The sequence below is a fragment of the Cyclopterus lumpus genome, chromosome 23, assembly GCF_009769545.1.
Source record: "Cyclopterus lumpus isolate fCycLum1 chromosome 23, fCycLum1.pri, whole genome shotgun sequence".
NCBI lineage: Eukaryota > Metazoa > Chordata > Actinopteri > Perciformes > Cyclopteridae > Cyclopterus > Cyclopterus lumpus.
In genome coordinates, this window is record NC_046988.1 from 3951335 (window position 1) to 4023423 (window position 72089).

Sequence of the window (72089 nt, forward strand, 5' to 3'; positions counted from 1 at the left end):
CTTTCTTTGCACGTGGTTGGTTGCTTCTGTGATTGTGGTGGAGCATCTCTCCACACTGCAAAATATAAACTATCTTGTATCTGTCATTTTCAAAATAGGAGCATATATTGTATTTAATTGTTTTACTGTTTTTACATGTGACCTATGTATAGACACACACATTATAAACACAGCTGAATTAGCACAGAGAAATCATTTAAAATTCACACCGGTTTGACTAGAAATGTGGTCTTCCTTTCATTCTTAAAACGTCATGTTTGAGGCTCAGCATCAAGACCAAATGTGCGTGTTTCAGGCGGACACTTTTTACAGCGTGGGATGCTCCGTGCCAAAAGCGCCGGCGGTGCGCAGCCAGCCTCCAGATCACACAGTGGAATAGATGGGTATCACCGGCATGCGAGCAGTCCGGACGCGCAGCCTCTTAAATCTGACACGTCTGTCTTCAACAACAACAATGAATTCGTGCGCCGGCGAGCCGTCGCTCCTCTTGGACCGCGGACTATCTGGGGTGACCCCGGGTGTCACTCGGGGATGATGGGGATGAACTGTGGTGGTGGTGGTGATGATGATGATGAATAGGGCTGTTTTTTTCCGCGAGATCCGCCAACTTTCACTCCCTCTTTTCTTCTACTTCTACTTCTCTGTGGGTCTTTAAAGCGCAACAGCATGCAGATCTCTCCGCGTGAAGACAAGACCCCCGTAAGTACAGCAGTATCCATCCGCCGCCTCACACGAGTGCTTTGTTTAATTAGCTTTTATTTGTCACCATTCGGCGCTCGCGACCCACTTTTCATCATCTTTTTAGTCATTTTACATTTGGCGACATTGTTGCAAACTCCGCGGTGCTGTTTAGGGTAAACTCGCTTTAAAGTGTCTCTGTAATTACCACTGGTGAGACTGTTCGACCCCACGTATACGACGACGACGACATGTGTGTGCGGTGTCATCAAACAGGTGAGGTTCCGTAAAAGATTTACAACCTTCCTCCAGGTAACATGTTGTTAACCGACACGAGCACCTGGGAACCTACCTGGCTACATTCGCTAGGCGTAAAACCAATTTGGGAATATTCTCATTTACGTAGTTTTTTATGAAGAAACGGCAGCATACAGAAACCTTTTGAGGAAAGTTCCAGAAGTTGCTAGTTAGCAGCCATTGTGTGTGTGCTAGTTAGCAGTCCAGCTACATGTGTTTGTATCCGCTGGCGAGAACTTCCAACAACTTCCAGTGGATGTTAATATTGTACTTGACAGTGGACTGCTGCGATGTTTCCACATTTATTACAGGTAGGCCTACTAAGTTATTCAAAATGATACAACTTGGGCGGAGCTATTCGGGGAATTATGAGAGGTCATCAAACTGTCTAAAATCACTCCTCGGTTCCCACGTTTATTATTAAAATGGCAAACATTAAATGTAACTTAGTAAATAGTACTGCAGGAATGAGTCCTACAACCTAGAAATGAGTACTTCTGGTTCTTTAGTCTCCAAAGTCGATGGGTTTTTGGTTAGGCGGGTAAAATAAGGTCTGTGGTCAGCACAAGTCAAAGAGATTTTAATGTTTTTTTCCAAGACACAAAATCCGTAAGTTAATACCCCTCAATTTTGAAGCTTTTACATGTCGTAAAAAGGCGGTTGCTAACAGGTGGCTACACGCGAACACGTCATGTAGTTCGTTTATAGCCCAACATTAGCTTTTTCACTTTTGGGGATTGCGTTAACGCTTCAAAAGTTATTAAAATGGTGTTTATTTGTGAAGATTATCTTGCAGACATTTGTAAGTATCATAAACGTTTGGTTTTTTGGTGGAGGGAACCAGTGTGATGCTAACTCCTGGGGCTGGCCTACAAAAGTACGTCATCTCTGCATCACTCTTTATTAGGGATGCACCGATCCAACTTTTACAGTCCTGGTTCCGACACTTGGGAGTTGGGTTGATACCGAGTACTGATCCCATACCAGAATAAAATGTATAAGCTGTATGCCTCACTGTGGATCATTATTTTATGTGTAAGGCGACATCTGGCTTGACTTCATTATTGCTCGGAGAACTTTGTAATGCAGCATGTAAAACATAGGTATATATAGATTAATGCACTGAGTTGTTATTAAATAATGATATTCAATACCAAGTGGGCCTACAGTATTTTCATCAATACCTTCTCTATATGTCATGGTTTTAGGCACAACCCATGTACAAATATTGCTAAATTGTTTTACCCAAAGGGTACAAGGAAGAAATCAATCGGGCAAAGTATGTGCATGACTTAGAAATGGTCCAATCAGTCTACCGTAAATAAATGCAATTACCTGTGTGGGAAAACCATGGGTGCCAGGGGACTTTTACATATTTTAGCTAATGTGGAATTGGAAGCAACAAAGCATGTTGCCATATTTCTATGACTCGTATGATATAATTCATGATGGTATATAAGACTTGAAGCTGGGACTCTCAATCTTTGTCAGTTACATAGCTACCACTATAGTGAGAGGTTGTATCAACTTGTTTTGGAACAGACATTTTTCACTAACTGGTTCAAATGACAATCTGTCACAATTGTGAAAGGGGTGGCTCGTTGAGATGAAACTACAAAGAATTAATATATTTAGAACAGAAAAGTTATCAGCTTTACAGAATAACATTGTTCTTAAGGTTTTGCTGTCTTGCCCACAACTCATGATTCGTCATTTTTGGCCCCAGAAAGCATCTGCTTTCAAAACTCTAAAAAGCCACCGTACACTACATGCTCAGCAGCTGCTCAGCATACAGACAGTTAGAAACTAGCTGGTGAACGTAGCATAGCATTTAGCCACTAAAGAAACAGATATTTCCTTTGCTTTCCCTTGGAAGTTAGATGACACCACGGTGGAGACCAAAAACAGCTAAAAGAAAGTAAATATAGGTCATGCGTTTGCTAGGTGGCCAGAAACACGGCTCTAAACGAATACTAATGTTCATAACTCTTCGCTTGTATACATACGCAACTGCTTGATTACGCGTTCACCACATGGGGATGACTTGTCAATGCTGTGTTTACAACTTGTCTCTGCAGCCCCCAAGTGGCTGGTCCTTGCATGGTGAAAGCAAGATATTTTTCCCGCATGATGTAAAAAGTGATTTGGAAGCATAACTAAAGCCACCTCCGTTAGCATTTTATTCTGTTCAGCAAGGCGCAATCAATGGCAGAGCTACGGCACAGTGACAGAATAAGTGAAACACTAAGCTAGTGTGAAACTTGAGCTCATGTGCCCAACTATTTATTCATCCAATTATGTAAGTGATGTTGCGTTATTTATTATCTTAGCATGTGATATATATAGCTGTGACTAGAATGAGTAGAATGTACCTTAGCATATAGGCACAACAATAAGTAAGAAACCTGCTCTTAGAAAGTATTAAAAAACCCTCTCATCATACCCAGAGCCTATAGAGCGTTGCCTCCTGTGTCCGTCGTGTTTAGTCTCCCTCTCTACGTTCTCTCTGTCTAAATAAAGAATAAAACTGCCAGAGGTGAGCTGACTGCCCACTCTGCTGCTGAAGGTTCTCACTTCAGTGTTTTTGAGAACCTGCCAAAAGCCACTTCTGTTTGCGTGTGCTGACAGTGCAGTAGATGTTTAAGTTCATTCAAACGGTTCTTACATAACGCCGCTGCTGCGTAGAGGTCCTGTGCACGCTGTCTTTAAACAATATGTATTTTTAGATTGGTCGTGAGGCCATGAATTGATTAATGCGAGCAGAAGAGTTCCTCTACCTAACAGCTCAGCTTACTGTATATTTGACATTCTCTTTTGATTTTTCTCTTGGCTTCCTTCAGGTTGTGGGCCCTCCTTCAAGCCCTCAGGGCAGCGGAGATGGCCTTTACTTCAATGACGGCAGGCGGAAAGTTGACTACGTCCTGGTCTTCCACCAGCGGCGGCACGGCTCCATACGATCTCGTGCCAGCACCTCAGTCTCACACGACAGGCTGTCCATCGTTTCCAACGGTAACTTTCCCCCTTCGGCGGGCTCGGATGCGGCAGGCGGGAGAATGGGCAGCGTACTGGGAGGGGAGGCTGCGCGAGTCGGCGAGGTGTTCATGGAGTTCGGCGATGTGGAAGGGAACGAGCCAACGGAGCCCGCAGATCACGAGATGCATCTCATCAGGCAGGAATTTGAGGCCAACTTGCTGGAGGCCGGCCTGGAGATAGAGAGAGACAGAGAGGTGAGTGTGCCTGTATAGCCACGCCAACGTCCATGTCCTACCCTTCTTCTCTTCTCCAAGGCACTGAACTGACACCGAAGATACTGTTCAATAATAACGAAGGGCTTTAACCTGTTTGTGCATCGCTTATTGCTGGTCTGCTTGTTAGGCATTTGACCCACAGCACCCCTGGTTGACCCGGTTAACGGATAATGGTCGGCTAACGAGGGTCGGTCTATCTTTTGAAAAATAAATCTAAATTAGCATCTTAATTAAAATCTTTGTGGAAAACAACTGATCAGCAACCCTGGTCTGAAACCGGTTGTTATTTGGAAGGCAGGCCCATTTAAATGTATTTATGTAAAAGTCCAATGTACAAGGTTGAAGGTTTTTATTGTTTATTGTTATTGCTGTTTGAGGTTCAGACAGCCTCAACTTGTAACAGTCTAATAAAATATACAATGAGGAGAATAAGATTTGCATAAAGATTATGAATATATATGCAATAGGAATAAGCAGTATGAACAAACACAATAACATTAACTAACATTCAACATTCAAACCTGCTTCAACTGCAATGAGCCGAAAGAAGTAAAACTCTCCACAGAGCTGAGGTGAACTGAAGAGTCGAGTGATAATTCTCTGTGGACAATTTTCACGTTTGTTATTTCTTTTTTGTCATATTGTAAATTCCAAAACATTGATTGGGGCAGTTTTAAGTAAACTATAGAACATTAGTAGATAATGGTCAAAAATGTACAAAACCACTAGCTCCTTCGCTGGTCTGTCAGTGGATAAAGATGGTAAACTGTTTGGAAAAAGCATTGTCTTTTAATCAAGGTTGTTGATCTTTTTGATCACAATACCTGGAGAAGTAATCAGGAGTTTCAGACATTAACCAGCAGCCTGTAGTTTGATACGCATGGGTTTAGAGGAATTTTCAAGATAAACACTGACACAGGATCTGATGTAACTCCGTCTTGAGCTATTTAAGGTGAGCGCCTACATGGGAACCTGGCTCAGATGGTACAGTAGAGGAAAGAGGTGGGTGAGACTCACTCGAGGGGTTGTTAAGGATATAAGGTGGCTATTACGCCAGCAAGAGCCTAGTGTCACGAGGAGGTGTCTATTCAACTTTGAAATGCATGTTTTAGGTTTTATGTACCGTCGTTTTCTGCCTTCCTCAGACGTCTTGCTGCTGTTGAACAAAATAATAGCAACACCTCTACAATGTGTCATAACCTCCACATTACTGTATATCAATATGATCTGATGCACAGGTAGGCCCACTCGGTTAAAGCTTATGAATAAAGTATTTCCTCTCAACCCTAAATGTGAAAACAGATCACATAAATCATTTATATATGATCTGTTATTCCATAGTACCACTAACACCTAATTTCTGGGTCAATTTGTTCACAAATTATACTCAAAATTCACTTTTCAGACTTCTTTTTGCAGAGTCAGTCCAAATGACGTGCTGAGCACAAGGTTAAAACATCCTCCATAAAAGGGCATAAACATACAGAATGAAATGCATTGTTTTGCCCTTTTTCTGAATTAACAAGAGGATTTTATCAGGAATTCTGAGAACGGTTTTGATGAAAAAAAAGGGAAAAAAAGGAATAAATGAGCTGATTATCTTTGTAATTCCAAGAAAAAGAAATGCTTCCAAAAATAATCTGCTATCTTTTTCTGAATTACCGAGATAATCATCTCGGTAATTCCATAAAAGGTTTTCATCAAAACTCAAATCCTGCAAGAACCTCCCAGGTACTAAAGAGCTTTATTTTCATAGAAGCAAATGTCCCACAAAATGTCTGTTGAGTTTAAACACCGCCAGATCCACAGATCAGAATGGACTTTACCTCTGAATAACTGCAAAGTCCCGAGGTGCCTGCGCAATGTCAAAGAAGACACAAGTCTTTAAAAACAGAGCATATATATATATATATATATATATATATATATATATATATATATATATATATATATAATTATAATTTAATGCATTAGGCATCCATAAAAACATCTGCATGATGGCTTCTTGACTGGTTTAGACCCCTTGGATCTATCAATCCATAAATAAATGTAGTTATAGTTTTTCCACATTTAAAATTATACAGACATAACACAAAGGTAAAATTATACATAGCATATTTGGGAATAGTGGCAGCATAAGTTGTCAAACATGGCCAAAGTAAAACTGGACAAACAAAAGTTGCATGACAGGATTTCTTTTCATCAACACCAAATCTTTCTAAAAACCGACCCCAGAATAATAACAATAAAAGAAAGAAAGAATGGCAGAGTCCTGTGTCAGAAACAGCTTGTATCCAGGGCAACACACACATGCATAAATTGGTGCAGGCTGCACCACACCTGCAAACCTGAGCAATGGAGAAAAGGTCTGGTGAGTCATTCAGCCGGGTTCCTTCATCCACAAACACCTTCTGGTTGAGCTGATCTCAAAAACACATTTTGTCTGTATCTTTTTTTACAAGTAAGAATGACTTCCTCTCACAAAAATGTAAATACAGTTTTGGATTGTATTTATTTTGGTGTGAGGGCCTGTAATCCAGACTCAAATTCCGGTGGTTGGTGCCAACACAGCTGCTGCGCTGACCTCTTTGCATCGATTTACTAATTAAGCCTGAAACGTGTAATTTTGTTTTGACATTTGAATTGCTTCACCGTGAGTGTGTGTTACGTTGCAACCACTACTTGTGCGTGCGTGCGTGCGTGCGTGTGTGTGTGTGGTTGGCACAGGCGCTTGGCACCAGCTCTATGCTCTGGTAGGGGTGCTGCAGGCTTACTGCCAGAGTTGTTCAAATGTAGTTATGTTCCACTTGCTACCAAATGAACTACCGCTGCACTTTGGCTCCTACACTGAGGAGTTTCTCATGTCAGCTGTTGGAAGCTGGAATAAATGGTCTTGCAGTTTTGTGAATTTTTATATCTCTAATAGAGATGTTCTGATCTATTACCAATACCAGTGCAATAATAAATAATCCCTATATTATATATATTTATAATATGTATATATATATATATATATATATATATATATATATATATATATTAATATGTATATATATATATATATATATATATATATATATATATTATATATATATATATATATATATATATATGTGTCATAATTCCACCTCTTATATCTATTTTATATTGCTGTAAAAGCATCTCCTTCAAACAACTTTATTTATTCCGGTTTCTCGCCCAGAACTACACGACTACATTTGAACACATCATGATGTAACCGGCTGTCAGCTGGGACCGGCTCCAGCCCCTGAATGGGATAAGCGGTTTGGATAATGGATGGTTATAATTCACCTTTCCCCGGTGCAAATGTTCTACTGCATAGAGCTTAAACGCATCCCAGTGTAACTCAACGCGACCACCGTTCATGTTAGCTGTTAGCTCTGTCGTTCAGCAGAGCAGGTGTCTGCCGACCCACCGGCCGCTCAATGGCTCCCTGGTGCACAGGAGCGTTCAGCCACAGGTGTTATTCTAGTTTGCACATGTGCAGCAGACCGGGCGGGATGGTCTGATCGGATGGTGTTTAGGGATACTGGTAATTCCAATCCCCAATATTAGGTATTAGAAATAGAAACAATGATACAAGCTGGTGAGCAAGGGGCTCACAATGTTCAAGGAAAAGTTTTCTTCACTTCTAATGCAGGATAGGTAGGCTGTGTGCGTGCGTGCGTGTGTGTGTGTGTGCCTGTTTAACTTAATACATGTGACTGTGCGGACATGTGTGTGCACTGGCTGGCAGCCTGTTGGCAGCGTGTGCGGTCTGCGGGCTAGCATTAATCAGATTGTTGACAGTGTGGCGACGGAGCTTAAGCCCGGATGAGATTAGCTGACTGACTGGTGGCTCTTTATCTCGTCTCATGGATTTGAGGAGGAGATCATATCTGCTGCCGAGCGCGGCCGCTATGAAGAGGGGAGACTTGCGATCCAGTATCCCTCAATTGCATGGAGGGGTACTCTTACATGATGACTGACAACCATAATTACACTCCTTGCATCGGCTAGATTGCAGGTTGGAGGCAGTGCCGGCTGAGAGAAGGAACATTGTCTGGTAATAACTGTAGGTTTGCCGCTCACTTAAACGCTCACAAGGATATAATCAGAAAAGGGTGATGCAATGTTTTGTTACCGTAGTCAGCGTGCGGATCAGAAAATGATGTTCGCAAATTAAATTGTGTAACTTTGTTTAGACTTTTGGCACCAGCATCCCCAAAAGAATAGGACCATAATGATGCAGTGCGAACAGATTCCTTCCACTTATTTGAAATAAATTAATTCACATCACAGACAGGAGAGTAGCGACCTTGTGGTACTTGTTGAGGGATTATTGTTAATCTAAGATCCTGGTTGACATTGTTTGTGGGTCTGGAATTGAATGACAAACCCCAAATCTCACTTTACATCACTTCCATCTTACTCCACCCAAATCTATTATTTAGCATTTAAATAGATTCTGCATATTTGAATAGGACTCCTCAGTTTGGTCTCCTTGAAAATATGGCACTGAATGAACCAACCATTCAGCTTTTCATAACGACCAGATCAACAAAGATCATGACGTTCTGATATTGTGTCATTTGTCTATAGTCAGTACTTACTATTTAACCATTGTTTAGCATAGCAGCAGCACTGCAGTAGTATTAATTATTAATTCATAATGTGTTATATTGACATAGAGTTTGAGCTCACCATGTGTTTCACTGCTTGATTAAATAATTTAAGATAATAATTCCATACAAAGCAGCATCATTTTGAATACATAAATATCTTAAACATATTCAAGTTCTTAGAGCATTAATTATTTCCATTAATGTGGGTGTTGTACTGTGTGTGAACTAACTTCTCGTCCTCGTGTCCAACCTGTTTGACTTCAGAGTTAATTGGATGATGGGGGAAAAAAAGAGTGTAAATGTCAAACTTGTTGACTGTGTCTGAGGATTATTGAGTTGACCTTCGATCTCTGAGGGACCTCCCCTGGCAGAAGACTTTTGATTAAATCCAGGCGAGTTGTTAATTCGAGTAGCGGAGCTGGGACCTCTTGTAGAGCTCGGTCTGTCGGGGGCTTGGGAAACAGAACGAGCAGGAGAGAGGGATTCTCTCCCCACTAATTCATTAACTAGAAGGAGGAGGAGCAGGAGCAGGAACAGGAGCAGGAGGAGGAGGAGGAGGAGGAGGAGGAGGAGCAGAAGCAGGAGGAGCAGGAGCAGGAGGAGCAGGAGGAAGAGGAGGAGGAGGAGGAGCAGCAGCACACTCCTCTGTGTGTACCACACCTGATTGTGTTCTTTCTTTATGATGCACAAATATGTTTGAAGAAATAATTGTTCTGAGGAACCTTAATACTTTTTTTTTTTGTTCGGAAGTTCCAAATAATTAATGTTATTATAAACATGATCAAATGTTATGAAGGAAGGTACGTTATTGTAAACTATTTCTTGTCATGATAAGTACCGTTATACAGAATTACATTATATATTATGTGATTTTATCTATTTTTGCCACCCACACGATGAGCCATCCATTGTCTTATTGACGAAGGGCATGGATATCATAGTTTATAGTGTAGTATTTTCCAATGCACTGTTTGTAACATGAGCCTGGACTTTGCGGGGAGATGCGTGCCCCGTTGCTCCAGTTCCAAGATAGAGCTCCTTCACAGCAAGCTATTCATTTACTAAAAGGCAACAGAAAGATGTGTTTTTGAAGTGGAAGCATTATTGTCACTATGGCAACTCCAAACCCCACGTAATAGGGATGTGCCCAAAATCTTATCAAGTTACATTTTGGTTCTTACTTTTCAGTGTGTTCTGTTCTCTAAAGCAGAAACCTGTTGCCGCCCGAGCCGATCACCTTCTCATATTTGATGCCCACCACCACCAAAGACGCCCCCAGCTGCGTCCTAGTTCACCCCCCCCCTACAGAGATATAAAGAGCTAATTGGAAATCCCTCTACTAATTAACCTTTTCCAGGCTGAAAGGTATTTATATCCTCTGCTTTTTGATGGAGCGATAAAGATGAAGGGAGGGGCGGAGGAAGAGCAAGAAAAAAAGGGGGCGAGAGAGCAGAGAAGTGGATGTGAACAAGTAGGTAGAATATAATGGAGGTTGGAGGTGGGTGCAAATAAGCGAGGAGGTGGAGATGCGAAACACTACATAAATGAATAATGGCTAACGTGTTAATTTTGTGATTACAATGAGCATCAGGAAGTCAGCTGTCAGTTTTCTTCTCGATCAGATCAGATTTTGGTGATTGCAGCTGATGGAGGGGGCTGATGAGCCAATATACAATGAACGTCCAACTTGTGTGTGTTCTTCAGAAAGAAGGCAAGCAACAGGGCTTCTGGGAACGTGTAGTCTAATTTGGAGAAACACTCTAAATACCACTTGTGTGAGATACAGTTCAGCAGTTGTATTTTCCGTGGTTTTGTGTGTTAGCAATAATTATATTAGGATGAATGGTTAATTTGGCAATGATCTATTCTTTGACGTCGAACCACCGTGAGCCCTGAACCTGGCTCATCCGCCAAGGCACAGCATTGGCCAATCAAATACATGCAAGCTCACACTCCTGGTAGTTTACTTTATAATGTAAATGCTGTATGTTGCAATATTTGCTGATCTGCATAGTCTGCTATAGTACTATTCCGATTCAGTTTGAATCTTAAAGATGATACGAATTGATGTTTTCACTTTGCAACGATGACGTTGGATTAATTGAATCTATCTATATATATATATATATAGATGGATTGATATATAGATAGATTGTATATATGTGCCCTCGATGGACTGGCGGCCTGTCCAGGGTGTCCCCTGCCTTCGCCCTATGTCAGCTGGGATAGGCTCCAGCGCCCCCGCGACTCTAATGAGGATAAGCGGTATTGAAAATGGATGGATGGATGGATGTATATATGTATATTCTGTATTCTGTATGTGTATATATATAAATCGATGCATCGTTCAACCTTTTCTACTAACGCATTCATTTGCAACTCCAGCTGGACTTCCTGGATCGTTTTTTCATTGTTTTACCAGTAGCTCAAACAACACGGCAAAGACTTTGTCTCTTAATTGCATCCCCTTTACCCTCACTTGGGTCTTTTCAAACTTCTACACTTAAAATATTGATAAAAATGATCGTATAATGTTTTTAGTTGATTTAATGGTGTTAACCTACTACTTATACTAATAAAGACATCACTGTCAGAGTGGAGATGTTTTCTCTTTGTAGTCTGTTATACAAACTGCATTGAGTATTTATGTGCACAATGTGTGGTATTTATACACAATGTGTGGTATTTATACACATTAAGTGTGTGGTATTTATACTGTGTTCTGTGTCCTGCTTATACGTGCAGGGCCAATTTCTACCCGTGGAATGCAAATTATTTGCGTCTGTATGTTTTGAAATTCTGATTGTGACATCATTATAAAATAACCCAGAATATGATTATGGTTTCTCTTTTTTTATCTTTTTATTTATTAGGCTAAATGTTTCAGGTTAAACTTAAATTATATAACTCATCAAACCCAACACTCAGGAATGATCAGCCTCACGTGACTCAATGGAAAGGGCGATAAATGATGTAAAATGTGTTTCCTCTCCAGCTTTCTCTGATTTTAATTATATCCATAATAAATGTTATTGAGGGGGAAATAACAGAGCAAGAAAAGACAAGTATTTCTAATAAATTAAGAAAGTTGTTTGTGGTCCTTTTGTTGTTCAGACCTACAATGTAATTTTAACCAGATGGTTCTAATATATAACTTGAGTTTAATCTGTGATCCGTCTTCACTCTGGTATGAAACTGCAGCGATCAGTCCAATCAAATAACTGATAAACAATGAGGGGCGTGTCGAGCGTTAAACCACTTCCTGGAAGCCTGCTCTTGTGTGTCCTCGCTCATGTTTCCTCTAAGATCCCTCCTCGCTTCTCGGAGCAGGAAAAAGAGCTTTGGGACGGCCGTCAATATGGTGGCACAGAACAACTTCCTGTCCAAGCGAGGTGCGAGTAAAACGACAATTAAGAGACATGGGATGTACCCATTGGTGCGCCGGCATCTGTGGGTAGAATGGTGCAAGCCTCTTCAAACTCTAACCACACCCAACACCGACACAGATGGGCGTATCCTGCTCTACCACAGCCATGGTACTATAGTGCCACACTACTTCATGGATGCACAGGGGGTTACCACTCGATGGCAGTGCAGGCAGGATTATGAGACTTGAGGCAGTTGTTCTTAAAGTAAAAAAACATTAAACTAACTTAATACAATTTGTCATATACACATAGTTACATTCATTCATACATTACATTACATTACATCACCACAGGGCCCATCCAACCTGCAGGTGGAGCTCAGGCTGGATCCACACCATCAAGACCATCTGATCATTTCCAGTTTAAAGCGTCTACACAGGTGGCTTATTGTGTGATTAACCCACTTCTCGGGACTGTGTGTGTGGGATGGTTAGAGCGTGTGCTAATAACGCCAACGCCAAGGAGGTTGGAAAAAATAGAGAAGAGTTTTATGGGGTTTGAGAAAGAGGATTCAATTCTGGATTGGTAGAACAGACTTTTGGCTGCAGAGATAGAGGCAGAGCCAAACAATGTAATCTCTGTTTTTAAACTTTCCTAAGCATTTAGCAGGAGAGGCTACTTTGGGTTCAGAGACACCGTGACTTGTAGACAGTAGGAGCCCGGGATTGAACCTCTGACCTTTTGGTTAAAGAATGACCTCCTTAATCCACGGATTTGCACCATTTTGTGGACACAAAAAACCAAACCAAATCTATTTTTATTAAAAAAGGGGGCTAAAGCTCAGGTGGCTTAACGCTCCGTCGTGTCCCCGAGCAGGACAAAGGATGGTGTGGTTGTGCGTGAGGGGGGAAAGATAATGAAATCTAAGAGGAGCAAGAGTGACAGTTAGTGAGTCAGCCAGTCAGTCAATCAGTCAGTGAGACGGCGTCTAGCGGGTAGCAGAAGGTACCGCAATGTGGTGAGGGGGAGTGAAAGATCTTAGGAGAGTAGGAGTCGAGAGAGGAGAAAGGGAATCGTTTCAGGTTTCCACCTTTCTCTTTTCACCCCTCCCTCCCCTCGAGCAGGAGCTGACGGGGGTCTGAGGAGGGTAAGGTTACCTGGCTGTCGTCCCCGCTGGCTCTCTCTCATTTCTGGTTCTACACCCTAACTCACACTGCTCGGTCACGGCTGCCGTGTGGATTTTGGTTTTCACTACTGCTCACAATCACCACTCTTTTATTTGACTGCGGTCTCCTCAGAATTGGGTTTGTTAATGCACTGATATTCATAATTCAATCACCTACTTTTCGGCGCTATCTGGAGCCCCTAATTATCACATTTTGTTAATGCATCTTAATGTTTAAATGATCATTGCAGTGTGGGCAACTGGCCCGTGACTCATTAGCAGGACAAGCTAGATGAGTCAGGATTTTTATTTGACATACAGTAAATACATTCTCTCTGTTTGGTGGAGATGATGATTGGTAACATAAAGTAAATAAATAAATAAAAAGCCTCCAATGTGTCAGGAACAGGCTGCAAGAGAAAACAGCTCCAGGCTTTGCCTCAGGAACAGAAGCTTCATCTATCTTTTATAAACACCAGTAATGCTGCTGGCCAAACTGGTTAGCCAAAGCGATTGAGTGGGTCAGCCTGATGGTTCAGCTGTAAAGTCCCGCATGTCGAGTTCCAGCTGCAGAGGTCCAACACACACACTGAGGTCTGTGGGCTGTATTGAACCGCAAAGCAGTGCTGACAGATGGTCTGGTGAGACTGCAGGTTGTTTCAGCCCAAACAATGTAGTTTATTTCTCAAAACATAAACGTTTACAGCAAAATTCAGTGCCTCGGATATGTACAGATCTCAATCTATATAGAGATGTACATATACTGTAGAATTAAGAGCTGTTCACACGTCGCCGTTACCGTTCGATTTGTTCGTGTCAGTTTTTATGAAAAAAGCAGCATATGAAAGGCCCCTGAACTTGCCCACTGAGTCTGACCTACTCCATCCCTGAAGGTTCCACGCTGCATTAAATTCAAACAATATATTGTATCTTTTACATGAAGTTTTTCTTGTTTTTCAGTTAAAGAACCACGGCCCCAGCTTCACTCGTCTACACGCGCCCTGGCCCGTACTGTGTCGGGAGGCCGAGTTTCTCAAGATTAAAGTCCCGACCAAGACGGTGAGATCTGATTGGCTACATGTTAAGTAGCTCTTTGCTGCTATATTCTAATTATTTATGTGGACAGAACAGACGGACATCAATAGTTCTACAGAGACACTCAATTTGCCCAAAGATGTATTCTCTTCAGAATCGCGAAGGCACTTGAGAGGTCGACACGTGCAACTGGTGAACTGACTCTGTGTTGTGTGTCCCGTCAGAGTTACGAGCTGAAAGAGGAGAGTGGTTTCGGGTCCAGTATGAGCACAGTGTGGAGGAAGATGAACCACCCATTCCAGCCTAAAGTACCACATCAGGAACAAGAACGCACCAAATTTCTCACACACTGCTTCTCCAGGGACAAGCTCCACCTGTGAGACACACGCACACACACACACACACACACACACACACACACACACACACACACACACACACACACACACACAAAATCAACTCTTTTGCCAAACTCATCACATTTTAAAGTGAAACTATGTGACTTTTGAAAGAATAACTGGCAGGTTAATTATCTTAAAAACTGAGAACTTAGATTCAGTGTTATTTGGCGAAATAAGATCCAGTAACCACTGTTCCATTGAATGATAACATTATTTCTGATATGCGCATGTTTGCATGTGGTACGCTACATAAATACAAGGATGTAAAGATGTACAAACAGAAAGTGCCCACGTGCACGAAGTTTCTTTATTAGTTGTATTCATTGGCTGTGTTTCTTTCAGATACAACATCACATCTAAAGACGCATTCTTCGACAACGCCACAAGGGGCCGAATAGTGAGTGTTCGTCCGGATTTTAATCTGATTCTCCTCGATGTTTGTCCAGGATTCGCTTGCAGCCCCAGTCTGATATTCTCACATCTGTCTTAGGTATATGAGATCCTGAGGCGGACAGTGTGTGTACGATCCTGTCAAACCATAGGTAAGGATGCCAAATAGTTCATGGGCCAAACAGTGTATGTGTTTGTGGGGTACATTGATATGTACGGTTCCTCTTGACTTGGTCAGTGTTTAGATGAATGACATGAGCTGAACCCCATTCCAGATCTGATATGATTGGTCCGGAGTGTTTTAAACCCGAAGGAACCAGCAATAGCCCAGTGTTACCGACTATCTTTAGGGGTTTCTACTCGAACATGGTTCATGAAACACATTACATTTCTCACACTGTAGGTCTGAATATACCTGTATTCACTCTTTTCCTGAAACGCTGTGTTTTTGCGCCTGTCTCTTTAAGCCCAGCCTGCTCTGGTTGGTCAGTGTTTTTGGGGGACGACAGCATGGTAAATTAAAATCTCAACTCTATGTTGGGTGATAGTTGAATCACAGAGAATGAACAACATCTCGATCAGCAGATAGATTGTGGTCAAGTAAAAAGCGCAGGTTTTGTCCTTTTTAAGGGTAAGATTAAAACCAGGTGCATTGGGACGCTTGTGTTACATTTTTAACTGTGACAGTGCGGGGTAAATCCAACTGGATGTTGGAGGGAACTCTAATTTGTTTTTGTTTGAAGCAACACCGCTTATATATATATTTATTTATTTGTATTAAATGCAGAGAACAACTGCCTATGGCCCACCAGTCCCATTTAGAAATGAACATTCACCCGTTTCATTTCCTGTGTCCACCATATGTCTGTTTGGCGGTCCCACCCTGGCAGAAGGGCTGAGCCAGAGGGTCCTGGCAGTGCTGCAGGGGAGGAAGGGGGGAGAAAATGAGTTGCATCTCCTTAACCTCTATTTTGCTCTTGCCTGTTCATTATTGGTGTATACATTTTGACACACACACACACACACACACACACACACACACACACACACAGCCCACGCCCTGCATCTCTATCCATCTCCTCTACAAGTGGGTCACACTTCCTGGGTCAGGCGGAGATTGAAGCGAGGCGCCTCTGGGATGTTGTGGTCGCATCTCGCCGGTTGAGTGAGCAGAACGTTTGTATCGCGTGTTGTGAGTTTCATTAACAGCCAATCACTGCAATAATCCCAGTTCCGCCCTCTTTTTGAGGCACCGATAACTAATTGATTAATCGCTTTGATGGAAGAGCCGGTTGCGTGTGCCAGGTCCTCTGACGTGTCAGCTTGACAGTCGCAGGTCAGGCCAAACCACACATGAACACTTGCCAAAAGCCTAAAAGCGGCACCTACGTAATCAAAATCCCAGCGCGCCCCGACACCGAGAGGCAGAGTTAAACCGGTGCGCGGCCTCTTGTCTGCGCCGCACACAGAGAGCAGTGTTGCGGTGCTAGATGTAAGTAACAGTTCACGCCTCATCCTGGTGCACATGTGGTGTAAACTCGCTCCTTAATGCCGGTGACTCAACTATTCCTTCACCGGCTGTTTGGATTTCTACCACTGAAGCTTCCAGACTAATTCAGGTTGTTTCCCATCATCCCTTTCCTTCCACTAGTAACCGTACATGATTAGAATGTAAAATGAAAAGCTACATGAAGGATTCAATGATGGTCCGGGGTGACAAGGCATAAGGAGGAAAGGCACTAAATATGGTTGTCTATAATGTCTCTGCTCTCTCTCTCCCTCTCTTTCCCAGGCATCAGCACGTTGATCGCTAAAGGAGTGTACGACGCCGCCTTCCCTCTGCACGATGTAAGTGTGAGGTCGGGAATTCCCAGCAGACGGTTTCAGTTTATTTCGCTGCAGTATTCAATTAGCAGAGAACAGAAGCTTGCTCGAAAAAAAGCAGTTACAAACGAAGCTTCGTTGCGTTCCTGCATATTATATTTGTGTACGACAGGTATTGTCTTCTGCAGCCGTGAGGCCAAACAATTAGAATGGAAGAAAGACCTTTTCAGCTGCTGACGCTAATATTGGAGCTGTCTTCAATTAGAGGCCCAAACTAGGAAGGGGGCTCATAACAATCCCGGCTCTCAACTGCATTGTCATGATGTGATTATGACAAGATGTCCTTAAAGAAATGTAGTGACGTATTCACGGGCTGAAGCAGGTTGTTAAATCTCTGCAAGTTGATGTTTTATCTCTTGTGGTGTAGCATTTTTTTTTTTTTTTTTAACAATTCACAAAGTTTATGATAATTATGGCTGGTGTTAATGCATCTTTTATGAATTGATGCAAGTTTAAATTTATAAAATGTTGAACGTTCAACCTCAGCTCTTATAATAATTCAATAACAAACTGTAGAGAAAATACAGACTCTGACTCTGAAACGTCCAAATTTAAACCACATTTTTTGACCCCACAGCCATTACAGTATTAAATTGTGCATTTTATTATACCACTCTTTCAATCTAGAGCTCTGTTATTTATTTTTTTTACAATTTGACACTTGATTGAGTAATTTTCCCCTGTTTGCCCTGTGGGGAAAATACATGATCTTTTCCCGCATTTAGGACACAGAAAATTCATTCCGTTATGTCATTAAAATTGGAAAATAGTACTAATGTATAATTTCATGGCGTTTCTTTTTTTGACGAGGACATTTTGTCCTGCAAGCACACCAGAGCAACCATTTTTTTTTCAAAGGGATGCACAAAGTAAACTTTAACCAATGCAGGTCGGAATTGAATCAGTCCTAAAAGTTAGTTCATATTTATATTGAATGTGTTTGAGTGCGCACAGCGTGCTGTCGGTGATAGATTTCTGTGCGTTTGTATCCCAGCCTGCACTCACCCTCTCTTCTCGCTCCTCAGGGTGACTATAAGGTCATCGGACACCTCGAGGAGAGGAGCGACAGACAGGTAGACGACTCCTCTCTCATCTCTCCATCTTTCGTCGTCTCCCCCCGCTTCTCCTCCTCCTATTCATTTGTCCGTCTAATGAACACACTACAAAAAGACTACCACTGCTCTAGTTCCTCAGAAAGTGACCTCGCTAATGTGATACAGTGCTGGAGCCATTTAGTACGCTGTAATAGAAAATGCCTACAAGTTTTCTGTGCGTGACCTTTTAATTTGGCTGGGAAGCAAGGGATGCTCCGCTTCTCTAAACATTAGCTCACTGTGTATTCTCCACCTCTCCTCCTCCTTCCTTTCTCAGAATGTCCCTCCTCTCCATCTGTGTAACACCGCCACAGATTGGCGTTTAAGTTCAATAAACATTTCTCAGACTGAGCTGAAGGCAGACGTGCATTTCAAAGGAAGGAGCGAAAACAAAAACAGTTTTTTGGAGTGGAGGTTAGCACAAAACAACGGCAAACAAAAATATAAATGACAAGCATAAATAGAACCTTCTTATTTTTCCGTTTAATCGCGATCACGGCACTCATGACTGTCTCACCAGATTGTTTATCGTGGTTCTCCGTTCCCTCTTTTCTCTTGGCTTTGGCACAGTGTTACTCACACTGTTCTTTGACTTCATCCGCTGAGCTTTACCTCAACCAATCTGAATATTGCTGCCTCCGGATCAGCTCGGCCTCGGGGGGATTGTTTGTTGATTTCCGACTTGCTCCAACTAGTAAGCATACAACATCCACCCACACTGACTCGTTCCCATCTGTTGGCAGGTTCTGCACGACGAGTGGGCCAGATACTCTGCCTTTTACAAGTACCAGCCCATTGATCTGGTCAGGTAATGTCCCCGCAGCACCACTCAACCTTTTTGTTTCATCTAATCGTCAACCCAAGATAACGGTCACAGGAGCCACACTACAGCTCTGCAGATGTTGCAGTGCATTATGGTTGGTGTAGTTTGCTTAAAGGCTTTTGTTGTTTGGCAGGATTTGACCTTTGAAACCAACAGTTTGTTTGAATTCCCTGATGATGATGGGGGGGGATCCTTTCTAGCTCGACTCGACTGTAATAGTGATCCAATCCAGTCTTGCTTCTGTGCAAAAATGAGTTATAAAGTTCAATTCCGAAGCTAATTTGAGTCTTCAACAGTCTAATTAATTATCTAACCCAGATCAAGGGGTTATCTCCCAAAGTTATTGTCTTTTTTTTTATTTTTATGGAATCTCCGGCAATTAGGACCAATAACTTTAAGTGGACATGTGTAAGACAGTATTGTTTACTCCGTGATTGTGTTCAAATAACCTTGTATAAGGGGGGTTAAAGACCCTGAAAGGCCTCTTGTCATGAGAAAACAGGACCAACATGAACACTAGATTTCCTGCCCAGGTTTGAAACAGCCTGGATTGTTTCTACGCGGGCTTTTTGTTTTTGTCCGTGCTCTTCTCGTTGACTTAACGTTGGCAACTTGTGATGTCGCCGACTTCTGTGCACCAGTCATGGTATAGCAACATTTACATTCCTGGTGCGGGGCTGTTTCCTTGCGTTGCCTGTTCACTGTCAATCATATCTGATTAAAACCACAACCACACAGTCCTCTACAGGCAGTTGTAGTTTTTAAGTGTTAAGAAATCACATCAAAACTTGAATTGTTGCACTTTATTTCAGTCCTAGGATAGCAGGCAGAGTTTGTACTCCAATCTGAAAGGAAGTGCTTCATGAACTACTAACAGCCCCAATAGAGCATTGGCATGCTTCTTCTTCTATTTAAGGATCAAACACAGCAAGAGGCTTCTCACACCTGTGTTGCATGCTGCTTAAGTCTACACAGTCTATTTTGTCATGGTCATGATTTAGCACGTTCACCTCCTAATCCCTGACCTCTGACTCCGCAGGAAGTACTTCGGGGAGAAGATCGGTCTGTACTTCGCATGGCTCGGTGTTTACACTCAGCTGCTAATACCGGCCTCCATAGTGGGAATCATTGTGTTTTGCTACGGGGTGGCAACAGTGGATACTGATATACCCAGGTACTGCAAAGTTCTCTGCTGCTTTGGGAAGTCACACATTTCAGTTCAATTAAGGGGCGAAAACATGAAAAACACACTTGAAATTTTTCGTAACTTGGTGTTCAACGGTCATTTTTGGCCATAACTTCATCTGCTAATTTTGACAATTTACTCAAATGTCTAATTGGATTAAATGCTGGAGTGATAACATTTTGGATAGAAATGGATGTGAACTGCAACATGACTGGTTGGCAGAGGTGTACAACAAGTTCTAGTATGCTGCTTAGTGAGATACAAAATAAAATGCTTGACTGACACACATGCACCAACACTGGTCTGTCAAGATGCCCCAAATGTCTGTGAGACCGACAGGAGAAATGTGACATTTCCCCTGATATGAGGGACTGATGCAACAATATTTCCTCTCGATCATCCCTTATGAGCCAGAAGTGTGCGTCGGTGATGAGGATCTGCAGAGACCCCGACCTCTGCCTGAATGTTTCCTCTTCTTCCTCTTTACTGTGTTCGGGAAGTTCCTGGGCTTCAACAAAGAGGATTTTAGGCGCCATGTGGGGGTGTAGCCGCCAGCCAATAACAGCCGTGAAGTGTGCCCCTCGGCTGCGTTCATTAAAAGTTGTGCTTCAGAGCGTAACCGCCATGAAACAATCACAAACCAAAACTAGCCCGGAAGACCATCGCTTTCGCTCTCTCTCTCTCTCTCTCTCTCTCTCTCTCTCTCTCTCTCTCTCTCTCTCTCTCTCTCTTTCTCTCTCTCTCACTAGAGTTTGCAAACAGCAACAGACAACATGCTGTATACTGTACCTCTAAGTGACAATGTTGTCAGATCTTGACTTAACCCTTGATCTCCCCACCTCCTCAGTCTGGAGATGTGTGACGAGCGTCTCAATTTCACCATGTGTCCTCTGTGCGACGGAGCCTGTGACTTCTGGCAGCTCAGCACGGCGTGTGGCACTGCCAGGGCTTCACACCTCTTCGACAACCCCGCCACCGTCTTCTTCGCCATCTTTATGTCCCTCTGGGGTGAGGTTGTGTGTGTGTGCTGCTCGTCGATATTGTCTCATCTCATGACCTCCAGTGGAGAGAAACAGGTTAAAACAGCGTAAGGCATGCAGAAAATATGTTAAAAAAGGAATCTGAACAATCAAACTTTTTTTTTATTATCATCTTTTGTTCCATTTTTATCACCTAAAGCGTGAGAGCACTTCCACACTACGAGAGGATGTCGTTTACTCTAGATTGGTTTAGCAGGAAATTGGTTTAGCAGGAAATGGGAAAATAGCTATTCAATTACTGCAGACAAAATTTAATCCTCCTGAAATCAGTTTAAACCCGTAAGAGAAAAAAACTAAACAATGAGTTGGGTGTGAAAGTACGCTGGAAACCGCAGTGTGTTTAATATTTGAGCCTTTTCCAGAGCTTTCATTAGTTTTGAAGCTCCAGAAAATACGTTAAAAAAACTATGAGCTTTGCAGATTACAGAAAACAATTTTTAACTTTTTAACCAGCAGTCACATCAGCAATCAGCCGATCGCCACCAAACCCATGAATACTAAAAGTGGATCTAAATATGATGCTCAAGGCTTTCATCAAAATAATTTGACTTGTTTGTTTATGTTTGTGTGTGCGTGTGCGTGAGTGCAGCGGTGCTGTTCCTGGAGCACTGGAAGCGCCGCCAGATCAGTTTGAGCTTCAGTTGGGATCTGACCGGCATCGAGGACGACGAGGTACACACAGCACACACACACACTCATAGGAGCTCATACTGTGTGTCAGCACCAATGTCTACTGATCCTAGTGTACGAGTTCCTGGAGACTATGTTTACGGTCACCGGTCATGTTTAAGGCAACTAAAACACCAGAAACTGTTATTAAACAAAGCTGCAGAATCGTACAGAGAACTCACCGACATGTGCAAACTATATGCGTATTTGACTCTTTATCCTCAGGAACATCCCAGGCCAAAATACGAGACCATCCTCCGCCAGAAGAGACAGAGGAAGCAGAAAACTAAGAAGAAGAAGAAAAAGAACGAGGTAGGAAACCACTTCCTAACACGCTTAGGAACGCATTTCCCACAAAGCCTGTTGACAAAGAGAACTAAAATACGAACATGTGTGACTTCCATTCTCGTAGCTGGACCTGACTGTCAGCAATACCAATGGAAAGGTATCGCACAGTGAAACTCTTATTTCACAGCAAGTTATGACATTAATTTGAGCATTTAAATTTCACACACACACACACACACACACACTATATATATTCCCATCATGCTTTGTGATTACTGTACTGTACTAGACATTAGTGTGAGGATCTAATGATTGGGATTGATCTAGATTCCCCTCTCTAAATTGGGTCAATCACATTGAGTCCTGTTGGCCCACATACACGTTGCTTGGGCCACAGATGGCTTCCTGCCACGGCCCAAGTGAGACAGGAACTGGTCACCGTCACAAACATCCCAGACCCTGATCTGAGGACAGCAGTATCGGAAAACCCGGAGGATCCCACTGGTGTCGACACACGCCACCTGCTGGCTGTGTTTCCAAAAGCAACACACCCCGGTTGATTATTATATAGGTGATCAACACAGTTCCATTTTTCATATATTTTTTATACTAATAAATAATAATGTGCACAATAAAATAGGCAGTTTCTGAACTGGCTGTCTGCACTAACGAGGCGGTTGCTGTGGAACGTATGCTAGCATCGAGCATCTTTCTTTTTTCATTCCCTGGCGTTGCATTGACTTCATCATTTATTGGCGTTATTTGTATGTTGCCATTTATTGTGCAACCAGTGATGAATGACCAGCTGGTCATCATGACCATGGTGAGTTTGATGTGAGGCCTTTATGTGTTCGGGGGAGGTCTGTTGCTCCACCTTCTTTGTTTGTTTGGTTGCCAATAGCGTTTCACCCCTGTGGCCTCTCACGCTCATAATCTCCCTGGTGTCATCAGGCGGTTTCTAAATCGCGTTGCTGGAGGCAGCGCTTGGTGTATTTCTGCTGCGTTCCTACTTGTCGCATATTCTGGGATGTCCTCTTTACTTAGCGCTTCATGTTGTTTAGCAAGTGGATTATTCTGTGGGGACTCGATCTCCTCCTCCATAAACCTGAAATGTTAATTTCTTTACTTTGTATTTGTGACCCGTCCCGCGTCGGCATAAGCGATACTCCCTGTGACCTTGTCGCTAAGCAACCACGACAACACACGTCAAAGGAATTAGATGCCATAGCAGTGTTATGTGGGTATTATATCCCAAATGTAGTCCAATCATTTATTTGGGCTTCCCGTTTCATAAATAGAATTCTACGTAGGTCAGACTTCTCTAATCTGATTGGCCACGTGTTGGCTGGTCTCATCTATTACAGTCATGGAGCGTGTAATCCGTTGGGTAATATCAGACATTTTATGATTTGAAGATACATGACAACACATCCTACAAATACAACTAAATACACTGGCTTTCAACATTTAACTATATTTGTGTGAATAGGCTTCTGCCATATGGTGATACACAGAGAGATACATCCATCCCATAGTTTAGTCTATAGCTGCTAATGGCTGAATTACTATATACTTAATATGTCTATTCAGTGGTCAGATTGTGCAGATATTTACGTATGATTATGCATGAAAGTGGTTTGTGTGTGTGTGTGTGTGTGTGTGTGTGTGTGTGTGTGTGTGTAACCTGTCCCTCTGTCTTACAGCCAGAGAAGCAGGAGGACGGGACAGTGACAGGGAAGGACAGATGGAGACAAAAACTCCTGTCTGCCATGGCTGCAGGAATACCGGTAACCTTTCCTTTCCTCTCGCCCTCCTCTTCCTCCTCACCTCCCTTTCCCTCTCCTTTCCTCTCCACTCATTCCCTCTCCTGCAGGCTGCTGTCTATCTGTTCTTCTCTTCCTGTCCCATCCTCTGGCTTCTGCAGTCTCAACTCCTCAGGTATTTGTCTGTGCAACTTTCTTTGCATTCTTTTCCAGATATCTGTTGGTCACAGCGACAAACTGAGCCGTAGAAATCTTTTTAAGTGTCTTTGTGGAATAAAAGCATGACAGAAATGTTATTTCAGGGTCTGCTGCATTGTTGAAGTTGGACATCACAACACAGTTTATTTATGTATTTACACTGTACAAAAAACAACAATAATAACTGACTTTTTTTCCTGCTGGATAGCTAAATTCTGAAGTATTTCGCCTTCTAAATTCAATATTTCCAGTGACTGATCACTGCGCAGTAGGTAGGTCTTTCATAATTAACCTCAAGGTAACGCCACGCATTTGATAGCCTCCGAGCTCAGTGACGGGCATTTAATTTATTGAATGAAACATCTTAAATTATTCTAGGTCTGTATGTTTACCAGCATTGAAGGAACAGAGTGGACCCACCCCCAGCTAAAGAACTTTCACCAGTATAAAGTCAAGTAACCATTTAGTTACTGGTCTTCTTTCATCCCTGCTGGTAGTTGATGACATCACATCACATACTTGTCTTAAAACACATCGCTTAAGATTGCTTTCATTAATATCAAAGGATAAGGCTGGAGATATTCTTTATCTTTGTTGTTGCCAAGATATCCCTTGAAAAGACCAAAACCGCCAACTTCCTCTATGCCATAGATCTCCACTATTGTGCAAACACTATTAAAATATATCAACAAGACACACTGCTGCACTGTGTGTTCCCTCACCATCATTCACACACACACACACACACACACGCACACACACACACACACACGCACACACACGCACACACACACACAGACTGTACCAAGGTTTATTTTGAGCCTTAAATACCAAATGTGTGTTAGTCCACAGTTGAAAATAGTCGCCAACAAATACACGACATACTCCAGTTTGATTGATGTTTGCTAAAAACAACAATTTACAGCTGTTTTAGGAAAATGCAGAGCTTTAGAAAAAACTGACCTGCAATTATAGATTTTCTTTTAATTGAAAGGCAGGTATAATACCATTAATGATTGTGCTCGCTGGCTCACCAGACCAGTCGACCAGCGAACAGCTCAATTGGACCGTGTTTTCGTCCATTACCAGCTGTTACACCTTTCACTGCCAATGAAACGTCTGTGCGACCACTGCTGTGATTGGCGGAGCTGCATTTACGCACCTGCAACCAATTGTCTGTGGAACTAAACAAAACAAAAAAACACAAAAGAGTGCGAGACATAAAAAGGAGACAAAGAGAAAGAGACAGCGAGAGAGACGTATGAATAAAAGAGAGACTTGGAGAAGCGGTGGGATGGAGAGAAACAGGGAGAGCGGCTGAGTGGGAGTGAGGCATGCTGGGCAGGAAGCCAGGGGTAAGATTAGGGAACGTCACTATGGCGACACAGAACTCTCTCTCTCTCTCTCTCTCTCTCTCTCTCTTACACACACACACACACACACACACGTGTTTTACCTGAGACAGTGGATGCACTGTAGGATCAAATCCAGATATTATATTTCCAAAGAAAGTGTTTATTTACCTGTCAACGTACCAAACGCCACTGACGTACAGTTATTGAATAGACACACCTTTATTTATTTATTCATGACTGCTACAATCCATATAACATTGATTTGGCAATCTGCCACTTTGAAAGTCCAAATAAAATATGACGGGACGTGCAGTTCTTTCTTTTTTGTTCCCTTCTGGTTTATTTATTAACCGAAGCCACGTCTGTTCCCTTAGTGACGGACAGTTCTCTATCAAAGCGGCTCACATCATTTGAAATTTAGGAGCTGTCAGGGCTAATAATGTGAGGGGAAAAAAGATTTTTACATTCAGGATCATTTTAAATATTTTAGCACGGGAAAGCTGACACAAGGACTTAATATTATTAGCGTCAGATGCATTTTCAAGTTTTCTACCTGCTAGTTAAAGTCAGCAGTCAAACATTGTAAGAATGGGCATGACTGAAATACAGATTCCACTCACTGAACCAGCGGCCGAAGAACAGAAACACATAACTCAACTTTAGTTTTATGTTGTGTCTTAGCTTTGCGTGTTTGAGGGCGTGTCATCGCTGCTGAAGACGACTCCGGTGCATTCTGGGTCGTTTTTGGGGTCGTCTCCAGCAGTCTGTTTTCTTTCGCGTGGCGTGGAGGAGCATTTCAATTCTACCTTCCTGCAGGATCGAACCGCCGATCCTCGGCCTTCCACGCGATAGAGCGGTCTGTGTCGCCATCTGCTGGATGAACCGCACGGCGCTCTTCTTAAAGGCACCGGCCTTCAATACATAAGCTAGCCAGATGAAAAGAAAAATAAACAGAGAATATTTCAAAACTTTAGGCGGAGATAGCAGGTTTGTTTTTTTCCTTTCACCAGTGGAACAAGAAAGTACGTTCGCCTCGCATATTAGATTCAGAATGTGCCCTAAAACTTGTAAATGAGTCGGCATTGAAAGCTGAAGAGATATGAAAAGTTTAGTTTTTTACGACATAAAATTGGTGCGTACATATCTTCATAATAATAATTTAGATTTTGAAGCTTTTTACGTGTCTTAAAAAAGGCGGTTGCTAACAAGTGGCTAAATGAGACTACAAAACGTTATCACGCCGACTAGTCCGCCCTCTCAGGCTCAAGTCAGCTTTTCACTTCCGTCCGTTGCATTAATGTCTCAAAGAATTTGAAAAGCACCGTTCATGTGTGAAGATGATCAAACCGTAAAAGTATCACCAACATCTGTTTGCCACAGAGCGTGTTTTCTGTACATAACTTCCAGGGTTGGCCTCCAACAACTCGTCATCTCATCTCAGAACAATAAAACATTCAGGCTCCCTCATGTGGCTCAAAGGTGTAGATATATCAATGTTAATGTCCAAGGAAGTAATTCTGCTAATTTCTTTGGTCTTCCATATTCAAATCCGTGTGCGTCCCGACCCGGTCTTCAGGAATGACTGTTCTAAGCAGACCGGATGCCATGCAGCAGATGATAGAACGTTTATTATAACCATAATGGTAATCTCCAGTAACCCTTCTATGTATCTCTCTTTAATAACGTATTGTGCACATCGCATCGTCGATGCTGAGACCATATATTGTGCAGCCCTAGTGTGTAGAAAAATATCTTCGGACATTTTTTAAAAACCGCATCAAGTATGCACATACCTTTGAATGTTGAATGCACTGCATGCTTGTCTATATATGTTTGTACTTATTTATTTAAAAAGATTGAGAATAAAGCACCTGGAACATTAGGTGTGCATGATTTTGTTGCGCATATTTTCACTGCTTCACAGCTAATTTGCCAAAACCCTCAAAAGTGGGTGTATTAGAGGGCGACCAGGGGTTAGGACACAAGGAGGAAAAGAACGAGAGGAGGAGGATGAGCAGAGGGAACGAGTGACCTAGAGAAATAAAGAGTGTCTCTGTCTCGAGATGAAGGCTTTGCTGGGCTTTCCTCAACGGGGTACCGAGCCAAATATAACTGCTGACCCATTTACCACTACGATTCACTGTGACCATCACACACACTCACACTCACAGTCTCAAGGTCCTTTCGTCCCCCAGTAAGTCCTTCTCTCAGGTTAGTCAATGTGTGTGTGTGTGTGTGTGTGTGTGTGTGTGTGTGTGTGTGTGTGTGAGCTTTTGTATAAAAAGAAAAAAACACTCCTAGAAAAGCTGGCTATCAGCTCGCTTGCAATTAAAGCTTTGGCCCCAAAAAGTTATATTTAACATTGGACGTTTAGTTCTTAGGAATTATTAAAGAGTCCTGCTCAGAGATCATTTCATTGCATTATCGCAGCCTAAACTGGGATGTACAGGTATTGGTCATCAGCATATAAGAGATGTTACAGTGATAATGCAGAAAAGTACATTGTCAGACATTTCTGAAGAGGGAAATGTCATTGTATAGACTTTATAGATGGATTTCTTTGACGTTTAGTATAAAGCAGAATGCGAGATTATTCATGGAAAAACAATAAGTGCACAACCACTCAATTTCACGATCTTCCTGGCGGATGACAACAGTTGTGGAGCTCAGTCCTTAGAAACACTGTAACATACATATTGTTTCCCACATATTTTAGAATGACGTCATGCAGTGACATCATCCTTTTACAGCTGTGTCATGGCCAAGATTCAGCCGCATAAAACACACACAAAAAAACCTGCCTTTATTCCGATTAAATAATCAATGTGTCCTTGTAAGTGACAAACCATACTGTTTGTTTTATTCATTATTATTATTATTTAAAATGTACTATTTATGGGTGTAACAAAACAGCATTAAAGTAAAGAGCGTTGTGTTGGATGAGGTTGAGGTGTGGACTTCATAGGTATGTGTGGATAGACTAAGCATGCACCGTGCCAGTGTGTCCACTAGATGGTGGTGTTGTCTTGCTCGCCTGCATATCGAAGGCGTTTCGATGTGCAGGCTCACTTGAACATCATTCTGTGGTCTGTGTGAGTGTCTCTGTGTAGAACTGCCTGCCCATATAACGACATGTGTGTCGTGAATGGGGGCCGGGGGGCGCTGCACTTGTTTTTGCGGACAGGCCGGTGAAGCGTCTCTTTGACACAAGTAGGTCAGTCTCTCCCACTGGTTTTGAATTCAGGGAGCCATCAGCACTCGTTGGATCGATAATGAGGGTTGCGTCAGCAGGTTAGAGGGCATCAGCAATGATTCCTACCATCCGCTGGAGCACCGGACCGTTCAGAACTTTCATAACAGTGTCTTTGGATTTTTCTGCCTTTTATCTCCCGCAGACGAAGCACAAAATAACAATGCAACGCTTTTGTTGCCACTCCTTGCCTTCCTCTACAGGGAGGATGGCAAGGAGTGTCAGAGGTCAGAGGTCAGCTTAGGTATTACCGGCTGTTGGGGATCCAGTCTTTCGTGGTGGTGAATGCTTGTCCAGATATACTATACAAAGAGTCCAATATAGTTTACTACGTTCATTTACTATTCAATTATGATTACTACACATATTCACAAAGAGGGCTTTACTGGTCCACGTTTTATGCACAGTATCTGTTTTTAAACCCCATATTAGTGCCTGGAAATAAAAACACTTGTTCCCAAGTGGTCTCTAAATGTAGGATGCAAACTGTAAAATGGACCATTGTGCTCCTTTATGTCTCTCTGTTGAGACGTGGAAGCACTTCCTGTGGAGGCGGTGGATAGCAGATGCTGCTCCACTCTCCACTCGGCTTTTACAAACCGCTTGAAAAGGAGTGAAAGGAACTGTGACGATGAGAGATAGATTTGCTTTTTAATCGAAAACAAGGTTATTTTTCTTCCTTTTCTTCTCTTTTATGACGTCTCAGTAGGCGGCTCTGTGTTCTGCATCACAGATTTCGCAAACAAAAGTTCTCAAAGCATCGGCCATTGACTTTTCCCTCTCTCTTTCCTTCCCATGTTTCCCCCTGTCAGGCTGCCGTAGAGAAGTTGAACTGGAAAGACCGTCTTCCTGGATACTTCATCAACGTTTCCTCTATCCTCTTTATGGTTGGTACATTAAAATCAGACAAAATGCCTTCTTTGGATCATGCATTTTCTCAGTATATGTGTATGAAAGTGCTTTCAAAGGAAAGATAAAGACACAGTTAATGTACATAAATGGGAATATGACTGGTCGATGTGGAAATGACTCATTTATTTCTCCCTTTCTGCTCCCAGTTTGGCTTGACGTTTTCAGCCGTCTTCGGCGTCATCATCTACCGCATCACGGTGTCGGCCCTGATGGCGATGAGCCCCGACCCGGAGACCAAGTCCAATGTCCGGGTGACGGTGACGGCCACCGCGGTCATCATCAACCTGGTGGTTATTCTGATCCTTGATGAAATCTACGGCGCCGTGGCACTGTGGCTGACCGAGCTAGGTGCAGAAATAACAACGCTCATTTGCTCTTAAAGCGCGGTGAACACATGAACACTAAACTCTTTTACAAACAGTGATACAACTAGAATTCCCAGCTAGCCTCAACTATCTCTCAATAACTACATGAAAAGTTTCAAAACATTTTGGGAACAATTTGCTTTTATGCCGAGTTCGATGAGAAGATTGATACCACTCTATTGTCTGTACGTTAAATATGAAGCTAGATGTTTAGCTTAGCACAACGACTGGGTGCAACATAATATCCCCGAAAAACCCAAACTTTCTAAATAAGTGAATTAGTCAAGCTTGGTTTGGAGCCAGGCTAGCTGTTTCCCCTTGCTTTGTGCTAAGCTAAGCTAACATAGCTGCCTGTACCTCAATACTTACTGCACAACAATCTTCACATAGTACCCTCAGCAAGAGAGCGAGTCCTAGAGTGTACCTATTGTTTTAAACATAAAAGTCAGCTTAAAAAACACCATCATTTAACTTGTCCAGGTGCCATTTTTTTTTCTTTCTTCTTCCTATATTGGCTGTTAAAGGCTGCACAAATAAACAGCTTGTCATCAGGGGTACGTTACTTTTACAACATATCTTAAATCTGCTAAATATCCACCTGATTCAAATTATTGTACGATACGATCATATTGTCCTCCATGGTGCCATATTTCTGTTTCTGTGAGTACTTTTGTGTGTGTGTGTGTGTGTGTGTGTGTGTGCGTGAGACAGAAAGAGTCTTTCTGCTTCTTGGTGGACAGTTTGATGAAACTTTGATGTTTTCACGCTCCAGTCCTCCCATCAGTCATCCCAGGAGGTTTCAACCACACTTACATTCATATTCAAAACCTCTGAAATAGACAGAAATAATGGGACAGAGAATGTGTGTGTGTGTGTGTGTGTGTGTGTGTGTGTGTGTGTGTGTGTGTGTGTGTGTGTGTGGATATGCCATGTGAAAAGTGCTCTTACTTTAACCTACTTCCAGCACAGTGATCATGTTATGACTCAAACTGACAGAATCACCACTTCAATGTTCTGCTTCCATCACATTGGTCTAAAGACACATCCTGAAGAAAACCTAGAACACGATAATACAAACACAAACGATAGCCAGACCTCAACATACACTCCCCTACGTGTGTCCTTTAAAGGTGCTAAATAAAACATTCTGAGACTGAATATGGCACCAAACAATTACTTGTAATGTGAAGATATAGTGGAGTCCTTCTCAGAGAATGAAGCCGCTCTCCCTCTTGTGTGTGTTGCAATCCGAGCTTCTCTGTCCACGCCCACACGGTGGTTATAGCGGGCAACGTCGCCCCGACCCGCGGCGCCGTTGCTCCCTCAGCAGCACCGTTGCTCCATCAGCACCGTTGCCGTTGTTTGCGACGTTAGCTGCAAGCCGCCGCCTCTGCGTGTAGAGACGCGCGGAGGCGATACCTCAAATAGTTACTGTGTTAAGAAACCAGGGTTCCTATGCCCACGTTGACGATAAACATAGGAACCCCGTTACTGATGACAACAAACCAGAGACGAGGTGTCAGCGAGCATGTCCTGGCTTCTCATAAACGGGCTTCTTGCGCAAACGGGATGCTCTAAAAAAGCCGATCCTCAACATGTTATTCATGTCCGCACTCATAGATACTCTGAAATATTTACTTCCGCACCGTCCTGACAGAACAACACCATGCCCACCATCTATCTTACAGTCCCACTTCGCCTGTCTTTCAGAGATTCCTAAAACAGAAACCAACTTTGAGGAGCGTCTCATCCTGAAAGCCTTCCTGCTCAAGTTCATGAACGCGTACGCACCCATCTTTTACGTGGCCTTCTTCAAGGGAAGGTAAGTGGTGTGTTTGTGCAGCGCTGTCCTGTAAAAATACCCAAAGCATTAGTGCTTGTTTTGAGCTTTGTGACTGAATCCAATGGGTTTCATTGAGCTTAATGCGGAACATTGTCTCCAACCACGAAGCAGCATTTAATCCTTCAGTTTATGGATGAATAAACAGCTGAATCCGAGTGGAGCCGCTCAGTCCTAATTGTGTGTTTTTCGCAGGTTTGCTGGCCGACCTGGAAACTACGTGTACGTCTTCAACGATTATCGGATGGAAGAGGTTCGCTATCCAACTTGGCGATTTCAGTCCGTTTCCGTGTTTCCTTCCATTTGGCTGAATGAGTAGAAGGTAAAGCGATGATCTGTGTGTGTGTCTCCCTCAGTGTGCGCCAGGCGGCTGCCTCATCGAGCTGTGCATTCAGCTCAGCATCATCATGCTGGGGAAGCAGCTGATCCAGAACAACATCTTTGAGATCGGCATCCCGTAAGTAGACGATGTTCCTTTTTTTATTTTTGATGTGCTCACTTTACAATTGTCTGAAGAGCCAAGCGCTATTTCTACGGTCTTATTCTCTAACACCTAACAAACACACACTCGCACACACACACACACACGCACACGTTTTCCTTTTCTCGCCTTTTGCATGAACTACACTGTTTTACTGCCAGGTGGAAAAATGCGAGGACACACACACACACACACACACGTACCTACACACACACTCAAATACTTACACACACAGACACTCGCATACCTACACACACACACACACACACACACACACACACACGCACGCATGCTTTGTTCCCTTCTTGTTCTAATAACATTCCTCCCATGTCTGAACGGTGGTTCTTCATCTTCAGCTCTTACAAGCAAATCTCAAAAGGGGTCAGAGGTCAGCTCTGTTTATAACAACTGTCACACAACAGAGGTGTCTTTTTTGGCTTCAGGGCTGCACTGTAACTGTTGCCGTGAGCGCAGCTCGACCTCCGGGTGAGCCTCATCAAACACGGCTGCTTTTCTCCAGGCGATCCACGGCGCATACCGTCTACTCATCTGTTTTACATTCATCAACTTAAAGGCCTTCGCACCTGGGAGTCCACCAATAAAAAACACAGTCTTCAAGCAGTGCATCAGAGGTTTAAACCATTGAACCCGAAAAGCCTAAAGAAGGGCGAGATGAACCTGTCCATTTAAAGAAAGAAAAGAAAAACATAGTCACCGCCACATCCTCCCTGAGAGGATTCAGGCCAATTGAGACTTCACATCTGCCTCATTCTGAGCTCCCACCCAGGAGACCAATCTGCCACGGCCTGTTGAATTATTGAACAAGGGCCTACTTTTTGCCCTGGACAGTCTCGTTAACCTACTGTGACATATTGAGGTTTGAAATGTGGACTTCAAATTGGGGTACAGTTTGCGTGCAGTGTGTGTCGCGGATGGAGAGGCGTTAGGCACGAGGCTTGAGGCAAAACACATTATTTTAATATATATTTTTATACGCTTTCAAAAATCTCCAGAAGTTGCCTTAGAGTCATCATAAATAGGCTAAACACAACAGGGCTCATGTTCTAGCCCACAGTGTCAAACTTTGTTTTGTGGGGCGGGTGTTGGGAAGGCCGTCATAATGTATTTCATTAAATAAAATAAATACTGAATCAAATAACTGTTTTCTTTAATTATTTAAAGCTGCATTAAGTGATTCTGACCACTAGAGGGCAGAAAAATACCTACATGGTCACAAAAACACAGCCCCCCTAAACGCTGTCCAAGTGATGGTACTCGTGGTTTACCTGGTGAACCTACTAACACATCGAGCAGACGGCCTCCATATTTCCATGTCGACTCTGTTTCTGACCACCTGATGAATGTAAGTGCAATATTTGAGTGTGAAAAGCAGCTTTGCAGTGCAAATGGCAATCATCTAAACTGCTTTCACATTCGTATTCAAAATATTGCGGTTTGCAGTTTGAATGAAATAACCGGAGGCTTTTATGTTAACTGGCACATTAACCAGTTACATTTTTGAGTGAGGCCTCGCATTTTACCACACGTCACATGACCTGGCAGTAAAACAGTGTAGTTCATGTAAAAGGAAAGTGTGTGTACTTTATGAGATGTCCCACATTAATAATGCATTGTTAGAGTTTTTATTAACGCAGTAAACACAGTAACCTGCATTCACAACAACACTTACGCACACCGCCACGCGCAACAATGTGTTGCCCAATAAACACAGTCGCATCGGTTTCACATGCACACACCCACCCACACACACGCACACATATATATGTGTGTTGTAAATATTGAGTTTACCGAGTGCACATCCTGTATGCCAGCACCAGCCTGCGTCACATGCACGATTAACACCCAGGTCCAGTGCCTTGGGAAGTACGTTTGAGGCACATTTCTTTTTAAGTGGAATTCCAGCTGCAGTAAAGATGCACAATTTTATCTTTTGATGAATGCTAAATTCAATGTTAAATTCAATCCAACTTACCTTGAACAAATGAGAGCTACTCTGGTATGACGTAACATCAGACTGCTGTTAAAGCTGCAGTTGGTCATTTTAATAAAAAATTACTTTTTGTCATATTTGCTCAAAATCCCACTATAACCTGACTCTGGTGCATGAGACCGATAATCTAGCAACAAATGAAGTTCTTCTACTTCCTCTTAGTGCCCCTAAGGCCATTGGCAAGAGAAAGTTTAACTTTAGGAATAGGAAATGCAGTGAAGGAATCATTATTCATATTTAATCAGCGCTGCCTAATTTGACGGTTTGAGTTCATGACCTTCACCAGCAGTGATTGACAGCTGCGTTAGGGACTTCTGTGAGGATATAGCGACAGTTTGAGCAAATCTAGCCTAAAAAAAAAAGGCCAACTCTGACACGTCCTGGAATAATGTAGAAAAAGCCACGTCAACTCTTTAGTCACGGATACATTACATTTGTGAACGATATTCACTGTTTTGTATACATGTCTTTATGTCAGATTAGATGTATTGCCTTTTGTTTCACACTTTTACTCATTAAACGTTAGGAAGACTTACCTTCTGAAACTTGTATTTCTTTCTGTCCCGACAGGAAGTTGAAGAAGCTGGCGCGCGCGTTGAAGGATAAAGGACCGGCGGAGAAGGAGCTGGAGGAGGAGAGGCCTCCGCAGCAGTGGAACCTGGACTACGCCCTGGCTCCCTTTGAGGGCCTCACTCCTGAATACATGGAGATGAGTGAGTCTGCACGCACACGCACACCAACGTAGGTTTAAAATGACTGAGTGCTCCTGTGCAGGTGTTGCGTCATCTGTGTCTGCGAGGACCTTGTCAGGTAAAAATGAACAGCTGGACTGAGGAGCATATTAATGACTCTTGTCCGTCACAACAAACACATTTTGTCATTTCTAGTTCGAGGACTTGTTGCATTCGTCCACATGCGAAAGTGCACTCACTCTGCATACACGGTAATTAATTTACACTCGTGTCCATCACAAACCAAAGCACATAAACACGAGAGATAATCAGTCTCAGCTGTGTACTTAAATCGGCGCGTTTTGATTTTTAAGGCCAGCAAGTAATTACCCGGTGACACTTTATTTTGAATATCTTTCAGCTTCGTTCACCGCGGCCGTCGTCTTTGGTTCCGACGCCAGACTTCTATTTGCTTTTTCAGCCGTTTCTTTTTCGAGTTGAAAACAGGAAGGTCCCGCTGTTGTTCCTCCGCTTGTCTGAATGTGATCGCAACTGACGCCCCTCGCTTCTACAGCACAGGCCTGTGAGCGGCTCTGTGGAGAAAGTTCAGGAATGGTTAGGAGGAACAGAAGGACGGACAAAAGGAGCCAGCGGAGAAGGCTGCAGCGGGGCCTTCTCATGATCTGTCGCGGGCTGTAATCGGGGCACAGATTGCGTGACATATTTATGTATTTAACAAGTTGTAGCTCATTAGATGGTTGCAGCCATGGAATATAATTTTTACACCCTCTGTTATGAACTGAGTGGCCCGGCTTGGAGCTACCAGTATGTCCTTACTGGTTTTAGCACACATAGACCCTGGAACTCAAAGGTTACCTAGAAGCCCATTAAGTTTCATCCTGACAAAGACTGGCAGGAAGAAGCACAATTGTAATAACAACTAAATAAAATGGATATTTTAAAAAGAAGTGTAGTTATGAGCAAAATGAAAAAAGGGAGAATAAAATTACATGTTTCTTCCTCCATTAAAGTGCCAGTTGCATGAGAGGGGAACGTTGCTATAAAGAGCTACAGGTGTTATGTCTGAGGACACACACACACACACACACACACACACACACACACAACTAGTGAGGCCTTTTGTACGATTACAACCAAATGCAGTCATAACAAACCAACAGCTGATCAGTTATGACGTTTCTTGGGGAAAGAAAAGTGAAGTTGGTGAGAGCTACCGACTGCTGCGTCTCCAGTATCAATGAAACGTTACGTAACGTTATGGCGTGACTTTCCCTTTCACTCGATCCTGTCTCTTTGTTTTTGTGTCAAAGTCTCGGTCGGGAATTGTAATATCGTGAAACAGTATTCTGCACGACGTGTTCTTCTTCAGAAACACGTCTTCTTCTCGCGAGGTTTCAGAACGAGACTTCTCTTTGAGACTCTTGTCCATAATGTTGCACTTACAGATCACATCGCAGCCCGTGAGCAGTTTAAGTAGCATATTGGACATCGGCTGGCCGCAAAATCGTTTCAGACATACAGATTCATGTAAACACAGATGCCAAAACAGCCTTCTCGTGTCACACTTCTGCGTTCTGCACGGTGAAGGTCAAACATCCTGAGGAAGTATCAATAAGCAGAACATTGCTGATTTAAACACTTCCATGTTTCCCATGAATTGCCTTTTATTTAGTTCAAAGAAGCATAATATTATCATTTTGTATTGACTTCTAGACAGTAAGTCAGGTTCATGCTCTGAATGTGAAAAAGTAACAACTCTTTATATCAACTGTACAGGAAAAGGAGAACTTTTCAAGATGTTTCTACATGTACACAGTAATGCTACACAACCAGATTTGTGTCTCATGCTGTCCGGATATGGTGAAGTTTGATTTGATAAAAAGTTAATTGTATTAAAGTTACCAACTAATCATCAGAACCTCGAGTAATGCTTTGATGTCCATAATCGGCTTCAGACCATTGTGCAACAGTGTCGTCAGCACACTGATGATATCTAATAACTGCTCCAAGGCTCCACTGAATACACAAGTTATTTGTAATTCTGAGAAATAAAATTCAGGTGAAATGTCATAAAGGAATGAGGCTCTGGGCTGAAAGTTTGTACATAACTACAACCTGTGAATAAAAAAGGAGCAGTTATCTAATCTGTAGAGTCCCTCCAAAGTGTTATTATGTATTATTCTAGCTCTGTGTCACGCCTCTTTTACGTCACGGGTGCCTAAAAGGCAAAGGATACACCGGTGTTTCCTGTCCTTCAGCTCCTCCAGAACCCCCGTCTCTCCTAACAGTTTCCAGGTTACTGGAGGACAGAGTTAGAGAAGTTAGCGTTGTAAAAAACAACTAAAGTGTAAACATGCAGCAACAAGCTTGACTTTGGTGATGAGCAACACCTGTTTGTGAAGCTGTGAACTGGTGCAACGGGCTGTGAGCCTGGATACAAAAACTACCACTACTCACACCATCTGGAGACTTCTTTGTGGAATCCAGACCGACGTTAGTGTCCTACTGCAGTTTTAAACCCAACACTGAAGCTGTGCCATGATGTGGCAATGAGGACAGAGCGAGGACGGGCAAATAAAGGGGGTAGGAGAGAGAAGAGAAGAAGAGCTGATGCCGCTGCAGGGCAAAGCGAGGAATGTAAGAAATGTCTGAACACTACATGCAAACACTGTGAGGTGTATGAATTGGCTCTGAGCGCTTAATTATTTGTGTGTTTGCCAATCCATATGTGTGTGTGTGTGTGTGTGTGTGAACCCTGTCAACCTCGGCTCACATAGATCTGGATGGGTTGTTCTAAGCTTGCCCTCTAGCGCTCGCCCGCTCCGCTGTCGTATTTTCTTCCCCCGCCGCTCTTTGTCTCGGCGCGGCGTCCCGAGGTGAGGCCGCCAGTCTCCGGCTCGCTGGAAACCCCCGTTCCCACACTGCTTAGGTTCCACTGCTCTGATCAGAGGCGCTGCATCCGCCGAAAGTGAGGCGAACCGCCTCGTCGTTCTCATGTTTCTCCACATTCTTAGGGAGCAGGCGACTGTGGCTTTGAGCATTTATTGGAAGTTCGTAAGCAGCGCTGATGTGAAAGCGGTTGCGATCGTTAAATCAATTAATTGAGTTGCTGAAGAAACCTTTACTATTCAAAACATTTCTGCATAAGACACATAGTAGGGCTTTAGTGAAGATGCATGTGTTTGGGAAGCAGTCAGCATCTGGATGAATCAGACTTGGATTATACTGCACGAGTTGCAGCCTTAATGCAGCTGACCTCTGACCCTCCCGAAGCCGCAGGGCAGCTGGAGTGGCAAGCCTGGACTCGTCTTTAAAGACCACAGTCGAAGGTGGCGGTGCTCCACGCGGACCTTTTTTCCACGAGGAGGCGCACCAGCGCAAAATGTCGCCGCCCCACTTATTCGACACCCATAATTGTTTTCCCACCCTAACTGTGTTATTGAAATACATGTTCTGGTCATAAATAGGCAATTTACAGAAGTAACAATGTGTTGGGAAATTAAGTTTGAAAAGAAAATGTAAACATCAAATAATAAACCGTGCAGCCGAGTCTTATGAGCTGCTCCTTGTTAAAGGAACGATGATTATGTAGTGTTGTGTTTGAATGCAGGCAAACTCTCTGAAGGATCTTCACGGATTTGTTGCAACTGTTAAGTAACCTTAATTGTGTTTTATTGTAAAGCACTTTGTAAGGTGCGATATGAATAAAGTTATTATTACTATTTGTCTCTCCTCTGCTGTGTACTGGGCTGCAGTGAGGACCAAACACGTGTATCACACACATCACTGGTGCTCCCAGTAATGCAGTCTGGAGCCCTGTGTGTGATGTACTGTCCAATACATTCTCACTCACTGTGGTTCTAACTATCAGCCACGGATGTTGTGCGTCTGGGTTATCTAATCAGACACACACACACACTGCTTAATTGTGAGAAGAAGAAAAAAGCCACTGAGTTGAGCTGATGCAGTGGAGTGTTCAACCTTAAAAGGCCTCTGAGCCTCAGAGGGAGTGTGGACAGACAGTGTGACTCCTGGCCAATCTGACGGCGTCTTGGCGGCGGTTTGAAACGTGTGTGTGTGTGTGTGTGTGTGTTTTGTGTGTTGCGGATTCCTCTTCTCGCATGGCGGCAGAAATGGCTGTTGTTTTTGTTTTGTTTATTAATGCCAGCTTCACCATCGTAGAGCACGCACAAAGATGCGTTTCAAGAGAAACACAGGACGGGGATTGTAACGCATCTCGCATCACATGACATCAGCCGTTTTGTAAACATGGAGAATATTGCATAATTCATTCATTATTATATAGTTATCTCACACTCCAGTGCCTCGCATTACTTATTCAACCATAACAGCCAGAGTAGTAGAAATAACCTAAACCTGACGTCCAGTGGCTGACCGGCACATCTGGAGTTACCTCAAAGGGAACCTCTGAGGCCGAACATGTCTTTCTCTCTTGAACACATTCTTTGTTCATCAGAGTACTGAACATCCTTTTCAGAGGCTCAAAATCCTCCAACAGGGATGCGCTTTGAGTAAAAGCTGGACAAAGAATGAAGTGATAATAAAGCACCGCTTCTGCCTGCAAACTCCGCTGCGAGGCAACCGCAAAAATAGGGGAAGCACTTTGCAACGAAGTAGACACGGCCTGCTGCACAGATGTGATTATGAAAGGGCTTATTAAACATACTCACTTGGGCCAAATGACACCACTCTGACTCTCTCATCTCTTCTCTCCAGTCATCCAGTTTGGTTTTGTCTCTCTGTTCGTGGCTTCGTTCCCACTTGCTCCGCTCTTCGCTCTGCTCAACAACGTCATCGAGATCCGACTGGATGCCAAGAAGTTTGTGACGGAGCTACGCAGGCCGGTCGCCGTACGCGCCAAAGACATTGGTAAGCTGGCGAGACGCATGTCCGAAAGGAAACGACTAATACACAGAGCATCACTTACTCATTATTACCGCATTCTCCCGTACAACCAGGGCTATAAACTAAGATATAGAATACCCGATTTGATTTGGTTTTGTAGATACAAACTGCCAATACAGCCCAGGAGCAGCTCAGGGCCAAACAACAATGTAATACATTTAAAAAACCATCATTATATGCCCCCCCAAAAAAACCTACAAAAAATAAGTATGGAATATTTCCTCAATAATGTCAAGTTGTTGCTGTTTGCAGAAAGCTCATGTCTCTTAAATGTGGGAAACAAACACAGCCGTCATTTTAACTTAAGACCTCTTTGCAGTTTTGAGTTTACCCAAAAGCTTTTGAAGGTCATACAGTAAGTCCTTTTCTCGCCGCGCGATTTGTCCATACGGAAATAATTGGATGACTGCCATGACATTTTGTAAATATTAGGATGAATCCTAATATTAGAGTGGCGGTCCCCTGATAAGGTTGACATAAATTGGATGGATTACCATCAAATCTAAGTACAGATGAAATTAAATTAGTGTGTCTAGCCGATAACGTCTCACCACATTAAGCCAACATCAGGCCAACATGTGTCCAATAATTTGTCCAAATTCCTGCAGAACCAATGATCTTCTCATTAGCCTCAGATGTACTTCACCTCCCTCTTATCGCTTGAACCATTCTCTCTCTCTCTTTCTCTCTCTCTCTCTCTTGCTCTTCTTTCTTTAGGTATATGGTACAACATCCTGAGTGGAATGGGAAAATTCTCAGTCATCATAAATGTAAGTATTAATGCAATGTCCCTGCACCAATCGGCGTGTTGAATTAGTTATGAAGGCAGATATATGCACAAGAAATGCATGAAAATAGTCATAATTGCGGAGAAGGCAGAAATCTCTACTCGCACCAAAACAATCGAGACTGATAAATAGTACGAAAAATAATATGTATTTTGGATTAAATGTTTGTAGCAGTAGCTCACAGCGGGTGCCATTAGCCTGGCGCCCGCTGTGAGCTACTGGAGGGCCAGTGCTCCCCTTATTCACATGTTGGCATGTGTACTGGCACCTTAAAGGACTGATCTGTCGAGGTCAAGGTGTGTTGTAGAGTCAGGAAAGTTCTGCTTGGGATTTGTTCTTGGCCAGTGAACCAAATCCTATTCCGTTTACTTTTAATACTAAAGAGATTTGTGTGGTTTAAGAAAAACAAGCAGCGAAGGTTTTTATTTATTCTCGAGCTTATGGGGCATTGGACACATATACAAACTGTTAAGCTGCCCCGGGAGCTTCAAGGCAGTGGAAAGCTGGGAGCGCAATTCCCCTTTTGTGCATGTATCTTAGATGATTTCTCCAGTATGTGTGTACAGTATGTTTAATATTACTACATACATCTCTACAATATGTTGTTTGCAAGCACTTTGCTTTTAAACTTCAGAAAATGAACAGTTTGACCCGGCATTGACACCAGTTTCTACAAATTGTCTCTGCGTATTGTTGATACATGTTACATTTTCATGACTGAAACTGTTTGTGCTCTGTCTCTCTCTTTCTCTCCGGAGGCCTTTGTGATCTCCTTCACATCAGACTTCATCCCTCGGCTCGTCTACCAGTACATGTTCAGTCAGACCGGCACCATGCACGGCTTCATTGACCACACGCTCTCCTACTTCAACGTGTCCAACTTTAAACCCGGCACGACACCGCAGAACCTAGAGCAGGGGAGCATCACCGTCTGCCGGTAAAGACACACACACACTCACACACACACACTCACAAGTTATGGATATTGGTAGAAATCCTTCAAATTTCATTCGTCGTTTATGATAAAAAGCCAGCTGGTTAATAAGAATAGATGCACACTCACTGATTTGTAGGGGTTAACCCAAATAGTCGATTTAATAGACAATTCGATTTTAAAACATAATTGCAAGGTTTCTCAAACAGACCAAACTTTTTCTGTTTTCTGATATTTTTCTTTTTACTGCCAGTTGAGTACTTTGTACATTCAAGAAAACAGTCAAGTCAGTTCATCTATTTTAATTGAGGCATTCAGTTTGGGGGATTCTGTCTAAATGGATAAAAAATACATCGCTCTGTTTCGCCATTAGCTCATAGTTTTGGCTTTATTACATAACACGCTCTAGTCTCTGTATCAACAACAAATAGCTACCATTATGATGCTTATTTCAAGGCTGGTGTCCATCTCATCTAACAGAAGGAGGTCTCTGTCTCTTCGTTGGTGATGAAGTCCATCTCCAACTCAATGTTCTCCTTCTTTCCAAGCCTTTATTCATATGGAGAAACCATCTGGCAACAACCGTAACAACATTTGCACTTTCTTACATTCACACTTGATGCAATATACAGTCCTTCACTGTTCGCCAGAAACTCTAAAAGAACATCACACTTTCTGTTTTGTATCCTAACAGGTACCAAAATACTCAGCGAGTTTAATGGGAAATTGAGACATCAGCATTTGATGCATACAACAATATATCATCTGCATAAAGCCACATATAGTGTTATAGCCAATTATTTATATACAGTAGGACTGATGCATTTGATGAGTAATAATTGCTATTGTTGATTGCTTGCATGTTCTACATTTGTAAGAGATGAAATTACAGCACTTGATGCACACAGGTAATCCCTTTATGGATGCCCAGATGCCCTTTCTGCATCTAGGAGAGACATCACACAAGTTGAGGCCTGAAATGGTTTGGAGTTGATGATTTTACAGATGTAGAAATACAGTGCACTATTGTACCATCTTTGCAATTGCACTCATGCCAGTGGCAAGCATCTCTTTCATAATAATAAATATAGAGCGCTGTAGAAGAAAAGGTCATGGATGCCGGCGCCCACAGACTGAAGTCGGCCTGTTGTTACATAAAACAGCTAATAATTACAAGAATTACAGAATACGGTCTTTGTGCCAATGGAGTGTGGTACGTCACGCCGGAAACACGACAAAGTCCTTGAATGAAGGCGTGAAATTGGCTGGAGAATGTTCCCAGAAGGGTGTGTGTCTCTGCAGTGTGTGTGGCGTGCTGTGTCGTGTACGTACAGACTGTATCCAGACAGGGTTCTCTGCTTAGGGCAACCGATTCAACTCAGTATTTAATTCAAAGTATGTCAGATGCTCCAGACAGTAAATTCTTTCTTTTGTTGTTGTTCGCCCTGTTCATTTCTTTTTTTTTAACTCTAGTTGTATGGATGAATTGGTGCAGGAGGGAGGGGAAGTAGTAAAGAATGCATGGATGGACAGGGAATGGAGATGGGGGGGGGGGGGTACTATTATTGAACAGAAGCTAAGGAAAGGGGAGTATAGAAAGATGTAGCAATAAAACAGAGCAAGGAAAGGAAGGAGAGAGCCACTGTAGTTGGATGGGAGGATAAATATATGGATGGTGGGACACAGGCCAACCACCAAGGTATTAAATGTTTCATTACATTTAAAAACAACAGTCAGAGGAAGTTGAACAAGGTTTCTGCGCCAGTGGGCAGAGCACCACTGTACTTAACTGCAGACACTCTACTGTATTCACAATGCACAGATGCAGATGTTGGTAAACTATGAGCAGTAACCAAACAGCAGCACTACATCGGTTTGAGTCCCAGTGACAGGAGACCTGTCTCGATGTCCCATTGTCACGGCACGATGAGCGTCGCAAAAATAATTCACAATAACATTATTATCGTGATATCTATAGAAAATGTCCACAACAGAAGCCTATCAATGGAATTCATCTTTAACTTCGTTTGATTTGGGTTTTGTTTCTTATTTAGCAAATTAATTGCACTTAGAATATAAGTGCAACGGGGGAGGAGAGAGATTCTATCACCATAACTGTCTATATAAAATGATTTAAGAGGTTGGAATGTAAGCCACCTGATTGGATATGAAAGGACTGTTTTAACCATGCCAACTTATCCAAGCTTCACAATAACTTCCTTGTCAGAATATGATCGAGAATAACTGCAAATGTGAACATATATAACAACTTGTCTGTTAACTGCTGCAATATTCCTCTTGCTTTTAAAGCAACATTTTTCATGGTTAGTGTCCGATAAATAAGCAAGAATATCACAGGGTTTAGGGGAAATTTGGTCTTGATTTTAGGAAATAAATAAATGTATGTGCATGTTGCATTTAATGCAGAGCTCTTGTCGACAGCTGGAAGGACTTGCTTGGCTTTTGTTGCTGGGGGGCTTAGCTGCTAAGTTTCTGTTACTTTCAAACTTTTATTTCAGACTCAAGGTCCAGATAGTACAAAACATTAAATAGAATAAAATACATACAGGGCAGGGTTTGACCCGATGACTCCCGCCCTGCGCGGCTCATAGTAGCGCCGGGCTAACGCCCCTTCTGTTTCATCAACCTCATTGCATTCAGCAGATACTTTAAATGAGCTGAATCTTCTCATAGTCAAGTTTTCCTTTGAGGTACACAGACAAAGTTTCAGTGTCTATATCTGGTGACATGTTCTCACGTTCGTTGGATTTAAATCAAATGATATGTGTCCCGAGAGCTCAACGGGGATTTAAACAAAGCAAAGAACAAAGGCACAACATAAACAGATAAATCAAGGATAGTAAAAACAAGAGAGCGGACGGGTTAACCACACACTCTTGTGTCTTAACCCAGCTTTATATGTTGCAAATCATTGTCTCTTCCTGGATAAGACTTTGAAAAGTATTATGACAGCAAGACTTCTAGGCTTCTACCTGCTTAATATCAAGGCAGCGCTTGTTTCTTGAGCTGATGTTACATTACATTACATTACATGTCATTTAGCTGACGCTTTTATCCAAAGCGACTTACAATAAGTGCATTAAACCATGAGTCCAAACTCAGAACAACAAGAATCAAGCAAGTATAATTTCTTCAATAACGTTAAACTACAGAATACTATCTGTAAGTGCCATTTAAGTGCGGGTAAATTTCGGTAGGTTGAAGACCAGTCGAGCAGCTGCATTCTGGATGAGCTGTAGAGGTCGAATGGCATTAGCAGGTAGACCTGCCAGGAGGGAGTTGCAATAGTCCAGCCGTGAGATGACCAGAGCCTGGACCAGAACCTGTGCCGCCTTCTGAGTGAGAAGGGGTCGGATTCTCCTGATGTTGTACAGCATATACCTACAGGAGCGTGTTGTTGCGGTAATGTTGGCAGTCAGGGAGAGTTGACTGTCGAGCGTCACTCCGAGGTTCCTGGCAGTCAGAGTTGGAGCCAACACTGAGTTGTTGAAGGTAATAGACAGGTCGTGGGTCGGAGAGCCTTTTCCTGGAAGGAGGAGAAGTTCAGTCTTGTCCGGTTTAATTTTCAGGTGGTGTGCGGACATCCACTGAGAGATGTCGGTCAGACAGGCAGAGATTCGTGCTGCTACCTGTGTTTCAGTTTGGGGAAACAAGAGGATCAGTTGGGTGTTGTCAGCATAGCTGTGGTAGGTGAAGCCATGCGAGCGAATGACAGAGCCAAGAGAGTTGGTGTACAGAGAGAAGAGAAGAGGACCAAGGACTGAACCCTGAGGGACCCCAGTAGTCAGAGGACAAGGCTCAGACACAGATCCTTTCCAGGTTACCCGGTAAGTGTGTACGGTGAGGTAGGATGAGAAGAGGGAGAGCGCGGTGCCTGAGATACCCAGGTCCTGGAGGGAGGAAATAAGGATCTGGTGGTTCACTGTGTCAAAGGCAGCGGAAAGGTCTAGAAGGATAAGGACAGAGGAGAGAGAGGCTGCTCTAGCAGTGTGAAGCTGCTCAGAGACAGCAAGGAGGGCAGTCTCTGTTGAGTGGCCTGTCTTGAATCCAGACTGGTGGGGGTCTAGAAGGTTGTTACAGTGAAGAAAGGAGGAGACTTGGTTAAAGATAGCTCGCTCTAGAGTTTTGGAAAGGATGGGGAGGAGAGAGACAGGTCTGTAGTTATTGACTTCAGATGGGTCGAGAGTGGGTTTCTTCAGGAGAGGGTTAACTCTTGCCTCCTTCAGAGAGTTAGGGAAACAGCCCTGTAGTAGCTCTCATCACCTGGAAATCAAGTCAAAGCCGAGGAATAAAGTGATGGATGATCATGTAATTTCTAATATTCCTCTAGGTCAGGGGTATTCAATTAAAATTCATTATGGTCCAGTTCGAGAAAATGTCCTGTAGTATCAACGTCTGTATGTCGTTAACAACTGACTGACAAATCAAGAAAGTTCAATTGAATCATCCCAACAATATTAATAGTAATTTTTCAAATTAAACAGGATGAATTATAAATAATATATACGCTGATAATATAATAATAATTAAAGTACAATATGGGCTGGATTTAGAAATGTAATATGGATGGGAGTGAGTACATTGTCTCAACATTGAGTAAAAATTGCCACGGTCTCTGAACATATGGGACACACTAGTTTTGAACTGCCCATGGAAAGAATTAACATAAAATAATCGGTAGTCCGACGGGGTTGAGCTGGTCCAATACCGGCCCACCTCCATCACCAACCGGCCCTCCCTCTGACATCACCGGCCCCGACTACATTCTATGCTTCACAGAAAACGTACAATTGACTCTAATACCTAAAGTCAATAATCACTGACTGACATTTAGACTACTCCTCATGATCTGTATTTACACTCATGGTTTCCATCTTCTTTACTCATTGTTACCTCATCTGTGAAAAGCAAGCTAACATTGGCCAAGTCAACGCCACGACTTACCATCATCTCAATGTTACCAGTTGGTGGTTTCTCAAATAAATCAGACATTACCAATTACATGTGTGTCATATTCACACACACAGGAGTACAAACAAGTACACTTAGTATTACGTGTATTTAAAGTACTTATCTAAAGTTCCGTTAAGTAAAAAGAAAAATATACTTAGTACACTTAAATTGAATGTACTTAAGTGTACTTTTCTTTCACCTGGGGTACTAATATTTTGACCTTTATCTGCCAAAGACCAGTCTGGAACAGGGTTGCAAAATTCCGGGAATATTCAAAGTTGGAAACTTTCCACGGGAATTAACGGGAATAAACTGGAAATCTGGGGGTAATTTAACTGTATTTACCTTGTCATAAGCAGACATGCATGCAAACATTTATAATACAACTTTTAAAAATGACATTTTTGACTTTTTTGACATTTTGTGAGTAGAACTTTATTCTTTCATCGAACAACAAAAACATGAATGTTGAATAAAAAAGGTGTATTCCCTATGATCACCACCTCCCTGAATCCTTTCAGGTCTAAATGCTTTCTTCCTGGATCTCATCAACGTCCTCCTCACTGCTGTAAAAAGTCAGTCTACTGTATACAAATAAACTTGGTATTAAAATGAACATGGCTTCAGTTTACCAAGTAATCAATATGCTATATGACAAACAGTGTTGGGAAAGTTCACTTTCTACATGAACTAGTTCAGTTCATAGTTCACATATTTTAAAATGAACTAGTTCAGTTCATAGTTCACAAATTTTAAAATGAACTAGTTCAGTTCATAGTTCATAATTCAAAATGTTGAACTAAGTTCACAGCTCCAAAAAATGAACTAGTTCAGTTATCTTTTTCAATATGTTGCGAGCTATAATTGAAATCTCTATCTGTCTGCAATACCGCTCTTGGCCTCTACGCAACTCGGCGCTCTCACACTTGGCGGGCATAGGGCTGAAACGTTCAGACGCAGCATTGATGACAAAGACGGTCAAAAACGTTTATGTTTCTGGCAGACAATGTTCCCAACCAGCTGCATTCAGGGTCCAGCTGAGCTAGGCGTGCATAGTCTTGTTCTCAACTACATTTAAGTTCCCTGTTATATGTTTTTGCAAATAAACTTTTTTTTTTCAAAATTCCCGAGACAAAATTCCCTGTGGAAACTTTCCGGAAATTTACCGGAAACTTTCCGCTCCTTTGCAACCCTAGTCTGGAACATGTTGGATGTGAATTTGTGTTGTTTCTCTGACCGTAGAAAAGGTTTTTAAAATGGCGGCTTCGTGCAGGACGTCCTGTGTCGCGCTAGTGGCGATTCTCTCTGATCCATCAGTGGTCCGGGTGGTTTTAACTCCACCGTCTAGTATCGGCTCACCTCGCTTGAGACCTCGGCTAAGGTGGTACCAAGAAGGGAGTGGTTTGACTAGTACCATCCACGACTTTTGCTCATGGGAACGCGGGCAAATAAGCGTTCTAGTGCGTAATGAACTGAGCGGAACTGGACTTCTACACTGTGAAAGGCGTACGCAACAGACACAAAGATACTATTGTTAGGGGTCATGGATGTGATTACCTGACAGCAACCGTGTGTGTGTCTGTGTGTGTGTGTGGGTGTGTGTGTGTGTGTGTGTGTGTACTTTACGGATGGGAATGGTCTGACCCTTGTTTGTCTGTAAATATATTTCAGGATCCCAGGGGCCACTGTGTTGGCAGCAGGAACTCTCAGGAACACACACAAACACAAACACACACACACACACACACACACACACACACACACACACACACACACACACATACATTCCCAAGTCTTTCACATACTAACTGTAATCTCATTGGTCTATATATTGGAAAGAATATGGAGTTAGATGCTCCAGTTGTTGCCGAGCTGCACAATTATAACCAAACATGGAGTGTCTACGGAACAAGAAAAGAAAAAACACACACACACAGGAAGAGAGAAAGGGGGACAGACATTTCTTTCACAAAATTGAGTCCACCTCAGCAAGTTGGAATTAAAGTAGCTGGTGTTTGAGGTCTTGTCTTGCAGTTTAGGTCACATTAGAAGTTGATCCACAACGGAAATACCGTGAAATATTGGCAAGCGAGTGAGAGGAAGATGAATAGATCAAAGAAGTAAGAGAGGGAGAGAAGAGCCGACTCTTACGGGCAGCATTCCTCACTCATGACTGTATATGGAGAAGGAATCAGACACCATAAGGCCCCGCTGACACACACACAATGCACACACACATATTTCGCCCTCCCTTTCTATACCGCCGGTCAAGTATTTAGTGGGACAATCAGGACAGTTCATCTATTTTAGGGCCAAAGGAATGTGTGTGTGTGTGTGTCAATTGGCTCAATTTAAAACGTTGATCTGATCCATCACATTAATCTGACATGTCCGATTGCTGTGTGTTCGCTGTAAAGGACAGCTTCCAGTGAGATCTGCACTCCCTGCATTCCCAGTTCTTTCTATCAAAATAAGAAGCAAATTTGAAGATAAATATATAAACAAATACAAATGCAGATTGTGCATAAGACTAACACTGACAGCTATAGTACTTTGGACCTCCACGACCTCCACGACCTCTACTCTTCGTGGATTTGTTTGCATGCAGTAAAGACTCCTAATTCAGTGTCACAATTGTCAGAACAAGTGTGCTCCTCATGATGAGTCCGACGCTGTGGGACTTTGATGTCGCTGTCTTGGTTTGTTGCAACCAGTGAACAGAAGTATTTGGACCGTGGAGAAGTGACGCCGTGGTGGAGACGTCATATATAGTTCTGGTAGCGATATGTCAATCACAAGGTAGCCATGCCCTAAAGTATACCCTGTTCTATTTGACTCTAAATGGGACAATAATCTGCTAACTGAACATCATGCTGTTTTGAAAAAGACTTGAAACTAACGATTGAGACCATAAACTCATAGAAGTAGAGTCATTTTCTCATAGACTTCCATACAATCTGACTTCTTTTTGCAACCAGAGGAGAAGTAGAAATAATTCAAGTTTACGTCACTTCCACATTGGCTCCACTTGTCAGAACTGGAGGTTGACGCCTGATTTACTCATATAATAACTTTATGACTCCAACCAGCCGTGTGTTGGTGCTGTAATCAATGCTATTTTGGAAAGGCTCCGCCCCTCACACCGCAAATTGGATTGACTTGAAATTGGACACACACGTCCAGCTCAATGGGCTCTAAAAAAGAACCACGAAAGTCCGCCTGATTAGATTTTCCACCATTTATAATTTTGGGAGCAACATTTTTTTAACACGTCCTCTTAAAACTTAGGTCAGATCATTATTGAACAGGACTTATTCTGCATAAATCTTTTCGATATCTTATTTCATTTTGAATTTGAACGATGAACTTTAAAAAGGGCCGTGGCTCACATCAATACACCAAAGTCAACAACCGTGGTTATCTGGATCATGGTCCAAGCCTACTACTCATTATTCATAATTTCTGTCATATTCATTGAATGTGTTGTAACTCTGTAAATGCTGTTCATCTGTACTCATGACATCTATTGCTTCTGTCCATCCGGGGAGAGGGATCCTCCTCTGTTGCTCTCCTGAAGGTTTCTTCACTTCTTTCCCTGTGAAAGTTTTTTTCCTGTTTTTTTGGGGAGTTTTTCCTGATCCGATGTGAGGTCAACGGTCAGGGATGTCGTATGTGTACAGATTGTAAAGCTCTCTGAGGATAATTTGTGATTTGTGATTCTGGGCTATACAAAATAAACTGAATTGAATTGAATCGGACCAATGGTCACAACACGTGCAGGATATGTCCAAATAAGTACCCGTACGTACGTATAGTTAGTTCTATTCACATCTTCCACACGAGCACAGTGTGAACAGAGAAAAGGGGCGTGGCTTAACACAAATCCCACTCTAGCTCAAAGCGTGGGTACAGACGACGTGGTCGAACCCAATGTAAACATGATTGGCAGTATTGATAAGGCTGATTAATACAATTATAAACACATCCTCCCTATATATACTTAGCATATAAATGTCTAAATGCAATGTGTTGCTTAATAGCTTAATTATGAATTATGATGTAAAACAAATATGTACGCTCCGCGATTTCTCTTTTACTGTCACTCGGCACTGACCACCAGACACACACACACACACACACACACACACACACACACACACACACACACACACCCATATACACTATACTTTCAAAGCTTCACATTGCTTCCTGTGAGTGGGCCTGATGTAAACATTATAGGTGTCGCTGGCAGTATAACCGCATGAGTTGTATTTGTGCCCCCTCTGTTTAAGGTTTGTGTATCTTTCTAAAAATATAGCAAAAACAACAAGATTATTGTCCAACACTATGTCGCGTCGCTGTTGCGTCAGGACCACGGACAGCGACCAGGTTGCCCACCAACCGTAAAGTCTGCCCTGGTGTGTGGTTTCTTTCTTCCTACGAGCCCACGTGTACTTCACTGGTGTGTCTGACCGTGAGCAGATGGAACTTTACCATGGCGGGATCAGTCTCTTCAGACCAAATTGATCAGCTTTATGGAGGCCGAACCCCGCTCGATGCTGCTTGTACCTTTACTCTAATATTTGGCAACTGAGCAGCTTCCTTCTGTTAAGCGATAATGGGATTGAACCCGTAATGGCCGCTTGCGACTTATGTTTTGACTGGAAGACAGCTCTATGTATAGTAGGTCGCTCCACATGATGCACATCTTTGACTATGAATCTCAATCTCTTTGATCTCTTCTGCACATTCAGTGGTTGATGAGATGAATGTCCCCCCGCTATCGCATTGAAAGGAATGCTGTGTGTTCGACTTACTCCCACAGGGAGAGACGGACTCTTTTAAAAGTAGTACATGGATCCTTCATTTTGCACTCTTCAAGTCATATTTAAATCACACATCTGTACATAGTTCGCAGTATTGCTCTGCTGTTCAGCAGGAAGCGTTGTAGCCTACAGTACAGACTAATAGCTGGATAATAAGTCCATTGGCTTTTTAATACATTTGATTATGTCAGATTCCCCTCAGCTGTCAACTTAGCTGAAGAGTTGCTTTTGATTGACGAAGGAAAGTGAATTTCTCCTCACGTTCTGCCAGCTGTCCGTACTGTGTGCTGGTTCTGTAAATGGGAAACAAACAGGCCGAACCACAAAACACTATTCCAGCCAATCAGCAACAGGGGGCGGGGCGTTCGTGCTCATGCACAGGAAGCGGGATGGACAGTAAATCTGGAGGCGGGTATTTGTTTGTGTGTTGAGCTCAAATGATTCCTATACATGTGCTGTTCAAATCATTTGCTTAATGAGGTCGTCTGCTGACGGTGTTCATGTTGGGTCATTTCACACATGACAACGTATGGAAAAAACTGTTTGAAACTCCAGTAGGATATGGTCCATTACATTTCTGGTTTAGTTTTTCACTTTACTCCCACGATACGTCTGCTCTCCAGCTCTCGGCCTGAGGCTGGAGTTGATAATGACCCTCCTCGTCGCTCGATGAGGGGAAAGGCAGCAAATAAGCCAGTAAATAGAAAAGTCTGTTTTCATCCGTTTGTGTTCATGTAATGAATTAATAAATGTCAACTAGATGGTAATCTGCACGAGAAATACGTTGTTGTTGTTTTTAAAACCAGATAACAATAATAATACTCAATTGGACCCAGACATATGATCACTATAAGCAGTTTCCAACTTATTCAACAATCTCTCTCCAGAACCGCAGGAACACAGATGTTTCCCCATAAATGTTAATTCGCTTGATCTTCTCTGCTCATTAATCTTGTTTTCATTCACATTCATTTCTTTAGCGAGTAGACGGAGAACGCAGCATCAGCGTATTTCTCCTGGACACGTCACAGACTGACTGACCACCGAGACACTGCATTGTTTTATTCATGAGTCCAAATCTCAAAAAAAACCAAAATTAAATTGTCCGACTGCCACTGGTTATATTACTACAACGTGTTTTCATTTTTTAATGGCCTCTCACAGTCCACCAGTGAACCACTTGGACTGTGATCAGTCTGCGCTATTAGTAACACTCCATTTGCCAACATGGGAACCATTCATGATTTAGCTCTCTGGATCAGTGAGACAGCAAAGCATAGCCAAAATATAGTTTTTCATAACTGACTAACCGCTTACTGGCTCAAGAATGACGTGTGTTAGATACTCAACTTCCTCAAATTGTTCTTCATATTTCTCTTATTACCAAAACATATGGTTGACGTTGTCATTCTCTTGCCTCTGTTCCTTTCCTCTTTCTTGTCCACTTATCTTCTTCTCTTGTTTCTCTCTTCGATTTGTCTTGTTGAGCCGTTCCCACGACATGTGGTTCCAGTTGTTCTGCTGTTTAGAGTGTTTCCTGTAAAGGAAACAAAGGAAAGGAATCCTTATAAAGTTTATTGCACTTTGAGTCGGGTCTCAAGCTGAGTGGAGGAAATAGGAGGTTTGAATGCATGCAGGTGAAAGATAAATCAGGATGGCTCACAGTTTGGAGGAGGAAAGACGCTGCATCCATCAGCTGTCAGTCAAACAGTGTGGGAGGTGACCTCCTGGCTTCATCCGTTGATTCCAGACAGAAACCTCCAGGTTTGAGAATGCTGAACACTCTTTAAACTTGCATTCTTCCTCTGAAAGAATGACTTCATCTGGCTGCGAAAAGAAGTCTATAAAAGAAGAAGTCTCCTGATGTATTCCCTCATTAAACATTATGAACATGAGTTTATGGTCTTAATCTCTAGTTTCAAGTCTTCTTCAATACAGCACGGTGTTCATTTAGTAAATGATGGTCCCTTTTAGAGTCGAAGAGACCACAAAGCAGGGTATGCTTGAGGGCGGGGCTACAAGGTGATTGACAAGTCGCTACCATGGCGTTGTCCGGTCAAGGAGTGGTCCCTGTTTTTTTTCTCAGAACTTTAACCCTTTCACCGTGTGTGTTCACTGAAAGCGTCTTGTTCTTGTTCAGTTGCACTTGGGTAATGTCAACGGCCAAGATGTCAACGGCCAAAAAACAAGATGGCAAACGGCAGAAATGCCAAACTCGAAGGCTTCAAAGGGTCAGTCCACAAACCAATCGGTGTCACGGTGAAAACGTCCACTTCTCTTATACAGTCTATGGTTGATTCAGTGTGATTCTGTGGGTGGTGCTCTTGTTTCAGTGTTTAACCATGAAACTGCTCATGCTAACTACCCACTGGGTAAAAGCAAAGCTCCACCAGGGATGAAACAGTGACATTCGAGTTCCTCCATTTTCTTTGCTCCCTCACTCCATATCCCCAGGTACAAGGACTACAGGGAACCCCCCTGGTCTTCGGACGCGTACACCTTCTCCAAACAGTACTGGTGTGTCCTGGCTGCAAGACTGGCTTTCGTCATCCTGTTCCAGGTATGAGCTCATTGTGTTTGGTCTATCAGCTGGTCAGGCAGCTCCGGACATTTAAGAGCGTTAAAAAGCACAACATGACGCAATAGAAAATACAAAGATGAGTAAGACATCTAACCGGTTGGGAAGCTTCACCGACACTCACTCTCATTACTCTGCAGCATAGTTCAAAGCACCAAACAATAAGAACCATAAAAAGGCACATGGAGTGATTTTGTGTGCATATGTTTGGGCCACTCTTTTCCTAATTAGGTGGATCGCAATGTGATTGGGAATATTACCAGATGCCTCAGTCATCTCAGTTCATGTGTCCTGGAGACGTTTTCCCGTCGTTACAGATGCAGATAAATCACTCTTAAGAGTCACATGAACAGAGTTCCAGAAATTCCACACATTGGACCTCATGCAAGTCAAACAAGATGATGTCAACAGAATCATGCAGTGTAATGTATACAGGGTTTTCAAACTCCTTCAAAGTAATGAAATATACAATCCATTATCGAAACAAACTCATTGCACTTGACTCCTGCGACAGGCCAGACCCACTCGTACCGAAGAGAACATTCAAAATGCTGGAAAATCTGTGAAAAGCAGCCAATTCTCCTGAATTACTCGCCCAAGCCACTTGAGAATTGCTCTGTTTGTTCGAGTGATTCTGGCATGAGGCCCAATTCTCCCAAGTTTTCCAGATCAGAGATTTTTAGGAGAGCGCGGGAGGGTTGCAGTGACGGCGTGGGGGGAGAGATGTGAAGTACAGATACTGTGTATAATATATTGTTTGGCCCGTCACTGACACTGACAATACAAGAGGCTATTAAGGTTCTTATCAGGACTCAAAAACAGTGTGGCATGACACAAATATCTCTCATGTCCAATGCGAATCAGTGCCCTTAAATCAGCATAGGAATTCTATCCATTCGTCTCTTTTTTCTCTTTCACATAGTCCTTTCTCCTCTTCCCTCCCTCCAGAATCTGGTGATGTTCCTCAGCCTCATTGTTGCCTGGGGGATCCCTGACGTTCCCAAAACCATCGTGGAGCAGTTCAAACGGGAGAAGAAGCTCCTGGTCGACGTCTTCCTGCGGGAGGAGAAGGAGAAATTCCAGCTCATCCAAAGCCTCTTCTCCAAGGACAACACCCTCCACCCGGGCCGCCACACGCTCCACCCGAACCACGGCTCACACCTCCCGGGCCGCTTCAGCACCCTGCCCTCGGGTCCGACGCAGGGCTTGCCCGGAGACGGAGGCGTGCCGAGGGCGAGGTGCAGGGCGGCCAGCTTCAGCCAGTTCACCGGGAACATTCCCCCGTCGGCCAGAAACGAGAACGAGAATTCCAGACACACGGTGGTGTGACGTGCAACACACTCGGTGCTTCGGCGCGAGCCTGGAGGACGCGTTTGGCCGAGCGCTTCGGTCCGTGAAAGTCTTAACCTGTGTCTTTTGTGTCCCGGTGTCTGACGCAGCAGTTCTGTGTGATTACGGCATCATTTCGAACAATCCAGTGTGGCTGAATGTGCGTCGAATGAGTGTCGGCGTGTTGTTCCCACTTCCACCAACTGTTCACCTGATAGAAGCGTTCAAATTTGTACCTATTTTATTTCTATTTTTGTGGAAAAATCAATGATTTAGTGAGGCACACTTACTTCATAGCGTAGACAAGCAATAATTACAGTATTAGTCTGAACAATCGAATATTACAAGAACTTGGAAGAGACTGGATATAAAGAAAGAACTGAGAACGAATGGACGGATTCAGTGTTGAAGACTAACTCGACACTAATGGATCGATGGGGACTGTCAGAACGTTCCTGCTTTGTGTGCTTACGCTCTTTTATGTAGCAGCTACGACACTTTTCAATACGTGGTATTGAAAGCACACATGAGCCTCCCAGGAGAGCGAATCCTTTTCCTTACACTACTTCCTGTGCTCCATCTGATTTATCTCCGTAGAATTCAGGCACTACTAAGAATCAATTTTCAAACACTACTGAAATTGTCATGTTAGTCGATACACACGTCGTACTGCTCTACATGTTTGATGGACAGTTGCACATGCCAATGTGGCGCGCGTTGCATGCCACTCATAGATTCTAGTCCGAGCTGTAGTTTTTAGAAATAGACTGCGAAGCAAATGTTTTTTTTCCCTGTTAGCCATATGGACTTTACAGCTGTCAACTGAGTACGAAAGGACTTAATAACTTCGGAATGCAAAAAGAAAGCCCACTGAATGATCTTATCATGTTATTACACTGTTTGTATTGCCATGGGAACACATACTTCCCATGGCAATCATTCCTTCATTATGAAAGCTCTTAAAAAAAAACACAGACTTGTAAGCATATTTTATTTTGTACAGCTGGACCGTATAATTCTGACTGCCAAGCAGTCATTCTTATTCCTGATAGATCAGACCGATGTTATGTTTAGATAATAGATAATAGCTAGCTAACATTGGCCTACTTCAGGTCGCTATTGCTGTATAGTTGTTTAGATCTTGTTAACATACTAATTCAATTAGCTTTTTCATGTTAAAGTAAAACTGAAATTGTAATACCCAATTTTTGTGTAAGGAAATATAAGCTATAACGATATTCAAGTAATGTGCAAAATCTTCGAGAAAGGATAAAGTCCTTTCGTGGGTAGAGGGTTAACCGACATCCATCGTCCTATATTCCTAGGATTTCTATGCCTCATGGAACATGACAAAGGGTGCTATGTTCCCCAGTTCTACATACGTGCTCCTTTGTTCCTACGGTCCTATGTCCCCAGAGTACTACCTTCCCCCAACCCACTCGTCACACAGGGACACGTGGCCAGGTCCTTTTGGCATCATTTGGGCTAAAATAAGTAGTTATTGACAACCTGGGAAGGCTTCTCCAGTCATAAGACATGGCATGGGAACCTGTCAATTTGCTTAATATGACACGGGATATTGTGGAAACTCGTCAGAATGAACACAGCATGGATTTGAACATAGAACCCTGGGAAAAGTTGACTTAATGTCTAACAAAATATTGACCTGGGTAACTTAGGACCTTGGGGATAGAGGTTCTTAGAACCATAGGACCCTTGGGAACATAGGACCTTGGAAACATAAGAACTTAGAACCATAGGACCCTTGGGAACATAGGACCTTGGAAACATAAGAACTTGGGAACATAGTAACTTGAAAACAGGATCCTAGGAACAAAGACCATTGAAAACATAGGACTGTGGAAACAGAACCCTGGGAACATAGGTCCCTAGAAACATAGGACCCGGGGAAAATAGGACCTTGAAAACCTAGGACACTGGGAAGCTAGGACCTTGAAAACCTAGGACACTGGGAAGCTAGGACCTTGAAAACCTAGGACCCATGGAACAAAGGGACTTGGAAACCTAGGACCCTGGGAACACAATACCTTGACAACATAGGACCCTGGGAACACAATACCTTGACAACATAGGACCCTGGGAACATAGATGCTCCCACTGAGTTTTGGGAGCAGGCGTTGCTAGGAGATACGTTGTCAACTTCCGTAGTGCACTACTTATTGAAACAGTCATAGTGCCCTGCAGCCCACACATATAAATATGAGAGATGTTTCCCCTCTCTCTCAACAAGCCCACATAGTGCTGATGGGGTAGCTAGCTTTTTACTCAGGAAGTGGAAGCTAATTAGCCTAGTTTTCTAACCTTAGCGCTGATCCCTACTCAATGCTTTTCAACACCTGGGTCATCCACAGCTCAGTGAGTGTCCTCCATTATAGAAAGAAGGGGATCTGGCCAGCATCAGCTGTAATAAATGACCACGCTGTCAAAACTCACAGAAAACGGTAGGCTGTAAACCGTAAATTACGTAATCATAGAGTAACGTATGTGTTCAAATCACAGATGGGACTGCCGGTGTGTCCGTGTGAAGTCTAGTGATAAGCCATTTTTAGTGCGTGCATTAGGTATTGGACCGCTCAACACAAGTCATAACAGTAACCCATTTATGCTGGTTTATAAGCAAAAATACATGTTGATTTCAGTTCTTCTTTACCCATAGATGTGTCAGACCCGGTTATGGTGTGTGGAAGAGTCAGTCCTGCCAACAAGACATCATGGCAGTCTTTTGGCAGCAGCAAATGTCTGAAGTATGCACCGGGTGAGCCACTTTCTTTAGAATGAAGGCGCGCCATCCCAGTTTTTGTTAAGATGTTAACATGCTGTAAAGCTTCAGTACTGTTTCAGAGGCCTTGTAACTGCTCTTGTATTTCCAATACAACACAAACATCTACTGCTCAGTGAGGACTCGGTGACACATTGTTAACTTGAGATGTACTCACTCTGACTTTTAGGACTAGGGATTTGTGATAATGGTGTTCTGCTGGTTTCTGTCACTCCAGAAGAGATATGTTCATCCTGACCTGATCGTTACCTTAATTAAGCTGTTGTAGAAGTTCTTAAATACATGATTGTTAGATGGATTATGAAATGATTATTTATTTATTTATTTTTTACATGTTGTGTGATCTGTTTGCTTTTATCTCATTGGTCTGTTCTTTTTTTATTTGGTATTTTTTGGCCGGGCAGTCCTTGTGAGATTACCTGGCCAAAAGAAAAATCCTCAGAAACGAATAAACATACAACCAGTTTGACAGCAATATAATGCTTCAGGTATGGATGTTTAGATTTTTTTTTTAATGGACTTCATATTTTGTCATTATCTCAGGTGCCTGTTTTCTTCTTGTAGGCTTCTCGACTGAAAAAGAAACCCTGTCTGAGCTCGGTTAGGCAACCAGTAGCCTAAACCAGGTGCACAGGTGGTCACGGGATAAATCCTGCCAAAATGTACTGTTGTTCTTCCTGCCTTTTATCATATATAGTTGTCCCGATATGGAAAGAAACACAAGAGCAAGTGGACTGCCCATTACTTTGTTAATCATGCTAAATCAATTGTACAAATACACTCTGATTAAACTTGGAAACACTTATAAGATTTAAAGTCCTTTATAACCTGTATATTCTTTTCTGCGAGATGGTGGAGACCAAAACAGAAATAAAAGAACGGAGAAAAAAAACAGTATGGTTACTTAACATGCATTTGACAACTCCATTTGGATGCTAACCATGTAAGTAATATGACATCAGGGCTGAATATCAGAATATTTCAGACTTCACAGATTACTTGATACAGCTTTAAATGTCACACAAAGAGTTTTATGAAAGTTGGATTGAAGATTGCATCGGATTAAACTTTAAGTTGGTGAAGATACCTGTTCTCCCGTAAAGTGATGAATCAAGACTTAAAGATTAAAAATGCATGCATGTTATTCCTTTGGACGGTCCAAAAAAATACAACTCTCCCAATTCCATAAACTAGAGCGCTAAAACTCATATGTTTGATGCAATTAAGTATAAAGTAGAAATAACTGCTACTTAAACAATGAATTGAGAAAGATGGTACAGATGACACGGGAATGTATCCGAGTACATTTCCTGTTTCAAAACTACAATAGAAAATGCCTATTTACGAGAAGAAAAGAAATCCTTCTTCCATTGTCTCCGCTCCCCACTTTATACTTGATGAGGTCACAAGTTTGAGACGTTCCGTTGTGGTTTCTGGCTTTGAGAGAGAGGAGCTCATGGATTGGGCTTTCCTCGGCAATATGTTAGAATACTTCATTTAGTCGTGGTTCCCCTTTTAATAAGCCATCAAGTTACATTCACAACTACCTCTCACTTTTCATGGTTTCAAATTAGCAATAAATTCTGTGAGTACAGTATATAGTGTGGGTCCACACTGACGTCTGTTAGAAACGTTTTCATCTTATTGCTGTCAGTCAAGACAGCTGCGAACGGCATGGGACTTTTATTCTTCTGGAGAACGTGGATGATGAATAAGAACGTGATGAGTACCCGATGCAATCAACCATGCATGAAATAAGACGCAGAGTTTTCAAACATTCCTTTTTAATTCAAGACTTGATTTGCATCTTTTTGAACAGGTGTGTTTGCTGATGAGCACCACTGAATAATTAACGTTTGTTTTGAATAGTAAATGTTGGTATGAATTTGAATCATTGCTGGCACAGATGCGACCCATATTTTGTCCACGGAACCATGTTTTCATGATTTAGACCATTAAAAGAGGAAGAAAGGCCCCGTGGTTGTGTTTAAAAACATTAGGTTGAAAAGAAATGAGGACAAACCTTTGACATGTAAAAATTAAATAAGAGCTGGAAGTGAGGAAATATAATGGATACAGTAGTTTACAGGTTAGTTGGCATTTTATGGTTTTGGTACAAGAGCTAGCAGCTTTCGTACTATTGGTGGCAGAGACGTTTAAACCATTCATCCATAACTTTTTGCTGACTGTTTTAACCATTCATTCATAACTTTAAGCTACGCTTTTGAACCGTTATTACTTTTAGTAAAGCGTTTGAATCATTTGTTTATTACTTTTAGTAAAGCGTTTGAACCATTTGTTTATTACTTTTAGTAAAGTGTTTTAACTATTTATTTACTTTAATCTCAGTGTTTAAACAATGTATCTATTACTTTTAGCTAAGCATCTGAACCATTATCCATTACTTTGAGTTAAGCATTCAAACCTTTTATTCATTATTACTATTATTATTATTAATTATTAATGTACCTATTTGAAGTGTAAAGTTATTATTTGTATGTATCTATTCAATTTAGCTAACTGTACATCTCACTATATTTCACTTAATTTCACCCCTGTTGGTAATCTACTAATGTGCAGCACTACTTCCTGTATGTGCCTTTGTGTGTGTGTGTGTGTGTGTGTGTGTGTGTGTGTGTGTGTGTGTGTGTGTGTGTGTGTGTGTGTGTGTGTGTGTGTGTGTTTGTGGCAGTGGAACTTCAGGTAGTTTTACTTTTTGGAGGACGAAGCCAACTTGGAATGCATCCACAACATAATTTCGCTCATTGGAGAACAAAAACAAACACAGTGGGGGTTGGAGACTGCAGTGCGTATGAATGGATGAATCTAGCAACCTCTTGCCATTGCCAATACTCTCACCTGTCTCCTGGTAGGCTCCTCCCACCAGGAGACATGTTTAGCTTTTGCACTAAAGACAATCTGATGGGATTTCAAGGTCTGAGGTCCATTGTATGCCTTGTCAGCAGTACGTGTTTAGACTCCAGAAACATGGAACATTAACACTGCAATAATGCAATATATGGAATGAGCAACAACTGTGTCCAATCAAAAGCTGCATGCATGATGATTACATTAACAACATGATCAACACCAGCTGCTCCGTTGTGGGCGGTGCAGGAGACATTCAAGCATCCACCATCCCGAGTGCAACTTTATGGGATCCACATTCCTGCCGTGCAACGGGAATTGAGCTAAAAGCTCGGCAGCTTTTGGTGAATTGCATTAGCCGCGAAGTACACAGAGCATCCTTCTGATGGGCCCTTTGCTCTGAATGCATACGAAGAGCAGCAGTTAACTGCTCTCCAAGAAAAAGCTGCTGTGCTCTGGTGATGATGTAATAACCCACAACTTAGCCAAATCCGGATGTGCAGCAGATTGTATAGCTCTATATTCAGAAATCCAATCGGTCTGCCCCGCGCTCAGTGTGTGTGTAGAACTGCGTGCACTTCCAAAGAGGATTATGTAAGTTGAAGGCTTTACTATAGTGTACTCTGGTCATTGGACAAAACCTGCTCTCACTGACCAGAGGCACGTACATATTTGGCTTTTTAGAGGCTTAGCCTTGACCCAGGCAGAACATAAGCTGATGGCTGGTCGCGTGTGGAGAGACCTGTTACAATCTCTTTTACCTATGAGAGCAAAAATAGGCTAACATAATAGAAAGTGACTAAATAGGGAGAGGCTGCAAGTAGAAACACATGGTATGAAAATCAGAGTAGTTACACAGGTGATGGATTTGTTAAAGGGACAACCATGAAAAGCCCGTTTTGTGTAATTCCCTCTGGTTTGTCCTCTACTGAGGACAGACCTGGACAAAGGGGGAGAAAGGTTGGAGGGAACAGAAAAGAGAACAGCATTAAGAGTGTTTACAGAGAGAGGAGGACGCAGCCTATATGCATGCTTTTTTTCATTTAACATTTTCCATTCACAATACAATCTTTGAACAGTGCCAAGAGGCGACCTGTTCCATCTTGAGCAGAGAGGTTTTGTGTGGTTTTGTGTTTCACAAGGCCGAAAGTCACCTGCAGATGTTTGACAGCTGCATTGAGTGGTATTTCAGCTCTGTTTTAGATTTTTAAACAGGTGGGTGGGGGGGTTATCTATTCCACTATGAGAAAAAGGCACAGAGAAAGTGGATATGAATTTAAGTGGGCCTTGAAAGGGGTCACCAGTACGGGATGTAAAAGACCCTTTTTTCACAGCAGACACAGGTGCAAATAATCACTTTAACGATCCATCCCATTAAGTTTTCCACGGAGCCCTGTCAGTGAGCCGGCATTGCGCAATGCCGCGGCCCTAGAAGTGGCTCACCTGAATGGAATGGAGCCATCGTTAGCGTTATTAATTCCACCTGTGTCAGAACGTCTCCCTTGGAAAAGGGTCAGCTAGCTCACTGAACTGCAGCAGACCTGATTAGAACATAAATATACTGGCAGAAAAAGAAAACAATACAATAGATATAATTAAAACAAGCAGCAATGAACCTGCACCTTCCCACGCGTCGAGGCCCCGGTCAGAGCGAAGGTGTCCATTCTGCCAGTGGACACGGCACGTGAGTGTGAGGCACTAGAGCTGATGTATTGCAAATGGTATATCGCTGCCTTTCAATATTTAGCGCCAGAGAACAATCACTAAACCTGCATCAATTTCAAGTGGTAGGTTTCCGGTTGCCAGCAGGTGGCGTTACGACCGGTTCAATATTGACATGTGCTTGTGCTCCCGGGACTGTTCTCGTTCCTGAGGAACGTTGGGCGGATTGAACAATATACTCTCCCTGTTTCATGGCAAATTGTGCAAAGATAACCGCTATAGGCCACAGCAGCGACGCTCAATGAAAGCTCACAAAACTTCAACATAAAGCATCATCAAGGTCTAAAGGCTTTTCTGTCCATATTTGAGGTAGATTTAGTCAACCCGCAAGCAGCAATATATGATCAAACATTTCCTCGTCCCAGAAGTCAATATTGGCTTTTCGGTGACCTCAGACCTGGACTTTCTATTGAAGCCAGGGGCACTTTGGGGCAAATTGGACAATGTACATTGGACTTACAACAGATTTCTGTACAATTTCTGGAAGTTTGATTTAAGTTCGGAAAAATGGGAATCATGAATAATAATAATCCTAGCGATTTCAATAGGGCCTTCATCGACCGCGTCGGTGCTCAAGCCATAACATTGACAGTTTTTTACTATCACAATAATAACATGAAGAAATGAAAGGAATAACTGAAATAATAATAATAATAAAAAAGGGCAAAACACTCAAACAAGTGATGTCTGCCCCAGTTCAAGTGAAAATGTGACTGTGTGAGCAGACATGCTCTCAAACAGTGTGGTCATCACAAGCTCCTTAGAAGAAGGAGAGACTGGCCGAGGAGGAGAGGAACCTAGAAACATGGCGCATCCCGTCGGTTGGAGAGGAACCTAGAAACATGGCGCATCCCGTCGGTTGGTGCCTGCAGAGGAGGAGAGGAACCTAGAAACATGGCGCATCCCGTCCTTTGGTGCCTGCAGTGTCGTCGTCAGCTGAATCTTCACAGAAGATCTCAGACTCACCTCAGCCGATGGATGTTTAATTTATACAACAGGGTTCTGAGCTGAGCTCACTGCTGGCATCTGGACATGTTTATGCATGCACACATGTTCTTGCAGTCAATCCCTGGTAATTCCCTTGTTGTTCTGCAAAAGAGGATGAATTTGCCATACATTCTTAATAATAATATCTGCTATTTATTCTTTTTACCATAATTCATCAACCAAAAACCAACCTTCTGCAGCACGGCCTTTCTTGGCTGTCTTCTCGATGTGCATGCCTGTAAAACATCATCAGCGTGCACATAGTATTCATATCATATATCCGAACAAATATAATCCACCCAGTACTGCCGGATTATGAAATATCTATGGCATAGATGACTTGCTTTAGTATTATGCATGAGGTTAGGTTCAGTATGACAGACTGAATGCAGAATCAAACCATAGCAGTTCATGTTTGAACATTTTAAACTGAACGCACACTGAGTCCTCCATGAAAGGGACCCAAAGAAAACGTTGTCTTTTTGTTTCATGAACATTTCTGCGACACATAGTGTGGATCACACGGCTCTTTTAACACTCGTTTGACGTGTAACTTTATATGAAACTTGTTTTCCTTCACTGTGGTTGCCAGCTCTCCCTACAGTGTGTCAGGCCGAGGCGATGTGGTGCAAGTCAGTGTGTGTTCACAGCCTCTGGCTAATTCCTGGCCTGCCCTGATTTGTCTCAAGTGTTCATTTATATACCCGATGTACTTATTCTACTCTTCCAGATAAGTAGTAGTTTAAATACCCCCCTCCCCCTCCCCCCATTATAGAAAAATCCAAACAAAACGAAACATGTGCAGGCTATATTAAAATGAACATGCGCAATTCCAACTTTTATAAAAGATGCAGACACCAAAATGCACTCAATACAAAGCACAAGCACCACTTCACAGTGTTTGAGCGCCAAGATATCGAAGGATTATAAATCAGTTTCCATTGCATACGCATGCAAATGTGCACTATGGGGACACTTGTGCTGTATTCCAATGACGGACATGCACCATCACAGGCGTGCTCACTTCACCACCGACCACTGACTAATGACAGACAGGTAGATGCAGGGTGAAGAAGAGACATCGGGTGCAACAACAATCTCAGGGTACTACTGTGGATTCTCTACGTGATGCACTTTTTCTCAATGGAGGACACAGATCAGGACACCAGCTCGACAAACCTGCTTTTTTTTGATTGAATGGAGGCCAACCGATTAGCTGTGAGAGCTCCATATTAAAGCAAGTTGTCCTGCTTTCACAGGTGCAGCAACAACAAGCGGGGCGAGTGAGGGAGATGTCAATCAAACCGTCACAACCTAGCCAAAACAATAAACTAAACTGTGGAGTTAATTTTCAGTGGCGTCGTCGATGCCGACACGGCGGGTGATGACATCGTCACTGGTTGGACGAGAGCTTAGCGTGAACCAGAGGAATTATCACAATAATAGTAATTACAGGAACAACAGACGCAGCAGCAACAACAACAATGCCAGTGGTAATTCCACGCCTTCTACTCTATTCATAATTAATCAGCTGTCATTCTTGGTGACATTTCATGTTCATTTTCAGGTTGTCTTTGGGGTTTTTACCAGAACATGTTTACATGCTTTAATGTTCAATAAACACTTTGTTTCGATCATACTGTCTGAATGTACCTGTTTAACCCGCCCAGTCTGCTCTTATTGGTCAGCAGGGACTTCCTGTGTGTGTTAAATAGACAGAGTTTAGCTGCACTTGTAGCGGTGTGCTTTTGGTGAATTGCATTAGCCGTGTGGTTGTGACGCCACGACCTTACGGGCAAAAGAGCGAAGGGGGAATGATATTGAGCAAACGGTCCGGCCCACCAGGAATCTAACCGGGAACTCGCCCCCATATGGAATGCGCTATTGTGTCACTCCTTTGCCTAAAATGTATGGATCTTGCATAGCACATCTTAAAAACTAAAGGGGCTAAGAAAGCATGAACAGAGTACAGACGAGCAAAACCACAGGGCTAAAATAGCAACGCTTTTATTTTTATGTAAGTATTACATATGAATTCATATAATCCAAAACAAAATAATTCTCTTTTATGTGGAAAATATAACGTGCACAGAAGGAGGCTCTCGTGGATGTAAACACTGAAGGGGGCTGACAGTGGGGGGGGGGGGGGAGAACAAAGAGGTCATGTTCCTCTATGTCTGTGTTCTTGGGAAATACAACACTTTGCATTGTAAGTCATATACTTCTCCTTTTTCTCCATCAGAAACTCTCTCTCTATCTCTCTCTCACTCTCTCTCTCTCTCTCTCTCTCTCTCAAACACAGGTGGAAGACTTCAATAGAACTCTGATGTGAAGTCTTTCATGTGTCACTGACAAAATGCACAGGGCCACACCTTATATGCACACACACACATACACACACACACACACATGCACCAGAGGCCTCCATGTATTCACACACTGCACAAATCTACCAACACACTGATATGCACACGTGTATGTATGCACGTGCACGCCTAAAACTTAGTAAAAAAACCTACAATCACACGTGTGCAAAACATTGTGTGCGCATTATTGCAGTGTGCACACAGAGCCATGCTCAACACACACACACACACACAGGCCACAGCCAGGACACACCCTATTCTCTGTCCATCTGTGTAAATACAGTATATGAGCGTAAAGCTCTATTGAGCTCTATGGAGCTGCAGTGAGATGCAGTTGAAGAGCTGTGATTATTCCTTGTGTCTAAACGTACTTCGTAGGAAGAGAGGATAATTAGTCTCTCTTTTTCTTCAATGTTGTGTCTGTGCGACTTCATAAACAATGTGGTGAAATAACATGTGTTTTCCAATGTTGTGGATCCGCACTTTGTTGGAGAAAAGGTTAAATGGTGAAAGATTCATTACTGGAGAGCAGAGCAGGATATGATCCTTGACCAACAAGCAGAAATGCTGCTCCCGAGACGGAAATCTTTACTGCTGGACCGTCTCTAGACATGTTTTTATTTATTTTTATGTCTACCAGTGGGGCCCTGAAGCCTCAGGCTTCATATTTATTAATGTCACTGACTATTTTCTTCTATTTTGGCCCCACGTTTACCAAAGAAGGCCACAATAAGTCTCAGGACCTCTTGAATCTTGTTTAGACAGATAGGCAGACATGGATACCAGCACAAACACACACACACACACACACACACGCACGCACGCACGCACACTCTGCCCACAGACATATGCACATTTACCGGAATGCATTAAAAAGTATCAGAGCTGTTGTAGATTTATGATCTGGGTCAGATAAATCTCTCAGAACCTGAAGCCATGCAGCATAACTCAGTATCTACTCTCTGGGTTTGAAACATTGAGAGCAAAAAGTGTCGTTTAAATGATGTTTTATGGCCCCATAATGGCTGGCAGGCCTCATGATTTTCTCATTAGCCACGCGGGAACACAGACCAGAACTGAGGCTTTGAAACTGGATGACTTTATTGTCGTACCCTGGAATGATCATTAGATGACGATGGGGCGATATCGTAGCCATCGTAGCATCATTTAAGAAACATCTCCGTTATATTGTGATTGGTTCCAACTTGTAGCTCAGATAAAGTCTCTCATAAGGGAATGTATACGTCATGGTGCCTGACTGGGAATCTGAAATCATGTCTCGTCTTTCAACTGTTTAAAGTATTGTTACCTGTTTGTGCACTTTATTTTATATTCTTCTGTACATGTAATATGTTTTAATTCTTGCACTGTGTCGATTGTTTAATGTTACTGTCCAATGTTGCACCACTGATTCTGAACATCCAACAATATGGCGATTTCTCGTTTCTTCCTTAAGCAATGATTTCACAAAAGTTTAGTAAATCAATCTATTGGTATTAATCCACATTTACTGTATGCCTGACTTATTTAAAATATGAAAGTAAGAAAAAAAACCCCAAAAGGTTAGTTCTGAATAGAAAAGTGGTTTAGGTGGTTGTGAATTAAACTCTGTAAGCAGATTCTGCATTCATATATCTGTGAATATCTGAAACGGGACTAGATTTTGGTATCGGACGCATTTCTGGTTTCCGCTCTTAGTCCGAGTAGTATCGACCAATCAGGTTCGAGCAGTCTTTGGTTGAATGCAGTTTAACAGTCCGCGTGGAGAGCTGAAATGCAATCTGGGAAGCCACCGGCTATCGTCTGACAAATATGTGGATTTTTATGGGTTTGAAAATGAGCTCGTAAACTAGCACCTTGTGGAACAATCCAACTCCAGAAAACCCAGACATCCTCTCCTTCATTCACATCGATCACACCCATGTCTCAGTTGACTAAGTGCTCTTTTATTGATGTTAAAGCAACAACGACAACAACAACAACACACATTTCCTATGTATGAGTCTACATCCTGGGGAGAAGCTGGTTGGCCGTGAGGCCGGCCCCCCCGTCCTCCATCCCTGACTCCTCTAACAGCACCTTCCTCTGGAACTCCTGCAGGAGGAGGAAAGAGAAGCAAGGAAGGGAAAAATCTAAAGATTGATCAGTTTACAGAATCATCTTAACTCCTGCAGACAGTATTTGATTGAAAAGGGTTCTCAGATGAAGTCCAGTGCCAAACAACGCAAAGAGCAATGATAACATCTGGGAGACATGGAATAAAAGCTAACACCAGCATGACGCCTTTGAATTATTCACTTCACCAAACATCTGGAGCGACATGGCTCTTCAATCAGTGGCCGTGAACCGTGTAACTCGATGATCTCTGCGTTTGAAAGATAGCTTTTTCTGTTCCGCAGATGCTTTGAAACATTAGGCGTGTTGTAGTCGCCGAAGTCGCCGCGCGGCGGTGTTGAATCTCAGACCGTTACTGTCGGCCGAGGCATCAAGTATGCAGCCGCTTGGCCTGTTGGACTGCAGCAGTGTGTGTGTGTGTGTGTGAGTGAGAGTGAGTGAGAGTGAGAGAGTGTGATTGAGTGAGTGAGAGAGAGTGTGATTGTGTAAGTGAGTGAGAGAGTGTGAGGGTGAGTGAGAGAGAGAGAGAGTGAGTGTGTGAGTGAGTGAGTGAGAGTGATTGAGTGAGTGAGAGAGAGTGAGAGTGTGATTGAGTGAGTGTAAGTGAGTGAGAGAGTGTGAGTGAGTGTGTGAGAGAGAGTGTGATTGTGTAAGTGAGTGAGAGAGTGTGAGGGTGAGTGAGAGAGAGAGAGAGAGAGTGAGTGTGTGAGTGAGAGTGATTGAGAGAGTGAGAGTGTGATTGAGTGAGTGTAAGTGAGTGAGAGAGTGTGAGTGAGTGTGTGAGAGTGAGAGAGTGTGAGAGTGAGAGAGAGTGTGATTGAGTGAGTGTAAGTGAGTGAGAGAGTGTGATTGAGTGAGTGAGAGAGAGTGTGATTGTGTAAGCGAGTGAGAGAGTGAGAGTGTGAGTGAGTGAGAGTGTGTGTGAGAGAGAGTGAGAGTGTGAGAGAGAGAGTGTGTGTGTGTTCTCACCCTAAATCCCCTGAGTCTTGCCAGTCGGTCTTGGAGCGTCTTCTCCTGGCTGCAGCTCAGCGTGTCCACGTGAGTTCTCCACTGCTGCTCTTTCTCCTGACACACGATACACAAGACTGTCCACTACAAGACTGAACATTAAAATACAGTTTTAATGTAGTTACACCGGTAACATAACGCTGTTGCATGTATAACATTACGTTACGTAAGGACGGGTGTTATGTATTTACACTAGTTACGTTATTATTTTAACACAAACCGTGACGTCAAGTCGTTGAGTTGCCTAAACCTAGAACCAATTTCACAACGTTTGCTTCGTGGCGTTGTGCATTTTGTTATGAAACGTACTAATGAAAGACATTTTTGGTTCAGAACTGGACTGAACGCTGGCCAGAAGCAATGAGAGCGGTGAGGCTGAACCAACAGAGTCAAGTTGGGGTGTAGCTGCAGTCGGGTGATAACTCATCACAAGCAATTTCCATCAACATTACAAAGTCATTGGGTCTATTTGGGTTTCTATGAAAATATTGATAAGTGCATCTTTAAGTAACGCCGTAACATCATAAACCAACCAGTATTAGGGCAACACTTAGTTTGGTTTCACGTTGTATACAAACAGCTGTCACCTGGGTGAAAGTCCAACTTGACGATCAACCATCCTTTGTGCTTCATAAACTACGTTGTTTACTCTGTGCATCATAATCTGTTGGATCATGCATGGATGCCAAAGAAAAGAAGAAAAGTATTCAGTTTTTAGAAACGTACAATGTCGTCATTTATTTCCCAGCATATTATATTAGGAACTGCACATCTGAAGTTTAATTTTTTATTATTTTAGCAAAATGCTTTTATATGTACGACTTAAGTGTTCACTTAAAACAAATTGTTAATATTTAACTAGTTAATAAACTCACACAACACTTTTTAAAATGTCACTTCCAATGCTCCATTTGAACAAATATCAGGACTTCATTTTGCAGCTTTGGGGCAGAAAATAAAGCAAAGAAAACACTCACGATCCCTCAAAGGAAATCCTGAGTGATATCTTAAAGCTCCGTAGGAACATTTTGAAGGTCACAAAGTTCCTCTGGTACAATGATTTCCTGCTGTGTGTTTATATGTATCATTTTCACGTGAGTGAGAGAAAATGAACACTTTTTGTTTGCTTGTGTATGGAAGAATTTAAACAGCTCAGATGGGATACGTGTGAGGTGGCCGAGGCCAGTGGCTCTCCACGGACAGCGTCTGTCATCAATTAGCATTGCTGTCATGCTGTGTGTGTGTGTGTGTGTGTGTGTGTGTGTGTGTGTGTGTGTGTGTGTGTGTGTGTGTGTGTGTGTGTGTGTGTGTGTGTGTGTGTGTGTGTGTGTGTGTGTGTGTGTGTGTGTGTGTGTGTGTGTGTGTGTGTGTGTGTGTGTGCGCGTGCAGGGGGAAGTTGATCTAATCAAGGGAATCATTTAGTGTAATGTCAGTTCAAAGACGACAACACGCTGACACATATGGAGTGAAGGTGAAAGCAGTTAAACACACCCGCACACGCACACACACACACACACACACTTTCAGGGGAACAATCAGGACATTCTTTCCAAAGAGGCCTTGAGTCAAAAATGAGCAATTTAACTTTTGAAAGATGACTTCATTCCTCATGTGTACACACTTGTTCGTACTCATTGTGTGAGACAAGGGAGGAACACGCTTTGAGCAAATTGCCTTAAATTGTCGATCACTGACAAATTGGCAAATTGCGTTACTGTTTGTACAATGAGTATATATATATATATATATATATATATATATATATATATATATATATATATTGTACATGAAAGCATGTAAACATATCATAGTAAAAACGCTCTAAACAAGCATAAACCTAAACATTTGTAAGATATGTCCCCTTTAAGACATGCATGCCTTTTTTTAAGAAAAGCCGCTTTGAAAGTGCAAACCCTAACCCTAACTTGTTCAGAGCAAGGCTATATGCTATTAGCATGCTAACGTTTGCCGTTTAATATCAGATCAAATCAAAGGTTTAACCTCATGAAGGCGACAGCGTGTTGTAGACTTTGGCCTGCCGGTGATCTCAGCTCTGAAGAATCCAATGGAATCCCACTGGCATTGGAGGTATTGGAGGTTTCGCTGGTCCGGTTATCGCGCTGCACTCCCTGAATTTAGTTTGCAAAGAGGGTTACACAAAAATGTTGTTTTTTTTCATATGCATCTGCGATACATGCATACGTGCATTTTTGGGTGTGTTAGTGCACATGTCAAGGGTCATACTCGTAAGTCATGGAGTACACGTGTGTTTGTGTGTGTGTGTGTGTGTGGGGGGGTTAAGTTAGGGTTCAGTGGAAAGTACATTCCATGCTGAGGTGAGTGACTGTCCTCTCTATTAGGATAAATGCAGTCATCAGCTTCCTGTGTGTGTGTGTGTGTGTGTGTGTCTACATGCAGCGGAAACACTGACAACAACAGCCAATGTCCCTTGTTGACCTCACACACTCATGTCAGAGATGGGGCGGCTGCTCAAAGCTCCCACAGCTGTGTGTGTGTGTGTGTGTGTGCGTGTGTGTGTGTGTGTGTGGGAGCATTCCATGTCTGTGACGCTGTTCATCTGTTATGACAACTGTGTGTGTTTTTTAAATGTATATAAAGTATAAACACACTCCTGCTATTTAAATGCACCGTGTGTGTTTGTGTGTGTGTGTGTGTGTGTGTGTGTGTGTGTAAACAGTAAATGAAGACCTTTTATCCATCGTCGCCCTGCTCTTTGTCTGGCAGACTTGTTGGTCTGCGCCTTCAGGCTGATCATAACCGCCTGGTCTCACAACATCTTATTACCGCGG

General features: G+C 42.6%; 1 protein-coding gene across 1 annotated transcript; it reads left to right on the plus strand.

Annotated features, from left to right (window-relative positions):
• The first annotated feature begins 642 nt into the window (after positions 1–642).
• On the plus strand, positions 643–55413 carry ano2b (anoctamin 2b). The gene is made up of 26 exons (XM_034526197.1): positions 643–699; positions 3816–4202; positions 14342–14440; positions 14641–14792; positions 15160–15214; positions 15308–15359; positions 17000–17055; positions 18117–18164; positions 18929–18993; positions 20048–20182; positions 21042–21202; positions 21824–21906; positions 22129–22215; positions 22316–22348; positions 23895–23978; positions 29570–29644; positions 29816–30017; positions 31745–31856; positions 32070–32127; positions 32231–32331; positions 34937–35079; positions 39796–39948; positions 40702–40754; positions 41531–41709; positions 53961–54066; positions 55033–55413. The coding sequence occupies exons 1-26, from the start codon at positions 667–669 to the stop codon at positions 55411–55413; spliced, it is 3093 nt and encodes a 1030-aa protein (XP_034382088.1). The 5' UTR covers positions 643–666.
• Positions 55414–72089: the final 16676 nt, after the last annotated feature.

Coding starts and splice junctions, on each gene's coding strand:
- ano2b (XM_034526197.1), top strand. CDS start 667: ATGCAGATCTCTCCGCGTGAAGACAAGACCCCC. Junction 18,165..18,928: donor AGGAGAGGAGCGACAGACAG/GTAGACGACTCC, acceptor ATCTGTTGGCAG/GTTCTGCACGACGAGTGGGC. Junction 32,128..32,230: donor ACGATTATCGGATGGAAGAG/GTTCGCTATCCA, acceptor TGTCTCCCTCAG/TGTGCGCCAGGCGGCTGCCT.